At 40.7% G+C, this 71,936-nt stretch overlaps 2 protein-coding genes and 1 long non-coding RNA gene across 5 annotated transcripts; 1 reads left to right on the top strand and 2 right to left on the bottom strand.

Moving 5' to 3' along the window:
* Nucleotides 1-3,673: 3,673 nt before the first annotated feature.
* On the top strand, nucleotides 3,674-14,701 carry LOC122179054. 3 transcript variants are annotated; one of them, XR_006178514.1, is made up of 5 exons: nucleotides 3,674-3,763; nucleotides 3,857-4,026; nucleotides 11,649-12,642; nucleotides 13,828-13,889; nucleotides 14,315-14,701. It is a non-coding gene; the product is annotated as an uncharacterized LOC122179054 (long non-coding RNA). The 3 variants fall into 3 exon arrangements; XR_006178515.1 differs by lacking the exons at nucleotides 3,674-3,763; nucleotides 3,857-4,026 and adding an exon at nucleotides 11,074-11,408; XR_006178513.1 differs by lacking the exons at nucleotides 3,674-3,763; nucleotides 3,857-4,026 and having other exon boundaries at nucleotides 11,593-12,642.
* A 26,773-nt stretch (nucleotides 14,702-41,474) lies between these two features.
* LOC122178977 (myelin P2 protein) lies at nucleotides 41,475-45,548 on the bottom strand. The gene is made up of 4 exons (XM_042869568.1): nucleotides 45,357-45,548; nucleotides 43,820-43,992; nucleotides 43,460-43,561; nucleotides 41,475-41,727 (listed from the first exon to the last, which is right to left on the bottom strand). Exons 1-4 carry the CDS (start codon nucleotides 45,427-45,429, stop codon nucleotides 41,677-41,679), a joined length of 399 nt encoding a protein of 132 aa, XP_042725502.1. The 5' UTR covers nucleotides 45,430-45,548; the 3' UTR covers nucleotides 41,475-41,676.
* Nucleotides 45,549-50,741: 5,193 nt separating this feature from the next.
* On the bottom strand, nucleotides 50,742-54,069 carry LOC122178838 (fatty acid-binding protein, adipocyte). The gene is made up of 4 exons (XM_042869324.1): nucleotides 53,926-54,069; nucleotides 52,574-52,746; nucleotides 52,250-52,351; nucleotides 50,742-50,973 (listed from the first exon to the last, which is right to left on the bottom strand). The coding sequence occupies exons 1-4, from the start codon at nucleotides 53,996-53,998 to the stop codon at nucleotides 50,923-50,925; spliced, it is 399 nt and encodes a 132-aa protein (XP_042725258.1). The 5' UTR covers nucleotides 53,999-54,069; the 3' UTR covers nucleotides 50,742-50,922.
* Between the last annotated feature and the right edge of the window lie 17,867 nt (nucleotides 54,070-71,936).

Consider the following 71,936-nt stretch of genomic DNA (forward strand, 5'->3'; position numbering starts at 1 on the left):
CAAAGCTTTTAAAAATGTTTCATAGCTTCACAGAACTGTTGGCTGGAATGTACCTCAGGAGGTCGTGTGTAGTCAAAACCACTGCCTGAAGCAGGATTATCACCAGTACTACATCAGGTCAGCTGCAGCTTTGTTTCTGGCTGGGTCTTGAAAAGTCCAAGATGGTGACTCCATTTGCATACATTTAGATTTGATGTATTGTTATTCTGGCAGCAGGTAGGACCCTCTGTAAGAATTGTCTTCCATAGTGCTGGCTAGCCTCGGGCTAAACCCAGAAGCAATTGCTTTTAACTCTTCTTCCTACAGAACAATTTACCCAGAGGGAGTGGAGGTTTTGTAGCTAGGAACAATCATAATGTAAGTGATAAGTCATGAGAGCTTATATCAGGTGCAACTTGCTCAGTGCTACCTAGGCATTACAAAACTCAATAGCGTTTCCTGCTCAGGGTCTGCACAAGAGGCACAGTTTTTCTCAGATGATCTGCGCAATCCAGCAACTGCTTTCTGGTAAGTGCTGGTAAAGACTCCTTTTTCCATCAGAGAACACTAAATTTATGAATATCACCATCTCTGAAGGTGCATTAATGTCTTTTAAGTAGACTCAGAAGGAAACAGATTACTATGTGGCCCACTAGGAAATTCACTGTTCCCAGTTTCTGAGAGTGTGCACTTTTGGATGAATGGAACAAGCAGTGCTAGCTTCTAATGCGCTAGGATGGAGGGGGCTGAATTACTGAATTGTGTGTTCCACTGTGAAAGAAAAATGTCATTTACAATGTAGGTTTGTCACGTGTGAAACTTCCAGAAGGTTTCTTCAAAGTCCAATCTTTGCTTCTTTGAATATTTCTTTTGTTCCTAATAGCTTTCATCTTCCCTCATAAATTCCACAACAGTTGGGCAGGGCAGATTCTTCTAATCTGAAAGCTGCATTTTATTTAGTGCATGACCTGTCAAGGAGAAATTACATCTTTAAGGTGCTGCCATAAGAAAAAAAACAAAATGTTTGCAGTGAGCAGGTGAATCTGTCTGTACTGCTTTTCCAGACACTGTGGTTTGAGAGCTACAAAGGCAACTTCTCAATCTCGTTCTTCATACATGAAGCCCTCCAGCTGTCACTGGTTTTCTGAATCCATACAAAATGCAGTTGTAATTTTTTGTAATCTCATTTCTGGTGTAAAATGCGAGCAAAACTAAGACAGGCAGCTTAGGGATGAAAGAAGAGCTGCTATAACATGTCAGTAACCTTTCCCCACAACAGATCTGTGCTTGATTCATAGCACTAAACCCAGGCTGTAGGGCTATAAGCAGTTTCTAGTCCTGTGGATTAACTTAACTGGTCTTTGTTATTTCACTGAGTCTTCAGAATGACTTCACCTGTTCCCAGGTCTCACTGCACTAGCGAAACTTGTAATACTGACTTTTTTCCTCTTGACAACCAGTTGCTCTATTATTCATTTCACAGAATCATAGAATCATAGGGGTTGGAAGGGACCTCTGAATCTAGTCTAACTCCCCAGCTAAAGCAGAGTAGGTTGCATAGGAAAGCATCCAGGCAGGTTCTGAGTATCTCCAGAGAAGGAAATTCTGCAACCTCTCTGGGCAGCCTGTTACAGTGCTCCATCTCCCTCAAAGTAAACAATTTTTTCCTCATATTCAGATGGAACTTCCTGTGTTCCTGTCGGTGCCCACTGCCCCTTGCTCTGTCACTGGGCACTGCCATGCTCCATCCACTTGGCTCTTACCTGTTACATATTTCATAAGCGCTGATAAGATCCTTCCTCAGTCTTCTCTTGTCTAAGCTGAATGGTCTCAGATATCTCAGCTTTTCCTCATAAAGGAGATGTTCCAGGTTCCTAATAATTTTTGTTTCCTCTCCGCTGGATGCTCTCTAGAAGTTCCCTGTCTTTCTTGAACTGAAGAGCCCATAACTGGACACAATACTCCATATGAGGACTCAGCAGGGCAGGGCAGAAGGGGGCGATTGCCTGATCATGCTTTTTTTAATGCACCCCAGGATACCATTGGCCTTCAAGGCCACAAGGGCACACTGCTGGCTCATGCCAACCTGTTGTCCACAGGACATCCAGGTCTTCTTTTGCAGAGCTTATTTCCAGTAGGGTGGACCCTAATCTGCAATGATACACACAGTTATAAATAGTTTCTTGGAATGTAATCTCTTGATTCCAAGAAACAATTCATTTTTAGTTGGCCTGTCAATATTAGAAAAAGGAGGAACCTTAAGACATGAAAATAAGGTTTACCTTCTTCACAAAAATAATTTTAAGCCTCACATATTTATCTCTTACATTTTCCATTGATACTGCATTTTGAAGCACAGGCAGCTAAAACTTCAGTGAGTCCGTGATTCCAGACAGATTTCTGCCACCGAGCAATACAAGTAGCATTAAATTTGCACTTACTTTCTACAGCAAATTTACAGAGTATTCTCTGTGATCAAAACAAAACTCAAGCCAGTCAGGCTTATCTGTTCCCTTTTTAAAAGTTAGAATTTATGGTAATATCAGAACCTCAGTCTTTATTTAAAAAGAAAAGCAACTAGTGTCTAGAAAGGAACATTTTGTCTCTCTGGAGACACACTTTTCAATATCCTTTCAAACTAACAGTTGTCCTTGAAAAAGTTTAAACTTAGTTCTTTCTTTCCTGGCTATACAAGGTGGTGTTTTTCCTTCTTTTTTTTCATTTACTCAGATATTTCAATGTTGTCCTCCCACAATTCAAACTAAACTAAATTTAAACATGAATAACTGAAGTGCTTCATGCCTAGTTATGTGTTTGTGGGCCTACCACCTGAGGCAGCCAGAGGAAAGCAGGTTTCTTCTTGCCCCTGTGCTACATTTAGGAGATGTGACCTTGTGTGGACCAAGCTCTGAGACGCTGCTGTGAAATAATTTGGCCCCAGGGTCACACACTGGTGCCAAACCCCATGTGTGACAGAAGACACGGAGGTTCAGCTTCCATCATTACTTCTCTCCTTGCTGCAAAGCCATTACACGACTGGGGAGGGAAAGGCACAAAGCCTACACAAACACTAACTTGGAAACTTTTCCCCTGCACTTGGGGATGCTGCTGTGTGAGGAGGAGCTGCCAGTCCTGCAGATGGAGATAGCTGATCCTAAAGCAAATATAAGCAGGGATGGATGCGGCCATTGGACTTCAGCCTGTGAGGAGCCTGTGGGAAAGCAGCAGAGCCTGGGCTAATGCCAGCTCAGAGAGAGTGCATTGATACAGACCATCCAAAAATACTGCTTAGGCATTTTCAGGGTCTGTTGTTCTTTTGATGGAGAGCTGATCTGGAAAGAAACGGCAGCCGATTGGTCCTGAGCCCTTTGCCTGCTGCTGGAAATCCTCCAGGCCTGCAGCAAGTCTTGCTGCTGTGCAAGTTCCAGTGCCGGCCATTGAGGCCTCATGTGGGGTTGTTAGATAACTGTTTTTTTGTTACTCTGGCAACCCTAGGAAATACTTTTGTTATTTTTGCCTTTGTTTTGAAAAGATTACAGGCCTCAGCGCTTATTTTTGAATCAGCTCAGGCCTTGTGCCTGAGGAAATGTGGCACAATGGGTTGCAGGTGCAGGGGGCTTGGCAGCACCTGAGGCACTAGCTCCAGGCACCTACATTTAATCAAGGCTTGTGTGCACACTGCTTTCTGCAAAGAGATCAGCCCCTGGCTTCAAGACTGTTGCATATCCGGTCTTCCTTACCGGTCCAGAGTTCTGGGAAGGCCAACATAGCCTTCTTTCCTCCAGTAAGACAGTGCTTTCTTCTACGAGCTTGAAGCAACTGCGATTTTGCTTTGATTACACTTTCATTTGACAAAGTTATCTTTTTTTTTTTCCAGACTGAAAGCTGTTTGGTGCATATACAATAATTTACAGTTTTAAATGAATTTCACTGTGAACTGAGCCAGGTGCTTTTTGGGATGTTCTAAAAACACCTGTACTAAACTACTGGATTTCAAGCTACCAAATGAAGACAGCATCTCATCACAGCAGGAGCATGATAGTATAGGTAGTATCTTTAAAAATGTCTACTTTGTGGTAGCTTTGAGGAAAGGCTGAGGAGGTACCAATTTTTAGCAAGCTAAGACGAATCATACAAATGCTTTTAAAATGCATTCTAAACCTTATGGCAGATTTTAAGGGAAATTGCTTGACTCACTTAATGTTGCTTTATACTGTTGGAGTATTTAGATGTTCTCAAAGGCAATGTTACCTGGGGCATTAATGAGATTATTTTGCTTTTTGCACCACCATAGGTGTTGGCACTGGGTGCCTGCGTTTAGCCAGATGAACTGAGACCTAAGTCATCTCATGTGGTGGAACTTGGTGGTCCAGCTCACCCTACAGTCAGCTCAACAGCTCTCCAGCTCCACCAACAATACTAACTAGACATCTCCTGAATTTGAAGGAAATTAATCAGCTAGAGCGTGGGTAGATGCCCATTACAGAATCAGGTGTCTTAGTTAAATGTCAAAATGTCATTTCCACATGAAAAAAAATTGCAGTGATGCTGTTTGACAAAATTAAGGATAAATATTTTTCGTTTATTCTATTTTCTAAGCAAATGAATTGGATGAATTTAATTTTAATTTTAATGGTTATAAATGCATTATTAAGGGCAACTTTATTTTATGTGAAAAAAATGGTATATTTCTACCTCCACTGATAGAAATTTTTCCATTTTTCCTCAGCCTCTTCATTCATATCCAAATGAACTAGAGGCATAGCTCTGAGGCATACTATCTGAGATAGCTTATTTCCAAACTAGCCTTGTCAGTGGATGGCTTGCATGCATATGGAGAAATTATATTTGGAAAGAATGTCAGAACTGATGTATGAACAGACAGCTTGGAGAACTGGGTGTCATCCAGTAGGAAGATCAATGAGCATACCAAGCATGTATCATGCCAATGGATATCTTGTGGATAAAATAACTTTTTTTCTCAAGAACATCAAATTTTTGGAAGCAGGAAAACAGGGCATGTGCCTGTGCATGAGCATGGAGCATGCTTGCTGTGGATGAAAAAGAAATCTACTGTATATTTATTTATTCTCTAATCATTTTTTCCTTGGGTAATAATATGTTACTGAGGTTGCCATAGAATTTATCACTAAAATGACTTTTAAATGAATTCACACTCATTTATAGCGAGCAGCTTTATTTTATGTATGGACACAGACAAATCTACCTTGCTTTAACACAACTTCCCCATGATGGGCTCACTGACAGTTTTTTTAGTAAATCTGGCACCAAGAAAATCAAGAAGCATGGAGTGAGACACAAACAGTCCTCACTGAAGAGGAGTATGTTATGGTACACAGGGAAAATTGGTGTTGATTAAATTACCTATAGACCTTCTGAAAACAGGCATGCAGCCAAGTGCAAGATGAGTGGGCAGGGGTGGTACCAGTCCCGCAGTACATGGGTCACCAGGTCATTGGTGATGCTCCCCCGCTGCAGAGGTAGCTGGTAACAAAATTTGGTGCCAAAAACTTCCTTTTTAAAGAAGGTGTTCTCAGATTGACCAATTGAACTTACAAAGGCACTATTTGGCCAAAGGCCAAATCTCTGATTAGAATAAAGAACTGACACCTATCAGCACTAGCACTCTCTATCGCCTCCCTTCATTTTTTCCCTTGTTAAGCTTATGCCTATCATTTTGTGGCAGATGCCTTCTCCCATTTTTTCCCCCCTGCTTCTTCTGATGGGATTAAACTTAGCAATTTTAGGATGTAACCAAAGTGTGGCATCTGAATGTCTAGCTAACCTATAGATCTAGAAAATATCCTATGTAGAAATTACAGTAGTTACATAATTAAGGCTAACGTTGTGTGTTTGGATCAATAGTAAGTTTGAGGCAAGAATTTTTCTTTACTATGTTTTGGACTGGCTGTACAGAATGCATGTTTGCTTAGTAGCCTGTACTGGCAATACAGGCCAGCCTGATCCTTCTCTTCACACATCTAGCATTTCATCTCTTCAACCAGGAGGGTGAATTAGTTTCCACCTTCCTATTTAAACACTGTAGTTTTTCGTATCTTTAAGTGTTCCTTAAAAGAAAAACTCAAGGCCTGTCTGTATTCTTTGACTAATCTGCGTAAGTGGAAAAGAGACCAGAAGCATGGGAAGATAGAAGAGAGAAAGAAGGAAATGAGATCAGAGGGCCCAGGTGGAGAACAAATGTAACTTCTCAAGACATTTCAATGACACAGATACATCTGTATGCCACTTCCAAAAAAACATTTGGATGTGGTACTCAGGAACATGATTTAGCGGAGGGTTGTTAGAGTTGGGGTAGTATGGATAGGTCGTGGTTGGACTTGATGATCTTTAGTGTCTTTTCCAACCTGAGTGATTCTATGATTCTATTCCTTTCCTATCAGTTTTCTGAAAGAATGATGTTTTTTGAGAACACAGTGACTGAAAATGGCCATATTTATGATGATCACGTTATGATAAAGGAGCTGCTGCCAAAGTCTCTTTGCTTGTATAAATGTAGATGACATGGTACTATAAGCACACTTAAGAATGAGTCAGCAGAGAAGAAAATACTTAAAGAGGTGATTTTCCAGAGATGTAAGTTAACCCTATCTAAAACAGCTTGTTGAAAAACCTGTTTTCAAGTGTGATTCAGATATGCTTGCAGACACACTTCAGTTCTGAAAACAGTAAGACAGTGAGGTTTCAGGTATATTTATTGTTGCCCAATATACAGCATTTCATAATCTGCAATAAAATTACTAAAGGATCCTGTAGCATACACCAAGTTGCAAATACCTCCAAAATGAAAGGCGATCTGATTTGGAAGTACAGTGTGATTGCATCAGCCAAGTGAGAAGCTGCTGGAGATGATCCTCAGCCCTGAGTCAGCAGAGCATGGTGTGGTACCTGCTGTGCTGGAAGTGGTGCACAGCTTCCTTGCCTCAACAGGAGCCTTAAGAAGCATTCTGGCTGAGAAATTGCTCTTGACACCTACTCCCTCTGTTTCCATACCTCCTCAGAGGATGCAGCTGTCTCCCTTTGGGGGAACCCTCCCTACTCTGCCTCGAATGATATGCATGTGTTTTTGTCTAGAATTTGTGGGGATCATGCAAAATGAATTTGTGAAGACAAGGGAAAAATGGATATGTGTTCATGTTCCATGTGCATTATGGCACCCAATGTAACAAATCTATGTACTAGAAAGACTAAAGATCTTAGAAATTAAACTGCTGGAAACTGTACTAATGCTACTTTCCTATTGCAGACTGTTGCATGATCATTTCACATTTTACAAAGCAGTTTTCTCTGAGTTGCTTAACACATCTGCTTGGTGGATTATAGGATAAGTAGGGAAGGGAGAAGCAGCCGTAATTTTTACTCATGAGACCACAAGGGATCAAAACCAGCTGTTCTTACAGTAGTGTGAACAAAGCTGTAATCCTCAGCTGCTTGCTCTTTAGTACCCAGGATGGGAGTATCCACAGTGCCATGGTTTATTTTCTCACAGCACTGCGTCAGTGAGAAAAGTCTCCATCCAGCAAGTCTGGTACAATACTTGCTGATGGAAAGAGGACAGCTGCTGTATGCTCATTGCTCCAAGGGAAATGTAATCTATGAAAGAAGACCGCATCTGGGGATCTCAGCATTTCAAAAGGCACCAAAGGACTCTGAACGCTGCCATTTAAGAAAAGATGTATGAAATAATGAATAATGAAAACTTCTCTCTTTTTTTTTTTTTCCAGCCTCTTGCTGGTTTTGCTGGAAGCCCCTGAGTATGTGAGATAGCAAAATGGGGTGATGACAGTGCCAGACTGTGAATGGAGGAGTCCAGGCACAATGTCACTAACCTACAGAGTGCACTGTTTAATAGTGGCATGAAAGATGCTTTGTGAGCCAGTAGAAAAGCTGAACAGGGACTGGATGAGCACAAAAGCTGACTCTAGCTATATATATCTCAACACTGCCTACATAGGGAGATGTCATCACGCTGAACATTACAGCCTCAAATGATTTCTTAAAACCACAAAGTCGGCAACTGTTCATTTTCTGCATATTTCTCCCACATCAGTGGAAAATACATAGGAAGGCAAACAAATACCATTTAAAGTAGGAATTCTTATAGAAATAACTTTTTTTTTTTTTTTAACTGCTTGAATGATCAGGACATGCTTCAAGGGTTACGTTCACCCCATTTTTATGTACTTTGATGCATTTCTCTCCTCTTTGCATTTAGAAACTTGAACATTTTCTGGTGTAAGTTTGCATCTTTGCAGCACAATTTGTAGCATTTCTGCACAGAATGCTGAAATTTTGTCTTATTACTTCTCAGGTCTAAACTGTAATGTAATTAAAGACTGAAATGTAAGGCAAACCATGATAATAAAGTAGATATACGAAGTCATTAGTACCTAGCCTTCATAGAGCAGAGTGCACAAACACAGCATGGTCATTCACCTCATCTCCTCTTGGCACTGCAGTGCCCTTGAGATTTGAATTTATATTAATGCAGCTCTGAAAACATTTGAATATTTCTTGGTTTTGTTGGCCCTTTGACTGCCTCCCAGAAGCTCCTAGGAAAAAAGCCAGGAGAAGGCTACGATTTCTCTGAGCCCACTCCCAGTTGTCATACTTTGATGGGAAGAGAGCAGTGATCTTGATGGAGTGAGGCTGGTGGCCAAAACTGGCTGCATCTACCATACCAGATTGTCTGGCACTGCTGTGCAGTCCCCTCCTATTGCTGTGGGAGCTTTGGGAAAGAAAGCAGGCAGAGCTGAACCAGGTTAGCCAGTTTGTCAAGCCAGATCTACTTTGTTGGTTTGAGATTTGGCACTTCTTTACTAAGTAAATTAGTATTATATCATGTTTAGGCCATATTTAGGAGCTAAATGGTCTTAGAAACACTATAGGCAGAGATGTTTCATGATATGCTTGTGCTTAACTGATGCATATTTTTGAGTTTATGTTAAATTACTAGCACCAAAATATTCAGCCCTATCCTTATGCTGCCTTTGTGATCCTTATCACAATCAATCCCAATAAAAAATTTCCCATTTTTTATAACTCCGTGGATGAAAGAAAAAATTCAGGCCGTACTACACAGCTGGAAACCTAGATATCTTTCTTCATGTTTTCTTTATCACTGTAAAAATACCTCACTGCTCTTTGCACTTCTTCCCTTGCTTGTGTTAACTTGGCGAGAGATCTTCATCACAGTCACTCTTTTATAGGCAGGAAGGTGTTACTGAGAGTATTATTTAAAGTGGTTTGCTTAGACTCATTCCCAGAGAGTTGGTTGCAGTGCTACGAATAGAAAACAGATATTTGTATTTTTTTACGGACAAGTACTACCACAGAAATTACAACACAACTTATAGGCCTGATGTTGAAAATACTGGATTGCTGATATGTAACAGGTGTTGTGCAATTGAGATCAGAAATTAGCTAGATTTTAGCTTGGGAAATCTTGGCATGCTAAAAATTGCTATTGCAAGCCCTACAAAAAAGTATTGTCTGGAGAGAACTTGAGAAAAAGACGATTATTTCCTCTTGTGACAAAACTGATGATGCTCAAGAAGATGTCACTATGCCTATTTCAACTTATCTAGGCAAACTGCTAGTCTGTAAGGTGGAAAAAAATGAATGCAAAAACAGACAGTATGATGCCATGCTTTAGACTGTCAAGACAGAGAAGAAAGTCTTGGTAACACTTGGTAAACAATTTTGTTTTACAGCAGGTTGATTGACATGGCTTTTGAGACTACTTAGGATTTTCAAACCTTACCAGTAGACCCTGGAGATAGTTTAATAGAGAGAACCAGAATATGGCATTGCACAGACACCACCTTCTTCTATTTGGGATATATTTAAAGAGGAGTCAGTTTCTTCTGTTTTCTATAATGCACTCAAAAGAATGTCACTTGACTGAAGCTTTCCCTGAAGATTATTTAACAGAAGTAGACCTGTGAATAGAAAGGGAAAGCATTATTGCATTCTTCTAAAAACAGAACAGAACACATCGAAAAACAATGAAGGCAGTTAGGTTATTCAGAATTTAACTGTTATCTTAGCTCTGCACTTACAGGAGTGCCAAATCCTTTAGTACACTTTCTTGTCTCAACTATACTGCATCCCAAGTAAAAAAAACTTGAAAGTGAATCAGGGAAGCACAAATCTATTCAGAAAAGAATGTGGATTAACATGAACAACACGAAGAACATGAAATGTTTCGGGTTTTTTTCTAAAAGTTATTTAAGAACAGGTCAGCTTAACAGGGAGATGTAAGTCTAAAAACTATTATTTTTGCCCACATTACAGAATGGTGTTAACCAAACTATGCAGTTTTGTGCTGATCTCATTAACAAGCATGAAGGGACAAAAGGCACTTTGTCATTTCCAGTGAAGCAGCTAATGCAAAGCAGCAGTTCTGTGAGTTTTATGGGTCTGTGAAGGCTGGAGGCTAACGATTGTCCCTGCTGGGTTGCCTGACACCTTGAGTCAGATCAGCGTGTTCACAGATCAAGTGGAAATGAGACATAAGCAAAGAGCAATAAAATAAAACGAACTGTAATATTAATGAGGAGAGGGAAAGAAGTAGCAGGTGAGCTTGGAAGTGATTTCTCCTTAAATACCAACAAAATACGAGTTGAATTCTGAAAGCTGAGAAATTCTAAGAACAGAATCTTGTTTGAGCAAACTGATGTTTCCAGAAATCTTGGTAATGGGTTTTACAGGTTTCATATAATTGCTCTCTGTCTGGGAAAGCAGCCATGAATTTGTGACTGATTGGAAATCCAGATGCAAAATTGAGCCATTTTTTTGCAACTAGACTCCAGTGAATGTAGTGAACAGTTAAGGGAAAGTACAAAGAGTTCCTGAGGGAACATTTGGAGAGGGAGGAGTGTAAACCATTTCTCCATTTCAGGAAGAAAGAATGTCACTAGGAATTAAAATAATCTTACTCACAATGAGAAATAGAATTATAAGCAAGAACTGTAGCTGAGGAGATTTGCCATTTACTTTTTTTCCTAAAGAAACACAAAAACTTGTGTTTGTCTCAAGAATGGAAATGAATATGGGAACATTTACTACAATGTTATTAGCTGCTGAGCTTGCCTTTGGAGTGCTACAGTGAATTCAAATGGAGATATCCTTTCAAACATCCTGCAGGAAGGAACACTTCTACAGCCTTGTGACCAGAACTGCATGGCACCAAGGCAAAGAAAGAGCAGGGGGTGGCAGACTGTTTCCTCTGGCTGCTAACAAGCCAGACCTGCCACTCCAGTCGTCTCCTATAGTTATGTATATTTTCAATATATACAAACGATGTGGTCACAAGTGACAAAAGAACAAAGGAAAATCTTTATGGTGAAAAGAACAATGTCACGATGGAGATCCAACTCAGAGTGAAAGTATGGTCTAATATTAGATATGGAGGCTGGTGGCCATGCATGTGGCAGTGGGGTTGGAGCTTGATGATCCTTGAGGTCCCTTCCAACCCGAGCCATTCCATGGTTCTATGATTTTTTTTTTTTTAATTAAAAATACTTTAAATTAAAAAGAATTAAGTTAAACAAATTTAGTTGTGTGTAATTTTTTGCTTTTGCTTTTAGAGATTCCTCTTCAGTGACCAATATCTTTGACCCTTTCAGGAGACTGTGACACCAATTGCCTTTAAATGACTTGGGAGAGAAAAACACACCCTTGGAGCTTCATGGCTGCTCATATGGATTATTCTGAAGATTACAGGCTGCTGTGATTGTCTACCAGAAACAAAAGTGTGTCTTTGAAGAGTGAAAGGCTTGGCTGACATCTGCAGAGCCCACTAAGCTATGTAACTTTGCAAGTCCTTCAGTGTTTTGCAGTGTTTTCTATTATCTCCACTTCTTATCTCTTGTACTGAAGTATTTCAAATATCTCTTGTGCTTCTGTTGCAAAGTAATACCCTATGTTAAGTGGGTAGGGGATAACTACTCCAGGACAGGGAAGCAGTAACCTAATCCTTACCTGTGATGGGAGCAGAAGCAGAAATTCCTGCTTACCATTCCCCTTTGTCCTTGTTGTTACTTCAACTTTCTGCTCTTGCAATAAGATGCACCCCAGGTCATGGTCTGACTGCCTTCCTCCCAGTTTCCATTTCTCTTGGTGGCATCAACAGAGGAGGATATGTTGGGGTTAGCAGGGAGAACAGAGATTTCTCCCAAGGAGAGATGGTGGGTTTAATGGCTAATGGATTGGGACATTAAATGTGTCAGTGGGAGGAGGCATAAGTGCCCATGGAGAGAGGACGGAGGAGGTGACCTAGAGCTTGGAAACACCTAGGAAAGTAAGAGAAAGGACCTTATTCTCATCCAGATTCTATTTTTCTATTTTACTTCTAGAAAGTTCTGAAATAGTACTGCCCCTTCCCATTTGCCCATGCCATCCCTACAGCTTCCTTCATATGGACATATTCCCTTGCTCGTTTTTCCTAAAGCCTTATCTACCATGTCCACATAACCTTTGTCACACAGGTATGCTGACTGCAGTGCTGAGGTCTGGTTCTGTCTATGTGGCTAAGGGGTATGAAGCAGGGTGGGGAATTGTCCCATCAATCCTGATGGAACAGCAGAAGGTAACCAGCTGTCTGGTGTGAAGTTGTTACAGGTATGTGCTGTATGTAGTAGCACTCATGCACAATAATTTGGTGCAATTAGTTGTAAATCAAAATCTCAGTTCAATGGAGATGCAATTATGAGACTTTTACTTTCCTTATCAAGTTGTCATGCATGTAAATAACATCAGTTTGTGGTAGAACCATCAAAGAAGTTAATTTGCCTATCATTATGAATGTTATAGGGAGCATGTAATCAGAGTAGCTATAGCCTTGATACGTAACTATTGTCCAGGAGAAACTTTCTCTTGTAAGCCAGCAAACAAGGCTTCTGTAAAATAGTTTCAGCTGTGTTGTGCTTCTCCTCCTCTTCCTTTGCTCCATTAGCTAACAAATCCTCAGAGAATTGCACTTGAGACAAGTTTCTTCATCAACTACATGAGTCAAAGGGTGGATGGATGTGTCTCCAAAAGGCTGACAGCAAGAGGAGGTGCCTTCTGAAACAAAACAATCATTATGACAATTATATGTCACGGCTACTTTACAAAATAGTGTTAAAATCAGGCAAAGTTTTATTGCAGGAAGAGTGATGTAAGCTTAGAAGTATCATATCTTCATAATAAAAAAAGAGTCTGGGTTCCTAAGTCCATCAGTGTCACAGGTGAGATAAGAGATCTAGCAGTGATAGATGACCCAAGGTAACATGGTGTACATCACAATAACATTTTGTTACAGTAACAGCAGAGAAAATAATCTGTGAATCCATATGCACTGTGAACAAGAGCTGCTGTGAGCATTAACCTTTGTAGCTGATTTTAGTCATCTATGGCCTGATTATGAAAATTCCAGTCTTTTGCAATACACTTGCAAATAGCAGGCTAGGCATGAGAATGCTGATATAAGTTGATTATACTTTATCCTATCTTGTGACCCTTGACCTATCCAAAGTAACTATCAGATGACCTTTCTTGTTTTGTTTCATCAGCAAAGAAGATAGGCTGTTTTAATGAGCCTTTAATAAGCAGCTTTGTGCCCCAGTTGGGATTTGGGAGGGTGGTTCAAAATATCATTAAAGGTGGGAATGTATTTAATCTAACTGCAGGTACAGAAATTTCCTCAGTGTGAGTCCAACAAGGTCCCTGAGGCTCCCTCTATAGGAAATAGAGAATAATCCCATCAACCTTACATTTGCAAGTGAGATCAGCAGTCCTTTAATACTGTCTGTTTTTCTCTATTAGGCGGAGAGATTATTAACAACTTCCATCAAGATAATAACATCATTGCAAATTAATTCCACTAGGTATGTCCAAGAACAAAGGCAAACTGAGCTACAATTGTGTGCCATCTCAGTATGGAGCATTGAACAGTGCTGCTGAAATGGCCTGCCAAAATGGCTGACCATTGAAAAGTAGTCTAAAATTGAACCATATCAAAATAAAAGTGGAACTGAGGAGAAGCCAAGAGCTTGAAGCAGATGTAGCTCATACTTGGGCCACCCTTCAGCACCCCAAAGAAGGGTAACTCATTCATGCTGCTGTTTCACAGCCAAACTTTTACTGACAAATGGTTGAAGTTGGTAAATGAGCACAAATCCTAGAATCACCCGCATGTATTTTTTTTAATAATTTGTGTGCGCGTGTGGTAAACATAAAACACTCTTCATCCATCTAATAAAAGGAGAATTTGCCTTATCTTTTTTAAATTATTATTTATTTTTCTTGATAGAGATAACAAGATCGACGTACTTGCAATGGTCTACGAGGATATCAGATCTTGCAGCATTTCCTTGTCAGGCCCACGCAGTGCTGTTCCCCTTAATGATGTGCTCATGAAGGGGATCTCTGCATCTCTTCACATTTCAGATCACCACACCCCCTGGACTTACACTGAAGCCTTCTCAAGGGAGTTATCAATACAGCACAATACTCCTCCAGCTCTGAAACGGCCTGATGGAGAATAGGGGGAAATGGCTAAGATTACATCATGGCTCCAAGCTATCTGAATCCCACAAATCTGGAAAGCAAATGTTGATCTCAGGAAAACATTCATGTCAACCATTGTTAAGTGAAAGCCTGGGAGAAAAACGAACAAATACAATGCATTTCTTTCTAAATACTGTTGATCTGCTAAGAATAAATGTTCTAAAAATGCTCTCGTGAAAGAATAGCGAGTATAACTGATTTTTGTTCAAGCACATTTATGAGCATGAGTAACTATTCATTTCCTAATTACTTCCTCTCTTGCCAGTACCTAGTAAACCTTTCTAAGCATCTGTTTGTCTTGTTGACATTTGATCTGTTCATTGAGAACAAGAGATTTAACATTTTTGTTTGCAGGGTATATATGAAAGCCCACATCAATGAATTACTACGAAGGAAATGTTCCAATTTGTCTACAGAAGTGTCAGTTGAATGAAATATTTTGCCTTGCTAAAGGCATTACAGGTTTTGGACACAAGCAATGGGGATGAAACTTTGTTCATAGGGAAGTGATATAATATACCATAATGCCCAGAGTATGTCATTCTTTGTCTTCATAATGAATTTAAGTATAACACTATTAGTTTCTTAGGTAAAGATAGACAAAATGAATTTTTAGGTTCTCTTTCCATCTTGCGCAGTACATCAGAAGTCATTTACCTTCTATATTTAACACAGACATATTCTTTTCTTGCACAGAGAAGGTTAATGGATAATTTCAATAGTAAGTGACATCCCTGACATTTTCCTCAGCCAGGGACTCTTTAAGATTCTTCTACAAGTGTTCTCAGCTAAGTCTGCCTGCATGCTTCCTGATAGGCATAGCATAGCAGGCTGCATCTTCCGCAACTTTTCTGCTGACCATTGCTCTTGTAAGTGGTGACACCTGTGAGTCAGAGCTTCAAGCATGTTACAATCAGTTCTCTCATCATTACCAAGATACACAAAGTCCCACGGGCAGCTGTTTTGTGAGCTCACCTCAGCTATTTCCTGGTTTTACCTTTCTCTGTCTCCTCCTGTCCAGGTTTGATCTTTGCATGAGTTTATTCTTAGTACAAGTTTTCTCCTCCTTTCAGTCCCTTTTTGAGAATATGATGTTGGTTCTTCTCTGGTCCAGGAGGACCTGAAGTAAGCAGTTAAAATGAGTTCAACAAGGCTCTCCATCCCCTAGGTCTCCTTGTGGTCTCGGTTCTTAACTAGACTGCTCTACCTGGAACAAATATGTGTCCTGCCCTGGTCAATCAGGAATTCACTAGAGTTCAAGATCTGAGCTGCAGAAATTCTCTTACAATAACATTTTACCGTCCTACAGGAATCACTTTGTGTCCATGAACTGTCTTGGATCATAGAACCATAGAATTGTTAAGAATGGAAGAAACCCTGAAGATCACCTAGCCACCTGCAGTGGGCAGGGATACCTTCCATTAGACCAGTTTGCTCAGGGCCCCATCCAACCTGGCCTTGAACACTTTCAGGAATGGGGCATCCACAGATTCTCGAGACTACCTGCACCAGTGCCTCACTAACATCATGGTGAAGAATTCCTTCCAAGTATCTAATCTAATCCTACCCTCTTTTAGTTGAAAACCATTACTCCTTGTCCTATCACTAATAAAATCATAGAATGAAGTCGTGTTGCATTGATAAGATGTTCATCAGCTAACGCTACCAGGCGTTTCCAATGAATATCACAAAAATATATATTTTAAAAGACTGTGTTGTGAAAATAATTTTTTTCCCTTTAAATACTGCATCCTCTTTCAGGTGAAATTTCTTCATTGTATTTTTCCTCTTTTCATGATGTTTTCTTCCAATGCCTGTCATCCATCAAATGTAACTGATTTGTCTACAGCAATGAAATTCTCTTTTTCCATATTTCAAGATGAGGTTAGAGTTCTGGAATGTTTCTTCCAAACCATTTCTCATGATACATATTTTCACTTCCAGCTATAAAATCACATGATCCTAATTATTCTCAAGTTAGGAATTTAGAATTGTGGGCGTTTTCTCCTTAGAGATTTTTAAGACCAGATCATGGAATGTCTCACAGAATGTGCTAATTATATGGATAGTTTTCTACAACATCACTGTGTAAGCTGAGAGTGAAAGACGTTCCTGAGTCTCAAAAGAGTAGGTCTTCACAAAATAGTGACACTACTCAAGATTACCTAGTGCATAAAATGCACAGCCTTTGTATTGCTCTGTTCCTTCATTTAGACTTAGCTTTAAACAACTCTGGGAGATGTACATTGCTTGTGACGGAAGACTTGATGAGTAGATAGAACCTTCCCCACACTCCAGCTGATGTGATTCTCTTTTCTCCTTACCTGAAGGCACCATTGCTGTTGAATTCAAATCTAGTAATCTAACTTTGCATCATTGTTACTTGGAACACCCTCCAGCCTGAGAATCCTCTACAGCCACCTTCAAAGTGCTTGCTGCAACTTTGAAGTCACTGTAAGTCAGAGGAGCCAGCTGGTAGGGAAATCTCACTCTTTATCCCCTTTCCCTTTACATCAGGTGGTAGAAAGCCAATTTTTCACCTTGCGCAAGTCATCACAAGGCTGTTGATGACAGAGAAATTATGTGTTCAAATTCACATGACTTCTCCTGAGAGCAACTGGAAATAACAGAAAAATATCCAAGGGATGCTCAGAGTTGATGGTTTATTTATGTTAAGTAGTTCCTTATTCCCATCTTCCTACAAATATAGAAAAATAGCTTATTAAAACTTAAAAGAACACCTGATCATCTTCTCTTTCCCAGCTTCTTGCCTTCCCAGACAGCTTGTAATTTGTCTAAACTTTACAAGCTATTTATTTGTCTACCATAATAAGTATGGGAGATTTCCTGTCCCCACTGGTCTTTGTACATGTATGATTTTGTTTGCTTGTTTTAGCTCCAGCCCTTTAACAGATGTACAAAGCAGTTTGAGCCTAAAATCAGCGAGGAGAATATCACTGCTGTTGAACTTCCAGGCTGTCAGCTTCAGTCCCTCATGTTCTGTGAGTCTGTCTTTGTAAACTCTCCTCTACCTTTTAGATTGCTCCTCATTCACAAGTCTTGGAAAGCTGTGTGAGATAAACGGATTTCCAAAGCTGAGCACAGAGATATGACACAGTGAAGTCACACACACAAGACTGTTCTTTTGAAGGAATCAATGATTCCTACCACTGCCAACCTTTTGCTTATTAGCTGACACTATTTGCTGTAAAATTGCATCGACTTTCTCAGCACTGTAATGTCTCAGTGACATTAGGCAAGAATAACCAGTTCAAGTTTATTACCACATACTCAGCAAGTATTAGCAGATGGGGAAAAAGAACAACTCATCACGTTCTGGGAGAAAGGTTATTTCAGTACTTTGGAAATTCTTTTTGCTTCTTCTTTGACCTAGCAGAGTCTAAAAGCTGCCCAGTGGTTTCTTGGGAGTTTTGCAACTGAGTGGCAGATTCTGGCAGAATATCAAGAATATCAAGAATTCTTTCAACAAAAGCATTTTGGAAGCAACAAAGCAAAATAAATGAGCCAGCACTAGCTATATTCACTGTTGGTCAACAAAGGATAGGATTCAGTCCAAGTGAGAAGGTGAGCTTTGAACATTATTCTGACACAGAGGCAAGGTTACAGTGGAGCAGATCAAGGTGCACCTGGAGTTTCAAGCAGAGAAGACAAAGAACAACAAAGGGCAGAGTGTTATTATGATACTGCTGGCTCTTCCTATGTGTTGCATATGATGCTGAACAGCACAAGGGGAGTGCCACAGCTCTGATGTCAAATATTTTCTCCCAGAGGCGCAGCTGGCAAGTGATCACTCTGCTGTCCATGTACAAAACTGTGGATCGCTTTCAGTTTTACTGTGTAAAGGTGTCTTTGTCATCTACCCGCACTGGGGCCAGTCCTGTCAAGATAATAGGCTAGTTCCTAACAATACATAAAAATCTCTTAAACTCAGGGGTTTCTTTTAAGAGCTAGGAGAGGGATATCCTGTACTCCATTCTTCTTCTCCGCAGCACCTCTGGCCCCCTCCTTCCACTTCCACACCCTGAACTAGAGTTTGTAAACCTTTTGAACTATTTTAGAGAACGTACAGCTTGTCCTCCAAGACATAGGAAATTACATTTGATAGTCTATTGTATAAGAATTTCCATATTTAGAGGAAAATCAACAGATACAATCTCTAATTTCCTTTTCCCAATACTCCTCATATTTGCCTCCTCCTTCATTGCTCAATTTGGCTGCTGCCATTTTGTAGCACAAGCAGATGTCATCAATTAGGAGACAAATTCAAAACTAATGAGAGCTACGTTCAAAGAACCTGTCTGCTCCTCTGGCTGTCATTGGAGGGATGTATCTCTGCCCTGGCTCTCATCTGGCATTGTTGATGCTTTGTAGTGCTTTTAAATGTACTCCTGAAATAAGCTTCTGTTCAGCCTATGCAAAAATATTCCACGCATAAGGAAATCATGGCTTACTCATCTACAGATTCTGAAGCAGTCTTTCTGGTACTCAAAAGAACAGAGATCAGTGCTATTAGGCTGAAGCAACAGCTATACAGCTAGACTTTTTTTAACGTACAGTTTGTGTTTCTTATGGCCAACTCTTCGGTGTAATCCTAGCAGCAGTACTCATTAGGAAGGAACTCATTAGAAGGGACTCAGTAACATAGTAGCAAACCTCATTCACAGAAGGGATGGAGCAGAAAAGCTGCCAAGCAGAATAAAAAATGAAAGTTGTGTTTATAAATTAATGTAGTAGAAGTTAAGCTTTCTGACTTAGAAGTAAGTTTCCTAAGATCTTTAAAACTTTCTGGATAGTTTAAAAGCCAATAAAATAGTAAATTCAATAACTGAGTTTGGCTCTCAAATGAAATGAAGATAAATAGCTAAAATCTATCGTTTGCCCTTGAGACAATACTTCAGTGCTTTGTCAATTTAGAAAAGGAGTGGCACTCTTCATACGTAGTTTCCAAACTGCAGTGGGCTCCCTTTGGACCACCAAGATCCAGCCTCTACTCAGAGAAAAGTGCAGACTTTGACTTGGCCTTTCCTGGAACAAACACTCATTTCTGTACCTGTCACGCACATATTTTCCTTGGACAGAGTTTGTGGTGATGGTTCACTGTTAAGACACGGACAAACAAATTTCAGTTTGGTTCCGGAAGTAATTTAGGTGTCTCGCTCCTGACAGTAATTCAAAGTGCAGCTGTTGTGTTATGTTCAAGAAATCTAAGGACCTGACTAAGTTTTCTCCTGTTGTACTGGGCTTTTTGTGGCAAAATGTGGCTATATGTGGCTACTCATCACAATTGGAAAGATTATGTTTCTTGCTTTCCTCAGTCTCACTAGTTTATAAATTCAGGAAAGCCCAATTTGGCAGGGGGCTTGGACTCGATGATCTCTAGAGGTCCCTTCCAGCCCCTACAATTCCGTGATTCTGTTTTCTGTTTAGAAGGCACATGTAAAGCTTTCAACCTGGTCAAGATTTTCTGTAGAATGTTCATTTAAGCTAGCTTACTATTATTTTTCACTGTAAACTTTCTGTCTCTTTTTCACTGGTCTACAAAGAACATTTTGAACTGTGAAATACCCATGTAACTACAGTGTTTGTATTCACATGGAGAAAATTATAAGCACATGAAAGTAAAGCACATTCTTCATGATCTTTACACTGCTTGAAGATTAAGAATACAATAGATTAAAAGAATCCAGGAATAAAGTGGTCTCTGGGGAGCATTCACAATATTTGTGTAAGACTGTGCAGGTTTAATACATGAATCACAAATAAAGCACTAATAGAAATGTTTGAAATATTTCCCAAACATTCTCATTACATGGCCTCACCCTCCTCCTCAGATTTTGTATTTCTGCAGCGGTGCTGCTCAGAATGGTTTGTACCGCACACATTAGGAAAAAAAATCAGTCTAATTTATATAACACAAAAATCAAATCTATGTAGTTTTACAAAAACTATGTAAACATTCCCAGAAAGCCACTGCTTCAAAAAATGGATTCCTAAAATAAACACTTAGTCCTTTCTTGCTGTATTTATGCAACTCAACTTCCTGTAGATGCTCTCAATGCTCTGGTAAATACTGGGAGCTACATTACATTAATTCAGTGTAATGTAACTGATCGGCACTGCCTGGAAAACTTGACCATTTCTTGCTTCCATCAAAACATCACAACCATCTTGAAGCAAAAGCTGTTATCAAAAGATGGATCTTTTTGAAATGAAAGATGACATTACATTTTTATATCTTGTTAAAATACAGTGGCCAAATGGCAGGTATGAAAATCTTATCTCATGGCTGCCAGCTGAAAAGCAGTAAAAGCAGCAATAATGTAAAATCACAAATGACGTGCTTCAGAGAAAGTTCCTAATTTATTGTTCTTTTCCCACAATATCAGCTTGAGAGCAGTCTTCATACTTTTAGCATTACTCTGACTGCATGTCCCTGGTCTTATCTAGTTTCAACAGCAGCCTTAGTTCAAAGTTCATTTGGCAAATTCTAGCAGTCTTCCCATTAGTGGTAAGAAGCTAAAAGCTCAAGTCTGAAGCAAAGCCATGCCCAGTAGGGTTTGACTGTCATATGTCAGACTGACATATTTGCTGCTTTTTGTAAAGTTAGATTATTTGGAATGAAAGGACAAAATCTTCACAAATATTTTATTATGTATGAATGGAACCTGAACGTTGATTTCTGTGATATTAGAAAGTGAAAGTTGCATAAAATGACCAAGTGTGTAGACAATATCTGCCTTGAAAGAATATTCACTTTTTTTTCATGTTTAACTGACTCTGTGTGTTCAGAGGGTATGTGTTTGCCTGTCTTTCTTCTAAAACCTTATGAACTATTTTAAGTCATCTTCATTCAGAATCCAGTCAATACCAGATGACCTAAGCTCCAAATGTTGATATTCTCTGTGAAAGTTCAGAAATCAATGTGTTCATCTGGCTGAAAGACTAAGGCACAGTACTCTTTAGGCATGGTGTTGTGGCCTTCAGATTGTGAAATCTCCTTGGTTATTAAACTTCACAGCCTGTTAACATCATTGGATATAAACCACAGCTCTCTCTACTCAGCTGTGTCCTCTGAATCAGAATCCTCCATCTGAGTACCTTTACATAAAGTCAGTTCTTGGTCAGCACTGCTTTCTCCATCAAACTCTATTTTGTGGTGTAGACACCTCTGTTATCTAACATAAAGAAAGCTTGTGAAAGAGTCATCATGAAATGAAGATGTTATTGAAGCAGGGGGTTGGACTAGATGATCCCAAGTGAACCCTTCCAATCTCAACCATTCCGTGATTCTGTGATTATAATCAGATGTTGTTAGCAATAAAGACATAATTAGGCTTCAGTCCCATGCATGGTACGAAACCCAAATAATCTCTTATTCATGCGTTTTTATTTTGTGGTGTGTTTAACTGAATCCTTCAAAGCAATCAGATTCACATCCAGATAATTACAACCCCAAACTCTTGCAGACTTAAATCCTCAAGTGCTGTGGCCAGGAGGAAACTTCAAAGCAGAGATGCTTGGCCGCCCCACCTTGCCTCCCGTGCACTGGGGGAGCAATGGGTCTCCTGCCTGCTGGAGAGCATGCTGCGTGCACCTCAGCAGTGCTTCAATCCATCCAACCACTGGTGCTCCCACAGGCTCTGCATGCTGCAGCCAGATATTACTATGGGATTGCAGGAATGCTCCTGAGGCTGTGAGTAAGCAGGACAGAGGTAGGCAGTAACGCGTTGTTGCTAGCAACATCTAACATGAAACTATTTCTTTCTTTCTGCTGACAAGGAAAAAGAAGATTAAAAAGAGTCTATGTTTTTACACAAGTGTTGTGTGCTGAAATCACACCTTGACAATCTGCAGCTACGCAACAAATAACATTTATGCTAGTAAATGAGGTAGGGCCAAAGAGAAGACTAAACCCTCACGCAGGACAGTCTTCATTGTTGGATAGTTACAGTGGTGTCTCAGCATTCCACATTGTGGTTTGTGGGGATAATGTGGGTCAGTAGAAATCCCCACTCAGCAGGTTGGATGCAGAACCCTAGTCTGGGGAAATAGGCGCACACATACGTAAATTAGTATTACTGAACTGATATGAAGAGCAGCTTTTATTGCAAAAAATTATGTCCAGACCACTAACAGTCATGACTATTTTAAAAAGCCATCTAAGCACAAGCAAGTAAGACAGGTAAATAAAACAGAAAGATTGCTTAAATGACTACAGTGTGTTTGAGATTGATTTGATTCATGTTCTAGGAGCAAAAATACTGCAATATTTGTTTAGACCAATGGGCAAGGTTCCTTCATATATGGTGCCAGAAGAGTCAGGAGAGTCTTCACGCTTCTGGTTTGTGAGTCTATAAGCCCTGTGTTACCTGTGCTCTTCTTCCAGTGGCTTCTTTAAGAGATGCTAAGGGCAGGGCAACATGTCTAGTGGGAAATGAGACTTCTCAAGACAATCTTTCTTGCTCTCAAGTCATTTTATAGAAACCAAGAGCATAGGAACTTGCTTTAAAACCTGAACAAAGCAATTCAGAGGCATGCCAGAAATATCAATCTGAGAACAAATAAATTAGGTAGAAGAGGTCACAGACTTATCAAGGGAAATGAAAAAAAGGCAGAAGCACTGCAATGGCTGGTTCCAGACCTGAGTGTGCCCACTGTTGTCATAGCAGAAGAAGGTGTGACTAGGCTGGATGACTCTGACTTCTCTTGGCAGAATTCTGCCACTTGCCCAAGTCAGATATCTCCCTTCTTAGGATGGGGATTTCCTTTGTTCCTGGATGTATATCAGTATTGAAAAGGTAATTATGCCATTTTTTAATAATTACAGCCCAGTCACATTTCACTGAAGTTAATGGGCTGGGCTATTCACTCTGCTATTGTAAGTTTAAAGTTATACAAAGAACAAGTTGTATTGGATAGAAGTTCATTGAAAGATGACAGTAAGATATCTTTAAAAATCTTTTTCTAAGGTGCTTATGTCCTATTCATTAAAATAATAACAATTCCAATTTTTCCTTTTTTCCTTGTTCTGGAGAGAGGAAGAGGAGAGTTTCTTTTAGCCATCCTTGCTCAGCAGTCCAGGAACACATTAGATAAAGTGCTTGAGTGGAAGTGGAATTTCGGAAATGAAAAAGGTTTTGCTATGGTCCACAGGGAGTTTGGAATATGATGTTCAGAAAGCTGCCCCCCTCCCTTTCGTAAAGATGATTTTGCCATTAAGATTCTTATACTACCCTGGGAATACTGTGAGGAATTTTGTCCCCAGTTCAAGAAGGCAAGGGCCGCATTCTCTGTGGTTAGATCACTAAGCCTAGAAGAGGCTGCTAGCACTCCTTTATTGTACGTGGCTAGTATGTTTACATCCACTATGAGCACTTCTGTCCTATTATGCTTTCTGCTTTGCCTATATAGAAGTTGGAAGATGTAAAAGAGTGATCAATGTGCAGTTCTTTCCACTATTTTAGTGAACAACAAAAGGCGAGTAATTTTTCAGTACAGCTTTTTGTTTTTTCTTAGACATATATATCAAGATTAATGCATGAAAACAGAGTTAACAGCAGCATTTACTGCACAGTGCTGCTGTGTGCAGTGCAACTGAGAATCGTGTAGTCTCCATTAACTTCGAAATACCAGGACATTTACTGAAATATCAAGATCTGTTCTGTTAAGTGAGCCTTCCCAGATGTTAGGATGGAGGTGAGGCCAAGATATAAAAACAAGCCTAAAATCAGAAACCCAGTTTTATAGATAGATAAAATGAGGCACAGAAAATTGAGTAATCATTTGTTCTTTCAACAACTGTACATCTTTAGATTAAAAACAAACAAACAAACAAAAAAAAAAAACAAAACACCCAACAAAATCAGATATAATAGAAACTTACAAGGCCATTTGTAGTCATAGAATCAAAGAATCATAAAATCATACAATCACAGAGTGGTTTGTGTTGAAAGGGACCTTAAAGATCATCTAGTTCCAACCTCCTGCCATGGGCAGGAACACCTTCTGCTAGACCAGGCTGCCCAGGGCCCCATCCACCCAGGTCTTGAAGTGTGCAGAAGATGAAATGAGAATGATTGTCTTTCTCCCATAAGCTTTTTTAGAGTGCAAGACCCTCAGGAAGCTGATAGACAATGAGTGAAAAAGCAACAGAAAGCCATGATTTTCATACACCCACTAAAATCTGTTGAATGATGGAAACTGATTCCAGAATGCTGGGGAGGCCAGCCATATAAGTCTGTTCAAAATGCAGTCAGTTGAATCTAGGGAGGAACGCATTCAAACTCTTCAATGTAAGAATGTACATGCAATTTTATCTCAGGGGTTTATACAGACTGGGCAAAGATCTCTTTGAGAGCAGCCTGTGGAGAAGGACTTGGGGGTCCTGGTGGATGAGAAGCTGGACATGAGCCAGCAGTGTGTGCTTGCAGCCAACCATGTTCTGGGCTGCATGAAAAAAGGGGTGGCCAGCAGGGAGAGGGAGGTGATTGTCCCCCTCTACTCAGCTCTTGTGAGGCCCCATCTGCAGTACTGCAGGCCTGGCCTGGGGCCCCCAGCACAAGAAAGACACCAAGCTCTTGTAACGGATCCAGACGAGGGCCACTAAGATGTTCAGAGTGCTGTAGCACCTCTCCTATGAGGAAAGGTTGAGGGAACTGGGCTTGTTTAATTTGGAGAAGAGAAGGCTCTGGGGAGACCTCATTGTGGACTTCCAGTACTTGAAGGGAGCATATAAACAGGAGGGGAATGACTGTGAGGGTGGACAGTGATAGGACAAGGCAGAATGGTTTTAAACTAAGACAGGGGAGATTTACATTGGATATTGGGAGGAAGTTTTTCACACAGAAGGTGGTGACACACTGGAACAGGTTGCCCAAGGAGGTTGTGGATGCCCCATCCCTGGAAGCATTCAAGGCCAGGCTGGATGTGGCTCTGGGCAGCCTGGTCTGGTGGTTGGTGACCCCGCACATAGCAGGGGGGTTGAAACTGGATGATCATTGTGATCCTTTTCAATCCAGGCCATTCTATGATTCTATGAATCTCTAGCAGTGCCTCAGTTTGAGTATCTGAAGGCTGAAAGCATACATAAAGGAAAGGACCACTTGGTACATGCCCTTCTTGCTTTTGTGGGATTTCCTCCATCCATCCATCTATGGATGCCCATTGCTGGAGACCAAATCATAAAGACACTTTCAATATCATCCAGCACAGCAGTTCTCATGTTCTTATCTCTAGGTAAGCAGTGCTTAGACACAGATTTATTTTAATGCATCTTTATCTCAAAAGTGCTGTCAAGCAATTTCTAAATGATTTGAATAATTTCTTTTCACATCCCTAGTAAGTGATGCCAGGAGCATTTGCTGTTCAGCATTTGTGAAAGTGCTGATCCATAATCAGATACTAATCTGTTCCTCTGCTGCCTGGAAAAAAAAAAAAAAACGTTGCAACAAATTCAAAGCTGTCTCATGAGGGCTGCAAAGATCAAATGCTTTTTGTTTCCTGTTTTCATCCACAATAGCCTGCTTCACAAACTAGTTGCAGTAGGCAGTGGTACAGCAAGTGAATGCCGAATCACTCTGCTTTGTTTGACCCAGCAGTCAATATAGGACAGAGACATAACTGCATTATAACTTCCTTCCCACAGCACAGCATTGTTTGGAAGCTGCCCAAAGAATATTACACCACTGACTGCATTCCTAGCCCAGTGGGTATCAGGAGCCCAGAAAATCAGTTCCCTCCTTTGTTAGTTACAGAGCTTCCCAGTTTGTACTTGGTGCCTGATGCTCTGCTCCCTTCCTAGTATCACCAGAGTCAGTAAAAATAGGGATATCTTTGTAAAAAAACCAAACTGATGCAGTAGAATTAAAAACATTCTGAACAGAAAAATTATAGCATTTTTACTTTCTGTTCATTAAACAGCAGCAACTGTTTCAAGTGTTCACTTATTTAATATTTTCTTCCCCCTTCCTTCTCTTGCACCCATTCTTTGTCCTCAAAAACAATTTAGTCATGTTATCTTTCAGATAGTGGGACCAATATGGGCACACAGCTCCTGAATGGGAAAACACAGCATCAACTGAATTTATACGACAGTGATAAGCTATGTATTTTAATTAACATCATATTGGTGAAAGCCTTTGTTTTCACAGAGGCAGGAACATTATAAACCCTTCCTGTAAAAAAAGAGAAGGCAGTGAGGGTACGAAATCCAGTATGCTAACTGCATGATCAAGGTTAGGTACACACTAAGCTGCTACACTAATTCAGAGCTTAAGACACTAAGATATCATATCCTAGCTATCCAGGAAGACAATTTGAGGTCCTTAAAGAAAAACTGTGTGATTAAACTGGTTAGGTATTAACTGCTCAGGTTAGGTATTATAATTCTGACACAAACCTCTCCTTATCTAAAGCCAAACAGTCTTTGGACTCAATCCAAAACCCACTGAGGACAGCAGTTTTTCCACTGGTTTCAATGGGCTTCCAACCATGCTGTTCAGTATCATCCATTTATAAGCAGTGTCTGTTGAGTTCTGCTGTATTTTCACACTATCTGGCCAGCTGTTCGGCAACCACACAGTGGTTTAATGGAAAGCATGAAGCAGGAGAGGTCCTTGAGGGGCGGGAGCAGGAAGCCATGCTTGATGCCAGGGCAAGGTGCCAGGGCCGCCAGGCAGCCCCCATCCCTGCTAAAGGAGGAGGGAGGGAGGAGTGGAGTGCTGTGCTGCGAGGCATGCTGCTCAGGAAATGGCTTTTGGTTCTGGCCCCACTGATGGAGCATTTCTATGCGGATGTCCAGCCTCAATGTCCAGCTCAGAGAGAGGTCCTGGGAGAGTGGGTGGCAGGCTTCCTTCACTTTCCAGAGCTGTTGCTTGCACTCCACCCTGTGCAAAATACAGCTTGGAAAAGGAAAGTGGGTTCATTAAGAACGTAGTGTCCTTCATTCAGACTTCCTTGCTTTTCTCCTGTGGGGTGGATCCGTAATACTTGGCAACAGTGAGTCAGGCAAGGCACCACAGGTTGTGCTGTTCCCCAGGGCTGCTCCAACAGAGCTGGGCAAGGCCCACCCTGGGCCTGATGAAGGGCTGAGGTAAGGGTGAATGGTGGAGAGTCCTCCACCTGTAACACTCCACTGTGCTGGGAGGTGCAGAATGCAAGGACTCCCTGTGTCCTGAAATGAAAACTATACACCAAATTCCAGGGAAGAATAGGATGGGAGGTGAGATGCACCTGTTTCAAACTGAAATACCTCTTGGACTTAAGTAAAAAATGTAATTATATGAGTTAAAAAAGACACGGCATCTTCAGTGATAGCAGCAGTTCTTTCTTTGCAGCTCAGATGCAACAACATCGGTCTGTACAGGTTCACTGCCAGCTGTATTGGACTGGGAGAGATGTTTTTGCTTATTCTAGTTACAATCTTTATGGGAGACCATAAATTCATATAAAAAAATAAAGTTGAATTGCTGCCCACAGAAAATTTATAAGCTGTTTTAAGCAGAACTGAAAATTACTGGCTAAGACCGTAGAGGTGAAGCGTTGAAGGATATCTCTCACCTGAGGGTAATGATAGCCTCTAACCACCTGCCTCACTCTGCCTGTTCAGTGTCACTGTTCCTGGGAAAATCACTGTGGATTCCTCTGACACTGCCTGTTCTCACCCAGGCAGGCCAGAAAAATGGCTTTTTAAGGTCAGTCTGGTGAGTCCTGGCTGTAGGGTGCCCATCCCAGCCACACCACAGAAATGCCTGGAGTGGGTGAGCTGAGCCTATGCAAGTAGCTCTCCTGCGGCTGCAGTTTGAGCCAGCAGACAACAGCGCCTTCTTACAGATGGAAGATCTTGGTGCCCCAGATTACCTTCTTCCTGCAAGTTGTGAAAGACAATGTCTGTTTTGTGCCCTCTCTGCAGATTCACACAAAAGGTAACAACCTCTCTGCTGTCACGTACCCACTGAGGACAGCTGAAAGATGTCTTTGCCATTGGTCTTACTGATACTGATTACAGACTGCGCAGGCAGCAGACACAGAAAAAAACAAAAAACAAACAAACAAAAAACCCCAATATATAACAAGATGATCACTGAGAGCTTTACCATTATATGCAGAAAATAGAAGAATGATTTCTGTAAAAACATTTCTTATCTTCAGAGGGCTTAACTTTGCAGACCATACCTTTTTTTTTTTTTTTCATTTTAAAACACTGTGTGGGTAAGCTAAATATTTATCTCTTCATAAAACCTAGATGACTCACACTACCGAAAAAGAGCTGTGTGATTTGCACTTCTGGCTTGCCATCTGGGATCCAGCCCAGATCATTTGTCTGCATCAGGTGCTATCAGCAGGTGTATGCATGAAGCAGAGCGAGGTGAGGGCTGTTTTCTACTCTCTGTACTGCTTATTCCAGTGTCCAGCTTTGCACTGTCTGCCACATCTTTCCAGCGACAGTCGTTGGCATTAAATGTATCATAATACATTAGGCATAAGTACCCAAATTATAGGCCAAGGATGACTTATGCTTGGGCAAAAGCTATATGGGGAACTTTGTTTCATTGGCTAATCCACCCTAAGACAGGCTGTCATATGGACAACTAAGAATAGTAGAGTTACTCACTGGTAGTGAGAGTGATGACTCAGAAAACAGGTTTTAAGCTGAAAAAAACTTCCACATTGTCACTGAAGATTAGACACGCATGAGGAAGGTCACATTAAGATTTGGCATTTGGGCTTTTATTCTGCAAATTATTTGCCAACTTACACATTTCTTCACACTCATCCACCACACAGTCCTTTTTGAGAAGTAATTTCAGTGCCCCCTTGCCCTTGACATCTGTTCAGTGAAAGAAAACAAGGAAGAAAAAAATCAAGCTATGTATTAGCATGACATTTTAAGCTACTCCCCTACTTTCAAATATAAAAATACTTTAAAAAAAAAACAACAGAAAACTGCTGCTGCTCCTTCCTTCCTTCCGCATCTGACTCTCTGTTTCTCATTGCAGCAGACCAGTCCAACCTGTCACCCATAGGTCACATACAGCCCTGGACAGCTAGTAATGTGGCCCCACAAGATCATAAACTTTTAATGTTGTTATGTGATTTTTAACTATGCATTAACCTTGCATTCATTTTTGATAAAGAAATTTGGAAAAAAGTTTCAAGATTTCAAAAAAATCACCAATATTTTTGATACAATTGCAACTTGATTTTCAGTTGACATAAGTAGGTTGCCATGTGACTTTCAAATGGAATTTATAGAGTTGCAATTGGATAAAAAATTCAAAGAAAAATGTGATCATGTCTTTTTACCAGACTTTCACAAGATATCTCTTATCAGAGAAAAATATCCCTCCCTTCCCAATCATGCCTTATTCATGTCATCACTTTTTGGCAGTATGTACATTTGCAAATAACTTTTCTCATGGGTGAAGTACAGGAAGAGTACAATTTCCAGAAAAATCTGATGAACACCTGGAGAACTCACCAAAAATTGCAACCAATTCACCAAACCAGACCGATGTGTTAGTTTCACAAAAACGAGGTCACATATCCCACGAGTTTTAAGTTTTTGTTGATCTCTTTTTTATGTTTTAATTATATGTATGCATAAAAGATAAATATTGTATATTAGAAATATATTTTATACATTTTATACATTTTATATGCAGCCCAAGACAATTCCTCTTCACTCAAAGCAGCCCAGACAAGCCTAAATCATGTTGGACACGTGTGTGTTATTGGATTTCTGCTTGCTTCTAATGCAACTGGCAAGGTACAAAATTGACAGCATGTCACAAGACAGCAAACATTGTTACTAAATTCTCCCATTCCTTAGAATTACTTTGAGATTTCTGCATGATTATATGTAATGTAATTAGTGTTAGAAAGTGCTAACTCTTAATAAATATGATTCACTTAGCCACCAAAACAAGTTCAACAAAAATCTGCTGTAATAGTTAATTGAATTCAAAGGTTGTGTAAATCATGTTGGGTTAACCACATCTTCCCCAAAACAGCTTTAAAATGAAGGATAAAGTATGGTCAACAGAGGTCCCTGGCTTAGGATGCATGTGACTTTTTAACATAAACCTTAATCCTGGGCAACAAAGCATTCACATGATTATTTAATACATATTTAAAATACCAAGAAAAGAACTCAACTTTGTAAGATCACTGATTTACCATTTTCTTTTCTCACGTATGGATGAAAAAACATTTTATAAATGCAGCTGCTTTTCCCGATCTCCTGGGACACTGTGCTCTTTAAGACTAGAAATTAGTTGTATAATCTATGATATGTTTTCTCCAAAAATGTGGGTGTTTTTTTTTTTTTTTTTCTGATTTCATTCAATCTAATCTTAAAGTATACATTAAATTGGAGGGTGCAAACTTGCTGAAAGCATTCGTAAAGAATCATCTATAAAATAATGGATAGATGGTAGTCTGAAGATCTTCATCATGGCGAGGCCGGACTCTTTTCAGTGGTGAGTGGAGACAGGACAAGGGGAAACGGCTGGAAACTGCAGCATAGGAGGTTCTGCACAAATGTGCGCAGGAACTTCTTTACAGTGAGGTGACGGAGCACTGGTACAGGCTGCCCAGGGAGGTGGTGGAGTCTCCTTCTCTGGAGATGTTCAAGACCTGCCTGGATGCCTACCTGTGCTACCTGCTGTAGGGAACCTGCTTTGGCAGGGGGGTTGGACTCGATGATCTCAGGAGGTCCCTTCCAACCCCTACAATTCTGTGATTCTGTGATTCATTTTAGGACAACATCAGCGTTCCACGTGTCTGGGGCTGGTGAGAGTAAAAGCACACCATTTTGGGAAGCACTGAAATGGCAAGACCTAGTCAAACTTTTCCTAGAGCCAAGATTCCTGTGAAAGATGGACAATGTGTCACTGAGGCACAAAGAGGCGCACTTTAGGAAATCTCTCTTCCTCTGTGGTGGTATCATTTCTACATTTAACCTCTTCTGCTTCAAGATTTGTACTACATAAAAGGAAGTTAGCTGTGTTAAAACATCCGGGCAGAGAACAATATTCCTGTTTCCTCCAACAACATGTTGTCTCAGAAGTCTTTTAAAATAGTTTATAAAAATTCCAGTAGACATAGCAAAACAATAAGATGATAACATAAATAAAATAATCAGAAACGAAATAGGAAACTAAGCTTTAAGGAAAAAGCTGGGTTTGACTGAAGACTCACTATCCAGTTGGATTTTAGTGCAAAGGGGAGGAAAATATTCTTCAGCTAAGTGAGGTGGAGCTATGAAAAGACTTCATCAAGTTGCTGCTAGTCTTGCCTGCTATTAGTAATAAAAAATGGCAGCTCCATCTCCATCAGCTGATGTGTCATGCATCTTGTCTTCATTTCTTTAACAAATGATAGTACATGCTTGTCATGGGTAGTTAACTTTTGATACAATAAGCCAATTTTAGCCATCACCATCTCCAAGAAATCATCCAACCAATTCCTTATCTGACAAGTGATTCATCCATCAACTCCATTGTTCTCCAACTTGGTGGCCAGAATTTCATGCAGGACAGTGTCAAACAGTACTACTACTTAATCTTTATAACAGAATATTTCTCCTTTTGTTTTCTCTCACTTCCTTTCCAAGGCTGAAACTTTTCCTGAAGTATTATCATACAGACTTCTGGAAAACAAATAGTCACAGAAAAGGGGTAGCTTCTTGTTATTTTCCTTGCATGATAGATCAGTTTCTATTGTTTCATCTTTTGTTTCAGACACGTTTAATATCACCCTAATCTTTTCCAGGACAAATCAATTGTTAAGATATACTTTAAAGACTTTTTACTAAGAAACTTTATATGTAGAAATCCTGTATGACACATCATCTTTGTTGCTACTAGTCAGCTTCACTGTCTGTAACTGTCCATACATTTTAAAATATGATCTCCTATCAGTAGATTTAGCTAACAGCATCCTGGAATGAAAATGGACCTTTGACAAAGTTTGTTCATCAAAGTATTTTGATCTTTTTCCATTATGAGTAGTGTAGAGTTTCTTTGCTGCAGAACTCTGTCTTCAAACTTGCCGTAAGGTAAGAAGAAATCACCCTCTTAGCATTCTTCCCTTTCAAGTTCACATGGCAGTATTACATATCCATGTGTGTAAGTTACCTCATTTGAAAATCAACACTCTGAAAAAGCTCTTCACAAAAAGAAAAGCGTATATATACTCACAGGAAACCACCCCTGCAGTTAGATCATATTTGTTACCACATACCTATGAGATATCTGGGAAAATTCACAACACATAGGAATTATGGAACACTGAATCTTGTCCAAGCAAAATCCTTAAAATCCTGACCCAAGAATCGCCCTAGCACAAGATGTCCAAAATTATCACTGCAGAGTGTGAGAGAGGGAGACCAGAGACTAGATGGGTCTCAGAGGTCCCTTCCAACTCTAAGGATTCTGTGATGCTGTAAGGCAGTGAGGTACAGGTGCTTTTCCCCTAAAGTTGTCCAGATGACCTTTACTAAGACCAAAGACTTGGCAAAAGTCATATAGAAACATTAGAAAGAAAAGCTAGTGAAGGGTAGTGCTACGATCTTGTTGTGCTTTCAGATTCATCTCTTCTCCACAAACTGCTGCACAGGAGACAATCACTGATTAATTATTGCATGATAGATTGCTTAGTTTAACTGACGAAAGAAAGCTTTTCCTCCTTTCTTAACATACGTTTAGATATTCAGGATCCCTCAGTTCTTCAGTCTTTTAGTCATGTTCTGTCATCCTCACATTTTGAGAAACTTCTGACAAATGGGTTTGTAAGCAGTAGGAGTACCTCAACCCCATGTGTGTTTGTGTGTTATAAAAAGGATGTGTGTGGAAAGGCATGCAAAATACAAAGGATAATGCCATCGTTTATACGTTATTTCCTCTAAAGAGTATCTCCTATTCAAATCCAGATGGTGCTTGGAGAATTTTCTGCTACTGAAAACAGACTTCTCTTCCTCTTGGCTGCCGTACATCCTTGCACCACACCTGGGAGTGACGTTGATCACATTCCCGTCTCCTGGCCGTGGATCTGAATGTTCCATCGTGTTATCATTATGTGGACACTCAACTCCAGTCCCTGAGGTGACATTCTTTCCTTTCTCTTGGACAAAAGCAACATACTGTTATTGAACTCTAGCATCTTTTCTGTGTTTCACCCTTTCCCCATCTGCCAAAATTGGTCTTTTCAGTCTTACGGAGAAAAGAGAAAGAAAAAAATGAAAACTTCTCGTGTGAGTAGTGATTAATTTCCTGATTTAATAAATAAAACTCGAGAATCCTGCTGCTATTTTGTGCTGCTATGTTTTGTTTCTATTTGTGAGTAGAAAAACTACAGTATTTTTAGAAAGAAATGAGGAACAAGGATCGAAATTTAGTTTTGCTTCCAGCATTTTGACTGTTTGCCAGATTGACGAGAACCTCCAGGGAGAGGTTCTTAGAGCCAAGAAGGACCTTGTATCCCCTCAGATTCCCACAAATTTTACTAGCACAACAAATGTGTACCAGTTACCAGAGGCATGAAGCTACCATTGAATTAGGATAGGAAACTAACTGGAAAGCAGCCCTTGGTACTGCCCAGATGTTCAGCCCAAGAAACAGGACTGTCTGCCAGGTCTGCAGAAAGAGCAGGAAGCCAGGTGGCAGCACGGAGAAACAAGCTGGCATCACCACACTTATGACACATGTGGGTATGTGACTCAGGCCACGCTTTCACAGCTGAGTGAAAGGAAGTGAGTTGCTTTCACTGCTCTTATAAATAGATGATCATCAGTCATATTAACAGAGTTAATCTTGTGTCCCGTGTACACAGTCACCACTTCTCTCCAGCTGGATGCTCCTTGGAGCTCAACCACCAAAGAAGTTCAACCAGAATAGTGCTTACAGCTTGGTGAGCTGTTAATCAAATACCAGACAATAACAAATATCACTTAGTAGTCAGGGAGGAAAGGCACATATTTCTAAGCTATTATTCTTCTCCTAAAGATCTTTAAAACAAGCCATCTAAACTCTTTCCTCACAATGGTCATTATGCTCTGTGAGCTATACAGACATGATAACTCAGATGGATGATAGTGGGTGAAACTCCTCTGCTGCCCAACAGAAGCTGTCAGCAGATTTCCAAGCTCGTTTTATGTGGCAGAGCTTATGCAGAGTTTGAGAATATCTTTAGTCCAAACATATATTTCTGATCTATGAGCACCAGGCCTCAAAGGGCGCATACGTATCATACAGGCAAGTCCCATTTTGGGTACCCAGAGCAACCATATGGATTTCAGGGAAGAATTCTGGCTTGACTAGAGCCAAAATGAAGACAAAACACACATCCTTCAACTGTTTTCACAGCGTCTTATGAGTAACGTGAGACTTGCACCAAAGAGCAGTGCACCAATTCTTCTCTCATCCTAGAAAATCTTTGGGAAGATGACACACAATTGCCTGGTCAGTCACTCTACAATGGTGACAGGATGAGAAGAGTAGCATTTTTAAAAGTTATAGAATCTTCTGTTCTACAAGGCCAGATTGACTGTTTTCAAGGCCAGATTGGATGGGGCCCTGGGCAGCCTGGTCTAGTATTAAATGGGGAGGTTCGTGGCCCTGCATGTGACAGAGGGGTTGGAGATTCATGATCTTTGAGGATCATTCCAACCCTGGCCATTCTGTGATTCTGTGACAAGAACTTCAACTTTTCTAAACAATAACAGATACAAAATCTGGTCATATTTACAGGCTGGCTGGGTTCATGACAGCATGGTGCATTCAGATTTAGGGTTTCTTTACTTAGTCCAGATTTTCTTTCTCTCTTTTTATTTTATTTGTCACATACTGTTTAACATCCATCTAATTATTTACTTAAGCAAAGGAGTAACTTCTACCAATACATTACTGTCCAAATAGATTAAATCTCCTATTTCACATCACAGTTCAGATAGAAAATATGAGTAGTAGAAGGAAATTAATAGTGTTGTTCATTGAGTAATCCGCTCTTTTTCTATGGTTCTTGTTAGATTTGCTTTTTTTTTTAATGTGATGAGCTTTTGACCCATTATAACTTGTTCTTGGGAAGCTGAGGAGAGATCAACTGAGCTGTGACTCTCATGGCAGGTGCTGCAGAGGTGAGCTGGGTCTCAGGTACGTTGCCTCTGGGACAGTTTCGGTGTCTGAGAACAGTGGTCACTGGCTCTGACTAAAATGGTACATATTAATAGATACTTCTGTGCATGTGCTTGTGTGTGTGGATCTGCATATACCATAGATCTTAGTGGTGTGAGGAATTTTGTTGTGTCACTGCAGCCATCTGCACCTTTGGCCAATATCCCTTTCCTCAATCCTTCCTATTATGTTAAACCTATGTTTTTAGGTTTAATACTTATCTCTTGACGAATTTGTTTTGCACTGCATTACTGAAAACTAGACACGTGTGGCGTGGAGGCTTTACAAGTGACGAGCAGCACAGGCCGACAACCCCAGCTCACAGACTGTCCTCCTGACTGCACATCTCAACACAAGGTTTGTCTTTTTTCAGTAACATCAAGTTTACTGCTTGTATGCAGTCTGTGATCCGCTACAGGTTCTCAGAGTTTGTGCTGGTTGTTCCTTGTTCCCCATCTGATGTGCGAGCTGCAGCTGATATTGACCAGCACATTTTTCCCTTCTGAATGTTCCCCTGACTGTTTCAAACTATTTCCTGAGTTTGTTGAAATCATCCCAATTTGAACCCTGCTTTCCGGTGTGCTTGCATTTCCTCTCTTCTCCGTATGATCCATAAATAACATCTGTGCTATTAGTGAGGAGATTAAATAGGACTAGGCCAGAAGTCCACTCAAAACATCCGACCAGTTTGACAATGAACCAATGACAGTACAGAAATTTTTCATATCCTTTCTCTGTAGGAATAACTCAGTCTAACCTAGATTTATATCATGTTTATGAAAGTGTTTAATGGATGACTGTCAGTGCCTTACTGAAGTCACTAGAGGTGAGGTTTGCCACTCTCCTTCCAGCCACAAGATTAGTCTGTACTCTGGTAGAATAAAATAGCATTGGTTCGAATTGATTTATTCAGACTGACCTCCATTATATTGCTCTCTCTCAGCTTGTCATAAATAGCTTGCCTGACGGAGGCTTTGCTCTACTCTTTGCCCTGTAAGTTTCTGGCCCCTCTTTCTATCCTAGTAAAGAACTGAAGACCTCTGCTTCCTCTTCCTCAGAAGTTACAGGAGCTGTATTTCTGCTTTTAGTCATATCTGTGCAATCATCTCATTCAGAACTTTGTTGTTAGCAAATGGCTTTTTTTTTTTTAATTGTTTTTTCCAGGTCAGATGCAGTTAAACTAAGATGTGAGCTAGCCATAACACACAGGACTTGCAAAGGCAAGGGAATACAATCTTAAAATTATTCCTGTTCTTTGACACGTCTTCCAAAGTCATTATCATATACTCTAATAGCTGCCTTTTTATTTCATAATGCAATCTCTAACCAAGTGGATACAGCACCAGTATAAACTGTGATGATGCTTCTTGATTACATCAAATACTTCAGGTAGAGGAAGCACCAGGGAGAGCCTTAGTGTTGGCTCCTGCACTCCTGGCCAGAGGCTCAGATTCTATCTAGAAAGTGGAGACTTTTATGCACCCACCCTTTAATAATCTGACTGCTTGTTCTCTTGTTAATTTAAATCAAAACGTTTATGTTAACCAGGTAATTAGGGGCCTTCAGTGTTATGTCTTATCATTTCAAATTGCTTCATAATCCCACTGTTAGCAAAGAGGGAAGATCTGTGAAAGAGTTAATATTCTCTTTAAATGATTTTGCCTATACACACGTATAAGAGTCACTAAGGTAAAAAACTGAACGCTATGGTGCAAAGCATGAGAAGGTGGCACGAAGTTGTATGAAGCTGTGCCTCTCTGCTAAGAGCTTCTGAGTACAAGATAACTGAATCTTCCACATTCACTGTCTCCAATTTTCATATCCAATGTGCAGACTTTCCAAGTAAAACACGTAAAAGCTGAGAGATAAATGAGATTATTGCTGGCATGTTCAGTAATGTAAGTATTGTACAATAGCTAGATACACGAAATATCTTTTCTTTCTAGTAATTATGTCTATAGATTTCCCAAAGAAGCCTAAAGCTCAGTCAGACTTGATACGGGCTGTGCTTTAGCTGATCTGCCACGCAGCTCCACTACAAACATCTCCTGTAGCTTTAGCCCTAGCTGTTAGAGCATTTATAAGCTTTGAAACACAGGATCAATTCTCACAGTGTTTTTGACCCTATTGCTCACACAGACGCCTATATGGAAGCTGTGTCTACAAGGAAATGTGCTAGGAAGTAGATATGTTCACGAGGAGGTAAATTGAGAAGCCTTTTTTCCCTGCCTTACACATCTCACATAGTATAATCAATATTGGTGATCACATTAAAACAATATGCATGTTTTAATCTAACTAGTCTTAACTACCACTCTACTGAGTACCTGAAAATAGATCCAACTGTAACCCAGTTATTCCTTCCTTCCTGATCCTTGAATCATGCCAATTCTCACATTTTAGTTTTAAAATGTTCATAACATTTGAGGAAATTATATTTAAATATTGATTTCCTACCCAATAGGTGAAAAAACAAAACACAATCTCCTTTGAAAACGCTACTGGACGGTGTCTGCTTTACACAGCTTTCTTTCTCTTTAGTGTCTCAGGGAATACATTTTTCCAAATGTTGTTGTACCCTTTAGTCCAAATAACATCATTTTATTGTGTTTCCTATCTGCAGTACAATGGCCAATGGCCAATCACAATGTTCCCCACTGAAATGGCAAGGATGTGCTTTAATTACCTCTCTAACAAAGACCTTGATTACATTTCAATTCCAGGATTTCTGAAGGCGATTTTTCATGGCATCAGCCTATTTGTTTCTAACTGATTACCCCTTCAGCTCTGGTAACCTTTCACTCCATTGTAACACAGACATCAACAGAACATCTTTAATACAAAATGAAAATTAAGGATGGTAACAGCATCTTAAAAGGCAGAGTTGAGCAATTTCTATACAGCGAAGTGTTTATAAGCACAGCAAGGAGTTCCTCTACGAAAAAGATACGTAGTGAGGATCTGTTATGAAGTGCAACTTATTTAATAACTCTGTGTAATCTCCTCCCCAATCATTGCCATTCCTAGAAAAGTTACTGCCTGATGAAATGGTCCAATAGGCATCAAGGTAGTATAACTACAACAGCACCAAAGGCCATGCGTTGGTCCCTAGGATGTGTGCAAATAAGCTTTGCAATATAATTGCAATACCACAAATGTGAGCTCACCAAGAACAACTGAGAGAAGTTTAAAGGTACGTGAGATACCAACATGGGACAAAGACTTTGCTTGAGGGTCTGTGGCCTCTCCTCCCTGCTCCTTGTTGCACAGAAGTGAGTGGATTGTTGTGCACGGAATCACAGGTTTATATATGCATCACCCAGAGACACTTTCTATTGCAAATAGTCAAATTCTGTCCAGTCCAAGGCAACAGCCACAGCACCCACAGGCCAGAGGCAGCTTTTGCTTGATTTCAGTAGTCCCAGTGGTTTCTGTAGCAAGCAGAGGATGAGGTGGGTACTAGATCAAGCTGATTCGCTTAAACAGTGCTATTCATATGCCAGCATCAGGATACTCTCATCACTAGATTAAGCAGCAGGCAAATGGAAAATTCACACTTTTGGCAATGTGTTCAAGACATAGGCGTCGTATCTTGGTTTGGACATTCATTCCACAGTACCTAGCCCATGCTAAATGTTCAGTAAAGGAGAAAAACAGATTTGTAGTTAGGCACGAAATAAACCTTCAGACCACACAGTTCATATAAACTTTAATTCCTATTGGAGACCCCAAGGCCTGCATTATGTGCTGCAGTATCCCAAAGCACTCCATTTCTGCGCTGATTTGTGCCACCTGCTTCATTGTTTTCGCCTTCCACACTATCAGTCCAGTTGCACTTTTCCTGTTTTGGAAAGTCCCCAACTCACATGACATTCTGAAGTGACCTTCATATGGAGTGAAAATGCCAAATACTGGGATCCTAATAGCATATCTGCGTCTCATTAGGAATTTTAATCCTCAGACTCTGAAAAATTAAATGCAATTAAAAAATCCACACAGAGGTGAGGAGGAAGGTGGGTTGTGTGAGAGAAAAGGAGAAGACAGTAAATAAGCGAGGACTGAGTGAACAGTCCTATTTTTTTCCCCCAGTCCTGGAAAAACACAGCTTGTACCAAACTGAATGTTTATTTCCTTTTCTTGAGGAAGTAAAAAAACTGAAAACTGACATTCAGTTGGAGAGGAAATTTTTCCATTTAACCTCAGAGAAGCATTTACAGGTTGCTGAAAGAAAAGCAAAGGAAATAAAGAGTGTGTTTGCAGCACTCACCACTCCTTTGCCTGCAGCTCTGAGCTGGCTGACAGCTCAGACAGCTTGTGAATGATGTTATGTTACACGGGGCAGCACTTTACTTACAGTCCTTGTTACAGACACTGAAGATTTAGAGTCACAGAAACTCTGACTCTCACAAATGTGAATCTTAATGGCAAAACGGAAGAATTTGCTCCCTTCTTATCCCCACTTAGGTTAGAGACCAGTATAAAGTTATCTGTAAATCTCCAGCTTTCTATCACAACTCATATTTTCTAGCATGCCTCTAGTACCTTCAGGCAGCTGCCTCCAGTGAGTATGCATTGACATGATTGTGGTCAAAGCCAGACCTAATCTCAAGCTTCTCCAATGATTGGTAGAAAAGAAAAGTGACCTTTACGTTTTGCATTTACATACAACATTCACTTCCTAATTATCTGCTCAGTTGCACCAATACTGACATACCGGATCTCCCTTACTGTGAGAATTCATGTTCTCAACTGCAGAACCAGTAGGCAAAGGTTCACAGTAGCACTACAGCTCCTAACAAGCCAAAATAAACACATCTGCCAATCACAGCAGTTTTAACCCCCCAGAGAAGGCAGAGAGATTCCTGCATGATGACATGGAGGCAATGAAGAGGGAAGAAATACTCCTCTTTGTGTTGTTAACATGAATGCTGTGGCATTACTGAATGCCACTTAAGGAAGGTAAAAAGTAATAAGCTGCTCCAATGCTTTTGGATTAAGGAGATTTTCTGTTTTTTCCTTAGTTAAAAGCACAAAGTACATTAGGAAGAATGAACAGCTTAGTTACTCTATTGGGTTTAGCAGAAAATTCTATCCATTGAAATCTCTTCTGTGTGCTTAACTCTAAATCCATGATTAAAAATTGCTAGAAGTAAGAGGAATTGCTTTGCAAAATGAAACTCTCCAGCACTATGATTTCCAGAGTTCATTGAGACCTGTTTCACACTTCTTTTGAAAGTTCAAAAGCTGCTGGGCAGAGAAATATGGAATACATCCTGATAATTCATCCTCCTAAAGCTGCTCTCTTCCAAGCAAATGCCATGTTATAGAAATTGGTACGAAGAGAAGTATAAGCCATTTTAGGATGAGAACAATGAGAACAAATGATGCAGTAAAACTAAAAGACTAAAACAATAAATCATACTGCAAGTCAAAAATTATTCTGGTTAAGATGATTTTCCCTATAGGAACTATTCAGCAATAAAATCATTTAGTGAAATTTACTGAAAAATCATTTACTGCATTTACATTGCAGCCATGAGATGAGAACTTTTACACACACCAAGAAAACAGTGTTAGTCCTCTCCCAGAGGCAGATCGACTGTATTTTAGCATTTTACACAGAAATAGTCTGACCATTTACACAGGCAAGAACAGAAAAAACGGGCAGCATCCAAGAAAGCAAACTTTAAAAATTGATGGGCAGACGCTCTATTTCATTTATTGAGAAGCTTTTATTGAGGCACCACAATATTCTGGATTAGTCACACTATGGCTCTGGAATATCAAATCATAATGGAGTCATTTTCCCAATAAAAGGAAATAAAATAAAGAAGCACAGTGCATGAAGCTTTGGTCACTGGGCTAGGGTGAGTTTTTAGAGCCAGTCCCAGTCCGGTGCGGAGAAGGTGTTCCTTCACACTCTTTCATAGACTCTGGTGCAGACAACCCCTTTCATGGCACACTCCTAAGGCACAAAAGAAAAGATTAATATAAGGATCTCACTGGCAGCAAATATGTCTGCTGCAGTACCACTGAACTCACTGAAAATCCAGATATCATATTTTGAAAATCTGTATAATGTTTAGAGCAGATAGCAAAACTATAGTTATAGTGCAATAAGTGATTTTGTTTGGTTGGTTGGTTGTTTTTGTTTTTAATTAAATGGCATATAATAACAAAAAGAATGCAAAATTAGCTTCAGCTTATAGGAAAAAAAAAGCACTCCCGTTGTTATGGCTTGATAAAAACATCATCAAGGCCCAGTTTATCATACTGTGGCTCACAAATGCTTTCGGTTTTACAAACATGTTTTTGTGGAAACAGATGCAGCCTGTGCAGCTCAGAGGTCAGGATTCTGGCCTACAAAACTTTGCACTCATGAATCACAAGATGTTTCTCCTGACCCCTTTGTCCTGGTGGCCCTCATTGGCTCTCAATGACTCACAGCCACCAGGCAAGTGCAACAGAGGTGGCAGGACATGAGGCAGGGCTCAGCAGTGTGCAGAAATGAGTCCTCCTCAGCAGTCCTGTCCTAGGCCAGGGATAGGCCACAGACTGCTGATGGAATGAGCAAAACACTGGCACAGGCTGCCCAGAGAAGCTGTATGCACTCCATGCCTGGAAATTTTCAAGGCCAGGTTAGATGGGGCTCTGAGCAGCCTGATCCCCTCATAGCAGGGGGTTGGAATTGAGTGGTCCTTGAAGTCCCTTTCATCCTAAGACATTCTATCATTCTACGATTCTAAGATACTTCTCTTTATTCAGAAGTAAAATCTCAATTCCCTGAAATGTATTATGACACTGGATTGGCTCCCCTGTGGTTTTTATGTGCCTAGTAGAAAATCACAGAATCGCTCAGGTTGGAAAAGACCTTCAAGATCATCAAGTCCAACCGCAACCTAACCACACTACCCTAACTCTAACAACCAATCATGTCCCTGAGCACCACATCCAAATGGTTTTTAAACACATCTAGGGATGGTGACTCAACCACCTCCCTAGGGAGCCTATTCCAGTGCTTAACAGTCCTTCCTGTGAGAAAGGTAGGTAGGTTAGATGGATTGAGGAAAGTCCCCAGCCTTCATGAAGGATGGGCTTCTCTCAATGCCAAGGGCCTTTCAGAGGAGCCATCAGGACCTGATGGCCCTGCTGCAGGTCAATATCACCAGCAGAATTAGGCACAGAGAACTGCCTTTCATGCAATAAACCTCCAGCACCTTTAGCTAGAAGTGCTCATGCCTAAAAAACAAACAGCAGTATGAACTGACTGGCACAAGTAGAAACAGGTGTGCAAAAAAGGCATGGAATGAGTTTTCTAAGGTGGACAGGATTCATTCTGAAGATGGAAAAAAGAAAAGAGCCATTCCAGGGACAGAAATTTCTGGCTTGCAAGCTTCTTTTTACATTTCACAGATTTCTACTCTATGAAAATTACATTTCTTTTAGGCAGAATAATTTTGAGATGAGTATATATGATCTCAAATCATGTCAACTCTGCCAGTATAATTACTTTAATGACAATTTGCTGTTATGGAATAACATTTATTTCCTTCCAGGTTGTTTCTTAAGCTTGTTTCCCATTTTCTCCATCCTTATTTCTTCATAAGCCAAAACTGTCACTCTGCTTAGACAGAGGCCAACTGAATGTTGCATCCTCCTGCCATGCAGTAGCATAGAAGTGAGAGCCTGGAACTTACCACCACCATTTTCCCATCAACCAGTCTTCTTTTTATTGTGGTTTCTTTGCCATTCCACTTCTGAACTTGAACCAATGACCCTTTCTCCAAGGTTACAACGCTCTACAAAGGCCAAGAGAAGAGTCTCAAGCTGTAATCAAAGCTTTGCAAATTAGAGTAGCAACTCATTTTATATTCAGCCAGATCTGCGTTCTCTGCTAACAAACTTCTTACCAGTGGTGCCAGCATCATATTATTTCTTCTTTCAGTGCTTTTCTTGAATAACCTGGGAATTTCATAGTACACTAAGAGGGTAGGAAAAACTCCTCCTGTCTCTGTTCTAGTATGTTAGGACCACTCAGAGAACATCAGCCCTCTTACCTTGACTTTCCGGTCATCTGCTGTTGTTTCATCAAACTGCTGACCCAATTTGAAGGAAATCTCTGTATTTTTGAAGGTGCTTTCCGTTCTGAGGGTTACTATGTCCCCTTTCATACTAATGATCACATTGGGCTTTGACAGGCCACCCAGTTTCCTGGTTGCTAAGCCCACTCCTAGAAATCAGGAAGAAAACTGTCATTACATTCTAGGAAGCAAAAAAACTCAGTATCATTTTGAAAAACTTCAGTAGAAAAATGAGGAAAAGTTTATTCCTGAATACTATAATACTTTCTTCACATGAGACACTGATTCTTCATATGTGGAAGCACTGTATTCAGATGATCACGCAGCCCCAGTTGATGGCACGCGCCTCCAGCAAGAAGCAAAGATTCACTTGAGTATGTACTGGTGTACATTTAACTAGGAAGAAATACTGGTGGTTAGTAGCATGCATGTGTCTTTGTAGAGATAGAACTATTTCTCATGAAAGCTCAACTAAATCCTTTTTATATAAAAATCGTTGAATAATCTTAGAATCTGAACTTCTCTTAGCAAGATGCTGGGAAGAAACTGGATTCTGAACTGCCAATATGCTGTTACTTATTCATTAAAGCAAAGAATATACTGGAGAATGGGCAATTCGTAGGTTTTTCCTAAGATACCTTAGGGATCATGACTCTTGAACTTCAGAGGAAAAGGCAAGATCATGTACAAATAATGACGTGTCACTGTTTTATAAAAACAGAAAGGGGATAGCTGTAGTTGCTGCATTAATGCTATGGAGTGCTCACATGAGAAGATACATACAAAAGGATATATGTTGTTATCTGTAAAGTATAATACTATTTGCAGTAATTATTCAGTACTGAAACATTTCTGTTCCAATCTTCAGAAGAATGTCTGTAGCTGGACTTGCATCCCACATTTACTCTGGTTAATTAATTTACTGAAGTTCTTTTGTTACTCAGTTTAACATTTCAAATAAGGGGAATTAGTGTCTCAGTGAATCATTTATATAGCAAAAGAAATGCTGTAACTGACTGTGTGCACTTGCTATCTAGGAATGAAGCCAGCATTAGAATTAAAAACAATGCCCAATTGATTACATTCCTGGCATTTCTCAGAAACAGATATATTCATTCATAGGATTTAGAACTCCGAAACCAAAGTGTCATGAGACATCAGCTCCATTATATATTGTAAATTATCAAAGTCACGAGTTTAACAGTGCAATGAAGAGAAACGTAAAACAATGCTGCATCTCCTTAGATCCTTCTCATTACAAACAGGTTAGATCAGGTTAGTTCACTTAGACGGAGGTAAATTTATAACAGAAGCCTTTATTTTCTTTCCATGTTAGGTGTTAAGGAAATAAGTTATGCTAGAACTATAATTGCAATGCCTATGTGGCCAGGAAGAAAGTACTATGCATGAGCAAAGCATAAGATGAAGAAGAGGCATTTGCAAAGGAAACTTACTTGAAAAAAAAAAAGAAAGAAAGAAAGAAAAAGAAGAAAAAGCACACAACATCTCTCACCCAGTTCTTTCATATAGTCATCAAAATTTTCACTGGAGACAAGTTTCCAGGTTCCCACAAATCGATTACACATCGTGTTGGCTTTGTGAGGCAGTGGTTCTAGAGAGAGGCAGCAGTCACAAATGCTCTTGGTGGGAGCCAAAGAAATTTTGTGCCTGACTCAGATCTCTTTTGCCTCCTTTTAAAGATGCCCAGTCCCTGTAATGGTCAGAATGGGCCAATGGGAGCAGCAGTGCCAGGGCAAGACAATGTGCACCTTGTCCAAGGCAGCCGTATCTGTACCAAGGCTCCGGGTGACGCCTGCCTCAGCTTCCTCCACTGGTAGATCAGGACAGTAAAGCACACATGGGGCTGGGGATGTGAGGCTATTGCTGGAAGCATGGAGCAGTCTGGGGACTGTGGTGGGATCTGAGCCATATGTAGCCACCAGCCACTTTATCCCTCTGAAATTCAGTTCTGACTGTCCTCCCAACACCATTTGCTGCTGCCACCATTACTACTGTTGTCATTTCTATGACAGGTAAATCAAAACCACGTTAATGTGAGGGAAGAGTTGCCAAGGATCTGCTTACACATTTTTTTGTTGCTTTGTTGTCATGTCCAGGAAAGGATTTGTGTGTTGTATTCTTTGCAGACATAATGGAAATATTTCTGCCACTGAATCAAAGCAATGAGTCCAAACTGTTGGTTTTTCCCTGTGTATAGCCCAGAAAGCACCACATAGAAAAGGAGCAGTCAAGCTTCACTGTCTCCCTTCTTCTACAGCTAAGGGCAAGTTCGGAATGGCGGTATATCAGTGGAGCTCAGCTCTAAAGGGCTTATGCTTAGTACAAAGTCACTTGGTGAGATGTAAGCAGTCTAATTGGCTTAGAAAGAGGAAATACACTATTCCCTTCTTGCTTCACTGCACCTGCATAGTTAGATTTCATACTCATATTTAAGCTACTGCAGTCATTAAAGGTCTTGCATTCAAATGTCTCCTAATGTCATGAGATTTTTTTCTGCTGTCAAGAAGGGCAATGGCTTCTTCTGTGCCATGTGAAGCACACCAAACACTTTATACCTCCAGATATGTCAACAAAAAATCTGTCACTGACATCTCTTCTTCTAGTGACATTATTGTCTGGATTAGCATGTGTGTTCATCCGTCCCAAGTCACGTGCTCAAGCAGGGCCATCTACAGCCAGCTAACCAGGACTGTATCTAAACTGCATGTGAATTACTCCAAGAAGGAGACTCCACAACCTGTCTGGGAAAACTGTGCCAATAAACAAGTGATTCCTAATGTTCAGAGAGAACAACAGTTGTTTCAATTTATGCCTATTACCTCTTGTTCTGGCACAGGACATCATTGTCCCCTTCACACCCTCCCTTCAGATCTTTATGGATATTGATGAGATTCCCCTGAGCCTCCTTTTCTCCAGGCTGAGCAGCCCCAGATCCCTCAGTTTTTCCTCACAGGAGTTGCTCCAGTCCCTTTGTCACCTTAATGGTCCTTTGCTGGACTGTCCCAAGTATGTCCAGGTCTCTCCTGTACTGGGGAGCCCACAACTGGATACAGTTCTCCAGGTGTAGCCTCACCAGTGCTGAGCAGAGATGATGACATTCCTTTGGCCTGCTGGCAATACCACTCTTAATGCATCCCAGGATATCATTAGTATTCTTTGTGGCAAGGACACTCTGCTCACCTATGTTAACCTGGCATTAGAAACACTGAGTGAAAGTTTGAAAAGCTTTTGTAAATGTACATTCAGAATTGCTGTGTTGTGGTTAGTAACATAAACCATATGTGTACTTGACAGGCAAGAATGTCAAGAATTGTAATTCAAGACAACCCAAAATACATGAAACTGCAGTGTGAGACCACATCAAGTGTAATTCTGCCTTTCTCCTTTCTAAATTAACTTCCTGGAGAAAATGATTGTTTGTTACATTAAAGTATTAAGAGGCTTCTTTTCTATTTGGCTTCTATACCTATTTGGTGGGTTTTTTTTTTTTTTTTTTTTTTTTTTTTCATAATTAATTTCTGAGCTATGACCACATATGGGAACATCTCAGATCTTCACTGCAAGGATAAAGGGATGCTGGTATGATAGATTGCAGAACTGAGTTTGTTGCATCCAGGATAGAAAGAATGGAATGGAGCTGATGCTGGGATGAGGTAGCAAAGATGTGAGTCTTGTCTCAACAGCTGCCATATGCAGTAAAATGCTTAAACAGAAGTAAGATTCAACTTGGGCAGGGAATATAAAATAATCTCTGGATTATTCTGAGGCTGTGTAGAAATGTCAGTCTTAAATTACAAATATTGGTTGTAAATGCAAAACGTTTTTATCCTACCTGTCGTAAGATGAACAAGGATAAATTGAGAGAAGTTCCCATTATTGCTCAGGTCTAATTACACTGCAGTGTAAAGGGGTTCAGTCCAGAGTTTATTAAAATAAATGAAAATAAAAAGAAATAAAAGAATGAGTCTTTCTTCCCACAATAGGAAGCAGATATTTTGTCTGTAAAATGTATATAAGTGTGAATGAATTTACGAATATGTCCACGCAGTGTTATTCTAAAACATTACATCATATTTAGTGTTAGAAATGGCTAGGTCTTTTATCCAATCTTTGGAAATGAGAAAGCTTCTTCTAAATGAAGCTATCCATTATTTCTCAATGAATAATAGGAAAATATTCTACCGTTGTCCCTCAGGCATTCTTTGTTCTTTCATTTAATTGTCCTATTCATATAATAAAGGCACTTTAACAAGACAAGGCTGGTGCCTTTGGGAAATAAAAGATGATTGGGACATTGTAAAATCAGATCCAAAGAAATTCAGAAAGAGCAAATTAGTCAGAATAGAACAGCTATAGTGCAGTACCAGTAACCTTAAGAAAAAAAAGTGACAGAGAATTATTTATACAGACAAAAACCCCAGTCTTAAGCAGTCTCAAACAATGTTGACATTGCTACCATCCATCTCTTTGTCACCAAGAAAGATCAGTACTTTCATTTAAAGGACTTACAGTCTAGAAAGAAGAAGAGCAGGGAATTATAACTTCAGTAGAAATAATATCTGTGGAAAGGAATTTTTTCAAGTGTAAAGAAAAAACGTGGCAAGGATTGTGCACGCACATGATGAGAGGATCTTTGATTCCATTTTTTCTTGTGATTGGAGTGACACGGGATTTGAAATAAATGCACTTGGAGAATATGAAGCAGGACTAGAAAGAAGTGTTAAATCTTGTAAAAACAGAGACAAAACATGAGGAGAATATATATTAAAAGAACTTAAAATGTAAGATTATGTCAACTTCTTTAAAGGGAATATGATCTGGACACATTTCATCCCAAGGACACCTTAATTAAAATCCTAGGGGAGATCAACCAGACAGAAATAAAAGCAGAGAAGAAAGGCCAAATGCCTGCCTCGCCTAAAGACACCAAGGATGTTTTGATGCTTACATGAGGGAGCTGAGGGACTGACTGCAAACATGAGGCCAGCAGTCTGCCTATTCCCAACAGCTCCAGTTTGGGGGTGTGAATGACTTTTTGTCTGCTTAGCCGGGGGACCCAAGAGACCAGGCCAAAGCTGCTGAGGGCAGGGTATGGAAAGCAGAGCTGGGTGACCTTGGGCTTGGCAGACCCCCATGCAGAAGTATTCTGTGTTCCTCGCAGTGCTAACCAAGAATTAAAAGCTAAACAGAAAAATAACAGGAAGGTCAGAGCAAAGTATAAGCCTTGTCTCGTCCTTCTTCTGAGCTGCTACAAATCTGTGGCCGAATCCTCTTCTCCTCTGATCATCCATGAAACCTTTATGGGAATAGCGAGCCGATAAGCTAGCAAGTAAAAACCTGCTCCTCTTAGCACTCAGAGGTGCCTGCTGTGGCCAATGGGGTTTGCAGGAACATAGTTCTTTTTTAAGAAAGGAATGCTGTTGAATGGTTTTTGGAGAATAGTTCAGCACTTCAAAAAGGAGACGGTGGCCTGTACTGCTCTGCAGGTGAGGACAAGGTGCTTTGAAATGTATAGTGTCACCTTTATTCACTTTTGATAGAGCACACTTCATTTACCTGAGGGTTATCTCCTTTTACTCAAGAAATGAATACTGTACGTATGGGGTACTCAAAAGCATTCTTCCTTCCCCTATGCAACTGCTGTTCTTTAAGCTGATGACATTTCACAATTAGTGAAGCCATAATAAAAACAGGGAGCTACTTGTTCACGGCTTCTTCAATATCTTTCTGCAGAATTTGCTGACAACCTTTCAGAACTGCTCTTAAATGACTCCTTAGTTCATCTGTAGGTAAGAAGCCCTACCTTTCCCCCTCTTCAGCTGTGCTAATAGTGTAGAATCTTGGACAAGGTCTGTCCTGCAGAAGAAAGTCCAAGTGTATGTATGAGGTTTCTGCTGCTGGCATAAGGTCCCAGTGCTGTTACCTCTGACAGCTGATTTCAGGAATGTGCAGCGTGGTTCACAAATGGTTAACCCAATCATAGACTCCAGATATGGTGTTTTTCCCATTTTGTGGATACTGCACATCTTCTCAGATGCTTGTTCAGATTTTCCCAAGATTTCCTAATTTTTCATCCTCTCTTCCTTCCAGGTTAAGAAATTAAGATTGAACATTTGAAGTAGGTGTCGAGAACTAAAAGCCGTAGAAAAAAGGAACTCAAAAACAAGAGTGTAAAAATTTGGCTCCTAAAGGTCTTTGCATCTAAAGAAGTTAGTGTTCCCATAAAAGCTTTCTCTAACAGATATAAAATTCAAAAACTGTTTTAATCTAATGACCTGGTGGAAAATGCGTGTAGGAAAGTAAGGAGGCTGTAACAAGAGAAAACCTTTAAATGCTTTTTAGTAGGCTTGAGAGTACTCTCTAAATTATGATCTTTATGTTGATGCTTTTTGTCTGATCTAGGGCAAAAAAAAATGTTATGGAAAGGCACATTATTAACATAATCACACTTGAGAGCTCCAGCAGCTCTGGTTTCACTCCAAGTGGAGCTGAACAAGAATAAACCACTTCAGATCACCCCAAGCTTAAAGTTTTCAGCTTTTCTATGTTCTCTCAAACCATAGCCATGGGTGAGGTGCCAGGTTCCCTGCTCACACTGAACTCCAATGGTGGGCATCTTGGCCACAGGCTCCTTGCAGTTGGTGGACCGTACACAGCTAATACACGTCATCAGATGATGGTTTGTATCCAGGTCTTCATCTACCTTCGTTACATAGCAAATACCACCAACTGGATGGGCTATGACTCTCTTTCTGCAGTGAGATGGGCCACAGTTACCAAGCATGGTGCTGGCTTTCACATGATGCATCCCACATAGCACCATCCCCATACTGCAAAACCCAAGGCCCTTCCTGAGAAATACCAACACACACAAGAGTTGTAGAAAGCAGAATGGTTTATTGAATAGCCACAACAAATTAGGCTAGCTGCATGTAATTTTGAGGGATACATCTGTAAAAAATGCAGTTCTGTTCAAAATGTATTTGTGGAGTTTTTCTCCTTCAGTGAAGTTGTTTTTATTCAGCCTTGAACATCAGTCCCATGTGAAGATGGCTTCCTCATGCTCTTTCATAAACTCTTTTGCTGGTAACATTATTCATGGTGCATTCCTGGAAAGAAATTCATATTTAATCAGCTTTTAAGTCTCACTGCATATTTGATAGTCAGAAGGTAGAAAACTACTTATGTACTGGGAGCCAATGCAAGAAAGAATTTGCATTTCTCCTCTTTCAAGAGCAATTGCCAAAATGATGAAACTCAACACTGGAAGTTTCAGAAATAAAAGTCTAAAATATTCATAGAAGCCTAGGACTAAAGCAACATCAAAGGACTGTTTTGGCCTCTCCAGGAGATTTCTGGTCTCCTCAATTTCTGGGCCTTAAAAAAGGCTCCTGGAACACCCAAGGAGCATTTTAGATCTAGGCAGTTTTCTCTTATCTCCTCACCTTCTATAGCTGTGGCTCATCTTCTCCATATGTGTGTACAGCACATACACGGAGTCCTACACAACTTCCAGCTGCATGTGTCATCCTCTGCATTATAGGCTCTGTCCTCATCTATTTTTCTGCTAGATCAAATTCTGTTTTCTTCAGACTTTTCCAATGAAGTTGTTATTAAAAACTACTTTTTATTTATTCTCCTCTGGTCTTTATTCAAATCAATGTAAGTATTAAATTTGTAGACACATCATTTTCTCTAGGGATGGCAGAACTCTACAAGAATGTAATGTATGTGTATCATTTTCTAGCATGTAGGAATCCCAGCTGCCTTTTAAAAAGACATCGTTAGTTCTCCCCCAGGCATTTCAAAGTGTTTTTCCTTAAACTGGAGAGCAACATTGGGAAACCCCAAACTGCAGCTGAGCCTCACTGGCACTAGTCAAGCACAGCACTGTCTGCCCAGATAACAACAATCAAAGGAGATCAGATACCCATTACTTTCTTTTTGCTACAGCATAATAGCACTGACATGGTTACTGGTAGACTGCAACTTGGCCCTCAGACATTGCTATGGGGGATCTACTGGAGATGAACAGAAGAAGTATTCTGTGTCAGAAGGCGTGAACTTTGTTAATGCATCCGCTATGCTATCCAGGACTTTGAGATTATAAAATATAAATATTTCCCTAATTGAGATTATATTTCACCCTATTCTTTCCTAACCATTTCTTGCTATGGATGGAATGCAGATACTTCTATAACATTCTGTAAGTTTAAGACCCTTTCAGTTTTAATACATGCTCCAGACTTGTTCAGAAAGACCTCCTACTCAATGCACAGTCTTTTCAGATGTTTTTATTCCCTGTGTTTGAATCCGTATAATGCATCCATCAAAATAGCATTCTGCACTGTGACTTCAGTGATTAGACAGCAAAAATGAACTCACCACCAGCAGATTCCCATCCACCAGTTTTCTCTTGATAACAGTCTCTTTGCCATCCCATTTCTGCACCTGCTTCAATGTGCCATTGTCTAGGGTGATGACATTCTGTTGGAGGAAAAAAACCAAAGCATGACTATTTCAGGGCGCTTTGGACCAAAGAAGAGACTGTCTCCATGTCCAAAAAGTACTGAAGCAAAAAGCAATCTGAGCACATTTACCTTTGAAGGCAGCATTTCAAGATTCGATGTCAGAACAGCAACTCTGTCCTCCTTATCCAACAATCTTTTTGAAATATATATAGTTGGAAAACGCCATTTTTGGACTCACCTTTGTTTTTCTGTCATCTGCTGTGGTCTCATCAAACTCTTCACCCAGCTTGAAAGAGATCTCTGTATTTTTGAAGGTACTTTCTGATCTGATGGTTATTACATCACCATTGATGCTGATAGTTAAATTAGGCTTGGCCACACCAGCCATCTTCCTGGTAGCAAACCCCACTCCTGTAAATAAAAAAGGACACTATGAAAGCTTTATCTTCATGATTTTCTCTTATCTGGGGAAAATAAGAGACTCTCCCTATTAGCTGGTATGTTTATAGACCAAGCCAGATGGGATGAGATGAGGAAATTGTACACTCTGTTGTCAGAGTAGCAAAAGCAACATTTTGAAGACTGAGGCAAAGTTTCAGTGCCAGATATTTGCATATGTACTTGCTCCAGACAACCACAGTGATTTATGCACTAACTTGTATGCTAACTATATCTAAAAATAACTAAGCACAAACATACAACAGTTTGTAAGCCACAAAAACGAACAAATAAAAAATCACTTAAATTGCAGATATATTTATCAGTGGCTAGGCTGAATGAAAGGAAATGATTAAGAAATAGCTGGCAACTCTTATGTCCTGAGTAAAATCTGGGGTAAAGATGAAAAGTGTGAGAATCTCGCTGAAAGCCATCTAAATGCATGCTGCAGAACTTTCAGTGAGTGTTTTACCTTTAATCTCCAAATAAATCCCTGGATTTTTACCCTGTATAGATCCAGACAGTGCAAGTTACCCCATACTTCCCTCATCCTTCTGGAATACGGAAACTTTTTAAAGCCCAATTTTAATTCTAAGTGAGAAGTATACACCTTTAGAGTGTTATTGCTTGACTCTTTTGCAAGTATCTGCAGTATCTGCATCAATCTGCACAGCTTTCTTTGTTAACATTCACTGGAGGCAGTCACAGAGTTTCATTCACTTTCTGTAATAGCCATGGCAATTAATCAGTGTCCTAGTCCAAAAGCAAATTTAGGTGTGTTGTTCTTAGCCATGGAGAAGCTTGCTGCAATCTAGCATTACACCACTTTGTACTTCCAAAAGCTTAAAAGCAAATTCACATAAAATACTGCAGCAAAGTGCTTACTTTCATTTATAGCACTACCAGTTAGGCATGCATAGACTTGGCCTACCTGAAACTATTCCTCCCAAGCAAGATTTTTCTATGTTATAGGAGTGTGACAACGCTACTCCAAACAGCCAAGTTCTCCAGTATAAAACTATTTAATAAAAGTAGTTGGAGTAAAAAGACCTTGGTAAACAGCATAGACAGAAAAAGCAAGTAAGGAATAGAATTCAAATTCAGCATTCCTTCCCTTCCCCAGATGCAATAATTTCAAGTAACATTTCTCACCCAGCTCTTTCATATAGTCCTCAAAGTTTTCACTAGAAAGGAGCTTCCAGGTGCCCACAAACTGGTCGCACATTTTGTCAGGCCAGGTAGCAGTCTGTCACAGGATCAAGCAGAAATAGAAGCCGTGAGGATAGTATGAGCTCCAAGAGATGGGCTTTAAAAAGGAGCCTTGGCCACATGATGTACTAGGATGACCAATAAAGAGGGAGTCCTTAGTGCCCAGTGTTTTCCTTCCTCCCCTACCCCTCCTTTGCCAGTAGGTCACAGTGCTATTATTCATATGCCCTTACTAGCACAAAGATCACTGTCATTTTTTTAATTATTTTTATAATTCAAGAAGGCACTTCACCATAAAGGCAAATATTAAAATCATATTTTCTTTGAGAATAAAAAGTTAGATTCAACCCCCCAGAGGGTGTGCTGTGTCTCCCCTATTCCTTCATTTCTATCCTCCATATCATATGAACACACATAAATTCCTAGACTGCAAGATCTGAAAGACTTGGGATCATTTAATTTTCTTTTTGCACAACTACAGTTAGTGATTTTCTACAGAGAGGCACAGAACTATAGGAAAAAGTGGATCAGGAAGAGAAAGTGGGAGTACTGGTGGCTGTAGAAGGATGTATCCTTCTTGGACTGGGACCCAATTGGTCTGCATCCTGCTTTCCTGGGATACAGTGGGGACATAGGGTTCTATGAAATGAAGAGTAACACAACTGATGACTTGTTTCACTTTTACTTGTGTTCCCTCTACAGACCTATGTCCCAGTGACATAGCATTATGACTACTTATTGCAAAAATCTAGGTCCTGGTATCAGTCTACTGAAGGTCTCTGGATTTATCATTTTCTTTCTGTTTGCACTGTTTATGTAATTATCAGCTCAAGACAAAGTGTATACAGGTGTACACATAATGAGGTCTGCCCTGACCAATTCTCTAATGCTATCTTAGCTCAGATCACAAAAAACTGAGGCAGTAAACAAAAAATCTACTAGACATTCTTTCTGGCTGTAACATGCTCTTATGCTGTCAGAAAAAAAAACATGCATTCAATCCTGTGCATTCTTCTTTAGGTGGATTTCTTCAATAGAAATACTTTTCTGATCACTGAAACATATATGTTGGTCCATATATTTTGATATAACAATGCTATATAAAAATTATTTGTATAGGATTGTAAGATTATAGGAAAATTCAGACAGAATGATGCAGCCTTGGGCAGGACCAGCTCACATGAGGCTGCCCAGGGCTGCATCCTCTGGGGAAACTCGGACAACTCTGAGGATGGAGTTGCACAGCCCAGTGGGAAACTTGCTCCATGTCCACCCCTGTGTCCCTGGAGAAAAAGTCTCCTCATTTCCAGTCTGAAATGCTCTTCTTTAACTTCTGTCCTTAGTCTTTTACCCCTGGTTCCAGCTCGTCTGTCACATTCCATAGGTGTTGTGTTGTAAGCACCCACGGCCTTTCTGTTGCCACCTTTAGGGCTGTTGCTGATGAGCTGCTCCCCTGCCAGTTCATCCCCATTTCATTGCTGCACAAGGTGAATATGTCTGTACATGTATGATTAGTTACCCTTTTGTCCCTTTTAGACTGCAGGCTCTGTTTGAGAAAAACAACAACAAAAAAAGATTTTTTAACTCCATCTCATTTCTCCTCAGAGAATATCTTAAACTGAAGTTTGGTCCATTCTTCTTTTGAGTCTTTGCATATTTATTGACTTTGGGTTAATCCCAAAACAAATAAAATAATATTCTAATTATGGAAGTTTCCAATTGCTCTCCTGATTGGCTTTCTCAGAGTATCACATGCTCAGATTCTCTTTAGAAGGAAACTGAAGGACCTGAAGATTGTGTCTTTTTATTACTTCGGATTATTGGACTGAGACACACTGCACTATGTGTGAGAAGTCTTTAGAAACCTGAAAACTCAAATCCAGTAAAAATATAAATACTTGAAAGTTTTAGGTGAGAAATGCTGCAGTGGCTCTAAAATAAAGGATGTAAACTTGCCAAACTCAGTTCACTTACTTTTCTTGCCTTTTGGGAACTATTCTGTGTGTGACTAACTACAATTAGCATTCGCTTATTTGGAGGGGAAGTGGGGCTTTTATATTCAAAACCACAGCCTGAAAGTGGGGATTGGCTTTCCTTCAGTGTTAACAGCTGTCTGCAAAGCTTCTGGTGGAAAATGACTTTTGGGAGAGAGTTCTATGTAAATCAGTTTGGAGGAGACAAGCTCATTCACCCCAGGCAATCAATTGCTTGCACCTATTTGAAGTGAATCTGAGCTATTTGTAGATGTCTTGCAAACAAGATGACTCAAAAATGCACACAGAAGAAAACCAGTTTGTGGGCCACTCATTCACTTCAAAGCAATCTGGGAGCAGGCTTATGGGCTCTCACTTGGGAATTATCCTATCCATGGTCTTCTCTGCCTTGAAAGAGATTTCTGTGACAAGAGATAAGCTTGCGGCATTGATACCATCTAATAGAGATCCTGCCTGCTCATTGGGGCAAAGGCCTTATGTAATACAACCCTGCTGGTAGAAGTTAGAATACTTAATGATTATGGAGAAATTGATGATGATTTTGAGCCTAAATCTGGGATGTGTCAGCTGTAGAAAACTTGCCAGCAAGAGCTGGGCAGCCTGTGGTCATCAGCACTGATAGGATTTAATACTATAAAAAGCAGGAAAATCTTAAAAAGTATGGAAATCTCCTTGAAAACAGGAGAGAGTTCTGAAGAAAATGCAGAAGGTAAGAGGTAAAGTAAAGAAAGGATGCCGGAAAGGACTCAGGAAACAGACTCATGACAGAGGAGAGCTCTCTCACTTAACTGTGATACGAACTGATGTAGCTGAAGCCTGCAAACAGTGATGGTATACTGCATGTGACGTGTGTTTGGGGTCTTATGATCTCTGAGGATGGTTCCTGACACAAGAAGTGCAGAAGAGGAAAAGAGGCAGCCATGTGGGGGAGATCAGTGGACAGGAAGGTGGTGATGTTGGGTTGTGAGTCAGAGCAGCTGTGCAAATCTGAAATCAGCTTTTTACAAAAATGAACACTATAGTAAACTCCCTCTGTTTCTTTCAGAAGTACAGGAGGAACAACGTCATTTCCACTAGAGTATGTGGGAAGAAGGATGATTTTTTCCAGCAGATCTGTCACTTTGGGCATCTTTTGACAGAGAACTGTGCCAAAAATTTCATGGTACTTCAGACGTGCATGGATTTGTCAAAGTAAAAAATACAGCTTACTCTCAAATGTGAAAACATGAAAAAGCAAATCAGAATTATGGCTACTAGCAGGAGACATGAGCAGGTCCCTTCTCCTCTGCTCAGCAGAGCAGTCTCCAGAAGTACACTGATGTTCCCCATGCACTCATGGCTGTGCCCTCCCACCTCACTCAGGACTCAGGGCACTATTGCTAACGGTCGCTTTGCGAAACAAGTTGGTTTGAATTTGTTTTGTTTTGTTTTGTCCCACTGAGAAGGAATGCAGGTACTTCCGGAACATAATGTGGGCCTTTATGCATAAGAGTATATAAATGTCAGAGCTTTACTTCAAATATACTGTATTCAGCAAATGCAATAGTGAGGTTAATGAAGTCTACCTCAATGACTTTCGAAAACTGATACGAATCACAGAATCACAGAATGGCACGGGTTGGACAGGGCCTCAGGGATCATGAATCTCCAACCCCCCTGCCACATGCAAGGCCACCAACCTCCACGTTTAATGCTAAACCAGGCTGCCCAGGGCCCCATCCAACCTGGCCTTGAACACCTCCAAGGACGGGGCATCAACAACCTCTCTGGGCAGCCTGTTCCAGTACCTCACCACTCTCTGGGTATGAAGATCCTGCTTTTCTGACAACAGTGTAAGTACTACAGATGTTTCATGTTCCTAGGTACCTACTGACCTCCTTTATCTAACAAACAAATTTGAAGGCGTTTAAAATTTCTGATTCTTAAACCTGCCCTGCATTTTTCCTATACTGTACATCAAGGTGTTTCTTCTTGAGAGTCTGCCATAACAGTTGGCCTTTCTCTGACTCCCACTCTGTTTTTTTCTGTGGACATTATTTCCCTGGACTTGTCTTCTAACACATAAATCCTACCTTCTCTTCCAAAAAAAAATATATATATGAATATGTATTCTTATTTATCCTTAAAATTTTCTCTAGATTGCTAATTTCATCCTGGAAAATACCTTTGCAGTCCTTCCATAGAGATGTTTTTCTGAATTATCCCAGATCATCCAGCTGAAACCATATCTTGACACATCCATCTGATCAAAGTGATAAGGCTATTGGTTATATCTGCTTTAAGCCTGCCCAATTTGTTTCCAGTTCTGCCCTGTTACCGAGGCTCATATGATACTGCCTGCAAAGAGCCAGGCTTGGGTCTTATTTTGAGAGATTCCCTAAAGTCAGTCTGTCACATCTCAAGTCTGCAAAGGTCCTGGCTAAGGTTAGATAAGTAAAATCAAGATGACTACAGCTGTCTGCTTATTAACTGTTTTTTCTCCTCCCAGAAATCTTGCAGGGCCTCATTCTTTCCCTATCAGTTGATGAAGAGCTAAGTGTGGGACACAGGTCTATTGGCTCCTAGGAGGAAATTCCCTCAGATCTTCCTAATTCTTCCCACACATACTGACAGTCTCAACAGAAGATGTAACAGAGAATAAAGAGTATCTGCTATTGTAAGAACTTGAAGTTTCTCAGGAAGATCTTCAGGACAGCTGGAGTCTCTTTTGGTGCTTTAAGTTGACAGTAACATTACATGTGCAAAGTATCAGTGAGAAAATGCATCACTTTTGGAAGATGCCTGTACCAAACCCAGATTCTTTACTCTCTAGCCAAGAAACTCATTGTTATTAGCTTGCATTTAAAATCTTAATATTAACAGCTTAGCCTGAATCACTTTTACTTGCTGTAGGTAGCTTGTGTGGACTTCCTCTTGCTGTGTATATTAACCCTACTAAGCATTGCCTTTTTCCTGAGGAGTGGTTGGTCTTCATTACGAATATAGTTACTGTGGATGTAGCTTTCAATGTTATGATAAAGTTGAAATTTTACATTTAAAATTCTTTTTTTTTTTTTCCGCCCTTTTCTTGCTTGATATTTCCAAGCAAGCTGAGCAGAAGTGCTGACATAAAGACGACAGACTAATGCATTTTGGTAATTTGCAATGTCTTGCAAGGTTTAAGTATTCCTCTCAGTGGCTGGCATTCTTTTGTAACAGCAGACCTTCTCTGAAGCAAGAACCTTCCCAGAATTTTGCTTCTTCTAAGAAAGCTGAAGAAAGAACGAAGTTTAAGAAATGCTATTTCAACAAGGCTGAAAAGGGACACTACAAATCATTTAACCTTTGCGAGAACTGTGGTTTAGGTAAATATATGCATTTTTCTGTCCTTATTTCTACATCTCCTCACTCTTCATGTCCCAGTGTCTTGCTGCCAATGTGGTAGCCTGGCTGCTTGGCTCTGAAACCTTTCTGAGATCTCCTGTTATATTTGCTAGAAAGCTCTCAGTTGTTACGGATGTACTGGGATTGCATCCAAAGACCCATTACTCCACATAAAGGAAAGGAAAATCCCCAAGGATGAGATGCCCTGGCTTCAGCGATCCAGCCTTGCTTAAACCAGAGACCCAACCGTGCTGCTGTGTGTGCCGCAGGTAGGTGGCTGGAGCCTGGCAGCTTCCCCACAGCCTGCAGCAATGCAGCTGAGTGCTGCCCCCCGGCGCTGGGAGCTAGAGGGGAGGAAAAGGGCTGCTTTGCAGACTGCCATCTGGCCTCATTTGGTGATCTCTTACCACAGCCTCTTCCTCAGCATCAGCAGCACAACCAAATAGTTTGACCTCCTGCTGGTCAGTAGCCAAACTACATCAACAGTTGTAAACGTTTAGCATGCAAGCTTCCCTCAAGGAGTGCCTATAGATGCACTGCTTAATCTCAGGTAGTAAAGCAGCTCCTCACTTGGAATGCTGCAGGGGGGCTGGAGGCACAGAGTAGCTGACACAGGGAGGCTGAAGCTGTGCCACTGCACCCTCTCCAGGTGTGGACAAGGTGCGTCTCTGTGCCTCTCGGTGCCTGCATCCCTAACCTGAGCTGAGACTTAGTGTGGGCATACACAGGTCTCTAAAGTTTGTAGTGCCATAATGATCCCTAGCTGATCCCTGAAAGTTTCCAGCAGTCCAAAAATGTCTTCTGCTTTTTCCCCACTGAGGATCTTATCAGAGCTTTGAGACATGGGCTGGGGCTGCGTATGAGTTGGGGTCTCTAGTGAAAACAATATGAGGAAAAAATGGAGATGTCAGTACTGTCAGCCATTTCATTGATTTATTTTCCCTGTGTATTAAACAGGGATTCTGCTCAACACAGCATCTTCCCAAATTCTGTTGCTGCTTCAGATTGTAACTAGTAAAGCTGCTGCTGGTTGCCAACAAAGTTGTCAAGGAAAAAAAAGACCCGGAAGCCTTATCCTACATTAACTGTATTTCTGCTACCAGCTATAGTAATGATGGGGTGGCATTGCTTCACAAAGCACAGTGCAGGAATTGCCCACTGCTGCTATCTACCAGCTTTCAGACTGTTTTGAAGGTAAAGCTGCAGTGTCCTGGGCTTCTTACTGCAGGCCTGAAGCACACAGAGCCATCTGCAGAAGTTTTGATGCCCGGTTTTCCCTACAGCATGGGCTCGCTGCACTGCACCTTCATTCACTCAAGAACCCCTCTATTCCTTTAGGCTATGGCCGAGTTCTGCCATTTCTCATAGTGAAGGCTGTTGTAAATTCTTGGTGGAGCATTTACTCCGCGGTGAAGGTACCGCAGAATCATAGAATCACAGAATGGCTTGGGTTGGAAGGGAACCTGAAGATCACATGGTTCCAAATCCCTGCTGTAGGCAGCGTTGCCACTCACAGCACAGCAATTTATGTCACGTTAGAGGCCTGTACCCAGTGGGCCTGGGGAAACTGCCAGTGCCATGTCCATGGAAGGACCATAGCAGATCTCATTCAAGAACTGAAGGAAAGGAGCATGACATGAGGTTAAACATGCTATTTTTTAACAGACTCTTTCTCCCCCAGCCCCTGCAGATATGATTTCCTTATTCTCTTGTATCACTTTAGTCCTGTTGCCAAATTACCCAACCTGAACATAACTTCATTGCTTTTATGATGTGATGTAGCTTTGGTTGCTACATATCACTGTTCTAATAGTACCTTCTATGATAGTTTTTTTGTTTTGTTTTGTTGTTGTTTCTACGTGAACTGTAAGCCAATACCATCTTGCTGGAATTATAGCAAAATATTTGAAAATCCCTTTCTGTTTTCAAGTTATTATCTGGCTTATTGCTGCTTCAAGCCACTTGGCCACGATTAAGGCATGACTGTTGCTTTCTTGGTGTATACAAAACTCCTAGAGAATTCCCCTTAGTTGTTGCACCTCCAATTCTCCCTTTGCTTATATGCATGGCATGAACATGATCATCAGCATCAAGAGCAGAAGATGGGAAAGGCAGAAATATCACTTCTGACTGCTGAGAATGACTCCCCAGGAACAGAATCTGTCAGCATCTCTTATCTTTTTTTTTTTTCCACAAACTTCTAGCACAATCCTGCTGTGCAGAAATGGATTGTGGTTTATCAGCTCCTAAAGTGAGTGACCATAATTTGCAAAGTAAGAAATACATTCTCCACTGTTGTCTGTTCATTGTGCTCCACTGCTGCCTTTTACACGTTGAACTGTCACACAGACTCTGCATTTCCATACAGATTGCACTTCATGAAGTGAATAATGGTATATATTAAACTGCCAGTATTATGTTTTTGTTGCCCTTTTATTTTTTTTTAATTAAAAATATTTAAAAATAAAAGAATTTTTGTTACTTATATACATTATCTATATTACATATTTTATATGCAGCTGACAATGATTCATCTTCACTTAACGCAGCCCAGGCAAGGCAAGAGTTTGGACACCCATGTATTAGACCATCTTCCTAGTATGACTTATTGCTAAGTACAATGGTGAATTCCCCAATTCATCTTTTCTGGTTGGACAAAATATTACCAGAAACTGAGCTCCAAATGGGAAACCGAACGCAAACAGGACTAAATGCATTTGGCACATGTATTGGCTCTGCAGAGAAAGACAGGAGCCTAATAACACTTAGAACTGTTGGTTTCTTCCCACAAGCTCCTTTTGCTGCCAACGTGCTCATGACCAGACAAGTTAGAATACAGGATTCAAACATCCCACTGGCATCAGGCCTGAAAACAAACCCAAGAGAGAAGCAGATGGACTCACAGCTGCAGCAGGACTCCTCCTGGAGTGTCTGGAGGTGCTTTGTGTTATTTAAACTGGTAACAACAGAATGCAAATGCGATGCCCTCACTGAATCTTGTTCTCCTCCCCTGAGGTGCTGCTTTCAAGAGAAGGTGAACCTGGAGAAAACATAGTCACTGTATGATATTGCCCTGTACATTACAATGACACCATCCTGCTTCATAGTGAGATAAGAGAGGACTGTAGAAGTTTAATATAAAAGCCTATCTTGTGTCAGAGACATCAGAATTTTACATGATGTTGGTACTGAGACAAAAATGACTGTGGCTGCAGAAGCCAAAAGTGTTGAGAAGCAGCAAAATGTAATACTGTGCTGATTTCTGAGGTGATACCAGCTGCTTTATTGCCAGGGTTCCCTTTTAAAAGAAACAGGAGACTTTTTTCCTGAGCTTGCACTCCAGCTGCCTGTGCCAAAGCTGGAAAAAGCCAAAGTTGCTTCATGCAGGAGGTACAACACAGACGTATGAATGTTACGTAAGGGGATGATGCACATGGCCACTCTACTTGCAGACTAGGAGATATTCACACCTGGAAAGAGGACCTTGCAGATCAGCAGCATGCCATGCAAACAGCTGCAGAGCATGCTTGTACTTACCTGGCCATGCATGATCAGGACTTTTGCCAAGCTGATTAGGATAGACTGCAAGCCTGAGGGAAGCATCCAGGGATTTCCAGAGCTGTTAACAGAACAAGCTGAAACTACTCCACCTGATCAATCCCAGGAAAATTATTTGCAGCACTGGTAGTTCTGTGCCTTTTCCAGAGACTGGCCTGCAAAAACTGCAGATTTCTTTCCATCTTTGTCTTTTCAGAAGTGAGAGACATTCAGTGATACAGTGCATGCACATTCCTGCTACAGAAAATGTCTTTATACCTGTGGCTTGGTGGATTTTCTTTCAGAGCATCACTATCACGTTCTGACCTCTTCCATGATTGATGCTCAAAGCATCATAAAGATATCTTATGGTAAGCAGTTTTGTAAGTAATTTTTATGCATACAGCTGGAGTTTTACAGTCCGTATAAATTGAGATAAAATGAAGTATTCAAGACCCAAGACAGGTCTGAGTCTATTCATAATGCTTATTACAAGTCCACTAAGAACGATCTGCACCCATGTGGGAAGGTAAAGTTGAATCAACAAGTGGTGCTTATTTTGAGAAACTGGAAACTTTAGACACATGGCTTACCAATTTTTTGGGTCTGGCCCAACCCATCCAGCAGCTGCCCCCTGCCCTGCGCCATCATGGTGGTGGCTCTTCCCACCAAGCAGCCCAGCCCAGCCCCAGTCACACACCCATGGCTCAGCAACAGCAGAACAACCATTATCAATTCAGGAGTGTAAAACAGCCTAGATGAAGCTGAAGAGAAGCAGCAAATGGAACCGAACAAAAGTAGGACCAGACCTGCTTTCTGCTCCTCTGCTCTGCTCACCCAGATATCCAAAATCAAGGTTAGATAAACAAAGCTGCAGTTTTGATGGAAGTGGATGACGATGGGCTGCATTCCCAGAGATAACGAATGTTCAGTGCTCTGGTCCTTGGTTGAACATCAGCAAGAAATATGAAACATGAGAGGGAGGGAGTGAAGGTCACCTAGGGAGACATGGGCATAGCTAGTAAATACAAGTTTAAGATGTGTCAGATAAAAGCTTGTGACCAGTTTACAGTCAGGCAGAAGAAAAAATGTAGAGGAAAAAATGTAAGTTGATAAGAAAGTAAGAGTTCATGGATTTGACAAGTGGATTCCACAGTGACTAAAAACAAACAACAATAACAAAAAAAATCCACAAGAAGTTGAGTGGTGCAGAGTTATAATGAGGATTCTGTAGAGAAACAAAAAGAGAAACAAATTTGTTGGGTAGAGGGAGTGTGCTTAAACCTTGTTTGTGTTTCTGTTGTTTAGGTCCTTTCCTGGTGCTACGAGTAGTAACTCATTCTGAGATCCTTTATCATCACCACGTAATTAGTTTTCCAACTATTTCACTTACTGTAGGTCATCTGGCAAAGCATATAGCATTTTATCATTGATTTATCTTCTCAATGCATGGTGCCAGCTGAGGACACAAGCACAAGCCTTGTACCAAAGGAGTAGGCTGTCCCAGGGGAGGCAAACACAGCTACTAAAACAAATGAACATTCCTACTGAAGGACTGCTGCCCCTTGACTCTCTGTAAGGACCTATGAATCTCAGGTGTGTTGAAATTAATCCCTGGGAGATGCATCCCACTACAACTAATACTGGCCAATTATTCAAGTCACCAGTGTGTTATTTCTAGTGGGCTGTTCTCCACGCCCTGAAAGTTTCTCTAATCTTCTTTTCCCTAAATCCCATTCTAAAGAATTACTTAAGAGAAAATGTGGTACTGGGTAGAGCAAGATTAGAACAATTATCTTCCTGATGAGCTGAGACTCAGGAAAAGGAAGGTATCTCACAGGTATAAAGTCCCTGAGACTTAGCCTTCCTTTCACTGAACAGGGTTAAAAGGAACTTGACAACCTGCTAATGCTTCACCTAGGGCTTCTCTCTCAACACAGTTTCCTGGACAAACACATAGCACAAAAAATTGCAGAACCCTATTGAAGAAATTCAAGATAACTTCAAGTTTGAAGTTTCAAAATGAGTCCTTGACTAGGGAGAGGCTGAAAGTCATGGAGTTTGTGTATGGAAAACTCTGAATCATCCACCAGGGATAAAGTATTGAAACACGAGGAAAACCTGTTATTCAAGGAAACCCCCTTTAAACAGTGATTTTATCACCCTCAAGGCGTAACAGTCCAAATACTAATTCCCACACTTTCACAAGACATGAGCAGTTCACCCTGGAGAATATACCTGGAAAAACATGTGCAGTTCCAGGACCTGCTGGAAGTGTTACGTGTGCAGGAAGGGCTGGCTGGTAGCAGACTCACCTATGCCAGCAAGCTTGTCAGACTGCCAGATATTCCACATAATATATGGACAGGATATTTCCACCCTGCTCCCTGCTCTGACAGCTGATGGGTTTACCTGCATCTCTCAGCATCTAACAGCTTCCTTCAAGTCCCATGGAAGACACAAGGCTTCATTTAAAATGTGAGTTTCTAGTTTTGATGGGAAACCAAACTAAAGCAAAGCAAAACACAAAAACCTAGAAATGTGTTTGAGAAAATAAATGAAATAATAAGTAATTTAGTTTTTTAAATACATGTGTACTTTAAATTGCCAATATGAACACATTTTTTTGATGTTGGAGCTGACTGCTGAATTTGCTTAAATGTATCTTATCTATAGTGTGCCTAGTCAGAGCTACGGGTGATGGGCTGACTTCACTAAGATCAGTCGTGAAATGCTGCCAGTTAAAGGGCTTGTCTTGCACCATCAGGAGACTGTTTCTGGTGATCCAAAACTACAAAGAAGTTTAAGAGAGTGGCAGGGCTTGTAAGGATAGTGACAGTATTTACAGACAGACTGATGTTTGGGGAAAAAAAATGGACAAGAACCTGAGCACTTCACCTCTTCAAACATCTTTGCTTTTCTGTATTTATGCACATAGGACTGGCTGCGTGTTCCCTGCTTAACATCACCCGAAGAGCAGCCTCAGACCACGGAGCGAGGTCTGCAGACAGGTCCCAGCCGCAGTGGCTGCAGGTAGTGGAGGTGTGCTGGTAGTGGAGGTGAGCAGAGTAGATGCGATGTCCCACCCACGGGATCTGTAATCTCACAGATTCATTATCTCAGAAGCTTTAAAGTTAGTAGTGACATAGCAATACTTTTCTGATACCATTAACATATCATTCAAATACACACATATGCACACACAGAGTTAGCTATACTGCAGCCATGAAAAAGGCTGCTGCTTTTTATGAAGCTTGGTGATGTTGACAGATTGACAGCTTAGGCAGGAAAAAAGGGATTTTGCTTTTTCTGGATGAATGTGACATACAGAATCACAGAATCACAGAATCACCCGGGTTGGAAGGGACCCCAAGGATCATGTAGTTCCAACCCCCCTGCCTAGCAGGGCCACCAAACATACACATGCAGATCAGGTTGCCCAGGACCCCGTCCAACCTGGCCTTGAACACGTCCAAGGACGGGGCATCCACAACCTCCCTGGGCAGCCCGTTCCAGGGCCTAACCACTCTCCTAGTAAAGAACTTCCCCCTAACATCCAACCTAAATCTTCCCTCCTTCAACTTGGATCCATTTCCCCTAGTCCTGCTATTGTCAGCCCTTTTGAAGAGTTTACTCCCCTCCTGGGTGTAGGTTCCCTTCAGGTATTGATAGGCTGCAATGAGGTCACCCCGCAGCCTTCTCTTCTCCAGGCTGAACAAGCCCAACTCCCTCAGCCTGTCCTCATAGGGGAGGTGCTCCAGCCCCCTGATCATCTTAGTACATGTTACTATCAAACTGATATACAGTAACAAGTAGCAAAATCAAAGGAAGGACAGCAGGGAAAGGGCCCATCTTGTTGTGGATAAACTTTGTATGTTAACAGAGATGAACAAAGAAAGGCTTCTACAAACAGCATGAGCAACCGCCATCACAGTATGCAATGTCCAGGAAGAGCACACACAACTGGAAGCAAACAGGAGTGTGATTTCTTTTGGAAGTAATTGATGTCAGCTTATTTCATGAGTACCTAAACTGTGGAGCAGACTCCCATAAACTCATATTCCAACCTTCATCTTTAATACTAATAACATTCATCTCACTCAGTATCTGAAATTTGTCTAAAAGGAAGGAGAACATGGTGTGCCAAATTAGAGGTAGAAATTAATTTAACCCAGCTTTCCCCTTTCAGATTATTCCAGTTATGGAGATACATGGTAATAGACTCCTCACTAGACGAATCCATGAGAAGACTGGTCTTTAATTGGATGAGTGAGACTTTCCCTGTCCTGTGCAAAATCAGGTGAATCTGAGCTGCATGAAGCTCCTTCCACTCCCATCCCACTTTGAATCTCTTTCAACCATGCTTATATAGGAGACAAATTATGCTTTAGACAGATGAGGTCAGTGTTCCTGGAGCCCTGCTGGGCACCCTGTCAAGGCGCAGTACCCATATTTCTGATTTTTCCTACTTTGCAACTTAGACTGGATCCCAATTGCTCCATTCATTCATTGAGCATCCTCGAGCCATCTCAGCCCACCAGCTGAAAATCCACCTGTGCCAGAATACTTGTAAAATTCTGGTTTTGAGAATTTTTTGAACAGTAAAAATACGTTTATTTTTACAGACACATTCTTTTATGCCTTTCCTGGATTGTAGAACTTGTATTGTTGCTGGTTAAGTTGTGAAACGCCTGGGCTGAGCCACTTGCGTTTTATGCAAACATGGCTGAGTGTGGAGGGAGGATGTCCAAAAAGCTGAGATCAGAAATCAGCAGGTCTTGTCTCAACAAGTCAGCTGAATTCATTACAGGTTTTCTGCCGAGTCTGCAAGCAGTAGCAAAGGAGAAAACGTCACTGCTCAGCTGGTGCAGCAGCTCCTAGCTCTCCCCTGGTGGCTTATGTCTGCCAGCTCAGAATTAATTCAACCTGCTAGATTGAAATCTGCAGATGGATGGGACACATTAATCCCTCTACATGAATGTCTAAGAATAATTTTTCCCACCTCCTGATGGTGAGCAGACAAATCAATTCATCTGCTGCAGTATTTCTTAAAGACGAGGCTTTTATAATAAATGGTCAAAGTCCTGTTGGTGTTGCCAGTAGAGCTGTCAGACTTTTGACTGCTACAGTACTGATGCATCCCAATGTCTAGAGGACTCCTTCACATTGCAGATGAGAAGCCTACAGTTATTACCTGCCACTGTAAACATTTGTACATCTTCAAACTCCAGTGCAACCCCAAGAAAAATAAAAGATTCCATCTTCTAAATGTTTTTCTGCTTATCATGTAGTCTTATTCTTATTTTCTCTGTATTACATGTGTAGACACCACCTCGAGGATTTTCCATTCTCCTGAGACAGGGCAGCAAAGGAGAAAGTCCTGATAAAGGTCTCAAAGAGCTGGATTTTCTTCTGGTTGCTAATATATCTTCTGTCATATTTGCATCTGTTTGTATCTTATCGCAGAAGCACAGACAACACGGCAGGAAGGGACCTTAAGAGGTCATTGTCCTTGAAGGGACAATCACTGATGTCTCATTTCTGATGTATATCCACATTACCTGCTCTTGACAACTTGCAAGTGCAGACATTTCCACAGCTCTCTGAGGCTTTTTTTTCTGAAGATACCTAGTATTTCTTTCTTCTGTTTAAGTCCATTGTTCTATCACCAGATGTTTATTTCCCTTTTCTTTCTGCATCAGCTGCATAAGTATTTCAAGTAATACTAAGTAACCCCTCAGTATTCTTATCTATGTCTAACAATTTTCCTCTTAACAGCCCAAATGAAGTGTCTTCCCAGCAAACATCTGTTTATCTCCCGCATCCCTCTGGCTAGCTGGCAGCTGTCACTGCTGAGAACTCGGCAGATGCACTCCTGTTGCCCAGTGTGCCTTTGGTGCCCTGACACAAGCAGGTGTTAGATGCTCTTTTTACTAAATAAACTTTTACGAAGTGTGAAGCTACAGGTGACATGGCAGATTTGGATCTAGCATTGTAATCAAGATCAAGAAGCTACTGTTCACACAGCGTGAAGCAATCGAACAGACAAAGGTATATGAATCATAGGAAATTATGGCTGGAAAAGGCTTCCGCAGTTCATCTCTCTACCTCCCACCCAAACACTGGATAAAGTCTATCCATGCCTCTCCCAGCAGATGTTTGTCTGGTCTTTTGTTAAAAGTTTCCAACGATGAAGCTTTCCACAGATTTCCCAAGGCAATTTATTCCAGGGCTTGGCTGTACTCACTCATTTTCCTAAAGTATAATTTAAGCAGGACTAATGTGTAACTTAGCTTCAGACAAGAAAGCAGTGATGAGAGAAAGATTTCTACCTATCTGCAGTAGTACTGCAGCTACAGAGTACACATTGAGCTCCACAAAGGTGTTGAACCAGAGAAACCCGTGTGGGTACATCTATGGGCATGGGCATGGCAGAAGCAAACTCACCAGGAAGCTCTGTAAATTAGGCCACTGGAAGTGCTGAGGTGTGATATTTTCCCTACAATTCTCCCTCCCTGGGCCTGAGGTGTCAATCAATGCTGTGAGGCGATGCTTGCCTCCATGGAGGTTTCCCAACTTGGATCCTGTGCCTGCAGCCTCTCCACCAGAGACAGGGCTCACTCCCTTCTTCCACACACTGCAAGGAGGAACAAGCTGTATGCATCACCCAGCTCACGTAAGATGAAGAAAGTTGGGTTCAATGTCCTCTTCTGCCCGAGGAGACCAGGCTCACGACATGCACCAAGGTGCCTTGTCCACAGGCTGCTCGTCATCTTCTCCTGTTGCAATGGCCTGCTTCGTATAAAATAGTTAAGGTTTTCATTACACTGGAAAGCAAGACTGGGACTTTCAGTCTTGCAATTAGATGAAGTGAAGCTTTGGAACAGTGGGTTTGAGCCTGGTTGGCAGGATTGCATCAGTATTTTATGCAATATTTATTTCATGCCAAACGCATACACAAACTTTGGCTTGAAGGGCAGATATCGCCCTCCGCCCCAACCACCTTTCACAGGAAGCGTGCACTCTTCCAGTGACTCACTGAACATTTCACTTTTCCACACAGTGGAACAAGTTCAGCAGGTGAAGCAGAGCCTCGCCTGCCCTCTGCTACACGCCCTTTGGGAGGTGAGTTGAGTCATTGGTGGTCTGAGTCCTTTCCCACAAAGAGATGAACCCTACAGCCCACTTCGTGGTGGGCTGTGTAACCTTATAGCCGACTTCTGGCTCCTCTCACGTGAGAACACCCAATTCCTTCATGGTGAAGAACTAACAAGCAAAGTTCTCAAGGACCCCAGGTAGATTTGAGTTTAATAGCCTCTTCATGAACAGGCAAGGAATCTACAAAGCTGAAAACTTCCCATGCTCCACTCCATGTAGTGATCTGACTCCCACATTAAAGTTAGTAATGTGATAAGGGATGTTGACTGCTCTTAAAATTGTTATCCTGCATCTTAGAGAATAGGACACCAATTAATTAACATAACCTTCTTGCAATTACTCATCAAAGAATTTTTATCTAACAATGGCAGTTTACTACAAACTTTTCCCCGGGGAGTTTCAGACCATGATACTGCTAGGAGAATTGAATAAAGTAAGGCAAGGTGAGGTAAGGTAAGGTAAAGATGCACTATTCAAATTCAGTCATTTGGGAATATTTTAGTGTGTAATTCCCACATATTTTCTTATTTCTTTTGTTTTACTCTCAGATGTGGTTAAGTCAATTCTGGAAAATTAATTAACAACCAGTACAGAAAAAACAAGGTTGAAAGCAACATGCTTGAATGTGACAAAAGAAAGAGAATTCCCAATTAAAAGAAGAAAAAGGGAGAGATGCATAACAAAACAACAGACCTCAACAAGGTAGATTTGAGCAAAATTAGGTAAATGCTTGAATAAAATTTCAGAGGAAGCAAATGAAACCAAAGGGTAAATTAAAGAGAATGATTTTCATTGAGAAAGGACAGAGGAATTCAGAGTGCAAAGCTAAGGAACGGCACAGAGGCCAGGCTGCTTCACTGTAAGTTTGTAGCTGTCTCTAAATGCAAAAGGAAAAAGAACAAAATGGAAAGAAGGTCATATTCATGATTACAGGAAAAGAAGAATAGTGTGAGCAATGAGGGATAGGCTCCTAGAGGCCAAAGCATAAAACAAGCTGCAACAAGAAATTTGCCTTTTAAAAAACAGGCTTACTAAGGGAAGAGTCGGGCAAGAGGAAGGCCTCTGCCTCACTAAAAAACTTGATGTAGAGAAGGATACTTTCTTTTGCTTAGCTTTCTCCAAAAAGTTCAAAAACAAGCAAACCTACAGTAATTAATGCCTGGAAAAAAAAAAAAAAAAAAAAAAAAAAGTGTAAGATTTCAGGCTAGAATAGGAGAAGGATGGGATGAGGAGGTCTTGCAGGGCAAACTTTTTGATGCTTAATGTTTTAGCATAGCTGATATATTGCCAGGTACATTAGAAGTCAGGCTTAGGTGAAGAATATACAGGAGATGAACATGAGTCCAGGGTAAGTGTCTCCATAGCACCTGTCCTTGGGAGAGAAGAAGAGAAATAGAGACCAACAGGCCTTATTGATAGCTGTTGAAAAACCAATTGTAGGCATTCAGATGATTTTAAAAAAAGGCCGTACTTGCTAACACATATATCAAGAACAAGTTATGTTAATACTGCTGTATTTTGGAAAGATATAGGAACGTTGTCAAGGACATGCAGGGATGCCACAAGGAAGGCTAAGTGATTGTAACAGAATCTGGTAAAGGACAACAAGAAAAGCTTCTTTCAGTATGTCAGTAGCAAAAGAATGATGGGAAAATGTGGGTCCACTACTGAATGAGGTGGGTACCATGGTAAGGGAGGACGCTGAGAAGGCAGGGTTACTGAATGCTTTCTTTGCTTTGGTTTTTACTGCTAAGAATGCACCTTGGGTATTCCAGACCTTGGAGATAAGAGAAAGAGTCTGGGGAATGGAAGAATTCCTCTTGGTTGAGGAGGATCTGGTCAGAGACCATCTAGGCAACATCAATGCACACAATTCATAGAATCATAGAATCACCAAGGTTG

Source organism: Lagopus leucura, unplaced genomic scaffold (genome assembly GCF_019238085.1).
Source record: "Lagopus leucura isolate 7727_CA_CO unplaced genomic scaffold, USGS_WTPT01 Super-Scaffold_100002, whole genome shotgun sequence".
Classification (NCBI taxonomy): domain Eukaryota; kingdom Metazoa; phylum Chordata; class Aves; order Galliformes; family Phasianidae; genus Lagopus; species Lagopus leucura.

Coding starts and splice junctions, on each gene's coding strand:
- LOC122178838 (XM_042869324.1), bottom strand. CDS start 53,998: ATGTGCGACCAGTTTGTGGGCACCTGGAAGCTCCTTTCTAGTGAAAAC. Junction 52,352..52,573: donor CAGATGACAGAAAAACAAAG/GTGAGTCCAAAA, acceptor TTCCTCCAACAG/AATGTCATCACCCTAGACAA. Junction 50,974..52,249: donor TGGATGGGAATCTGCTGGTG/GTGAGTTCATTT, acceptor ATTTCTTTCCAG/GAATGCACCATGAATAATGT.
- LOC122178977 (XM_042869568.1), bottom strand. CDS start 45,429: ATGTGTAATCGATTTGTGGGAACCTGGAAACTTGTCTCCAGTGAAAAT. Junction 43,993..45,356: donor TGACTATATGAAAGAACTGG/GTGAGAGATGTT, acceptor CCTGATTTCTAG/GAGTGGGCTTAGCAACCAGG. Junction 41,728..43,459: donor TTGATGGGAAAATGGTGGTG/GTAAGTTCCAGG, acceptor TTTGTGCCTTAG/GAGTGTGCCATGAAAGGGGT.